General features: G+C 53.3%; 1 protein-coding gene across 1 annotated transcript; it reads left to right on the forward strand.

Moving 5' to 3' along the window:
• The first annotated feature begins 4,836 nt into the window (after positions 1 to 4,836).
• Positions 4,837 to 56,811, forward strand: WSCD2 (WSC domain containing 2). Its single transcript, XM_042962430.1, has 8 exons — positions 4,837 to 5,241; positions 16,333 to 16,447; positions 20,119 to 20,303; positions 34,390 to 34,511; positions 36,963 to 37,137; positions 43,192 to 43,356; positions 50,193 to 50,393; positions 56,432 to 56,811. The coding sequence occupies exons 1-8, from the start codon at positions 4,863 to 4,865 to the stop codon at positions 56,782 to 56,784; spliced, it is 1,695 nt and encodes a 564-aa protein (XP_042818364.1). The 5' UTR covers positions 4,837 to 4,862; the 3' UTR covers positions 56,785 to 56,811.
• The last annotated feature ends 13,609 nt before the right edge of the window (positions 56,812 to 70,420 follow it).

Raw genomic sequence — 70,420 nt, forward strand, 5'->3', positions numbered from 1 at the left:
TCACCGGGGTCAACTGAGGCCCTCAAGTCAAGTTCAGGGGGCTGAAGAGAGAGAGAGGGCGGGCCCCCTGCTCAGGCTCACGGACTTCTGGCCAGACCCACCTGCCCCCGCCATCTGGAAGGACAAGCGCCACGGCCCCTCCCAGGGAACCCGGGGGCCGCGGGGCCGGCTCATCTCCTATTTTCCCTTCCCACAGGGTAGCTCTGCCCCACCAGTTATTTTCTTGGCAGCTCAACACCAGAAGTTCATTCTGGTGCTAAAAATAGGCTGTGTTTAGACGCTGCGAGGCTCCGGCTGGAAACACGAACCGCAGTAACCAAATGCTGCCATTCCTGCAGAGGGGGGACGTCTTGCCCTCACGGCGGTGGGAACCCCCGCCAGCCCTGGGACGGAGGCAGGGGAGGGATCGGGTCATCCGCCACATTGAGTAGATGGGGAAACTGAGGCTCAGGGGGTTGTCATGCAAAATGGAGACAGATGGAGACTGATCGCTCATAGCACCAACTCCAGGCCTCTGGGGTGGGCATCTCACCGGACCCTCCCAGGGCCCCAGCAGGAAGACTGTGGTCGGCTCACAAGAGAAGAGTGGAGCTCACAGAGGCGCGGGCCCCTGCCCGGCTGAAGAGAGAGGGAGGGCGGGCCCCCTGCTCAGGCTCATGGATTTCTGTAAGGCTTCCTGTAAGTGACAGGACAGGGGACAGGATGCTGACGGGATTATGGCTTCCAACGTGTAACAGGCAAGTGGAGACGGGGAGGTGGAGGCCAACACGTGCCCCCCTCCCCGGGGGCATTGTCCATGTGCCATCTGTGGGCTGGGGAGAGCCATTGCTCTCACAGGTTGCTGGGAGGGAGGAGTTTGTGAGAACGTGTTTGTAAAGTCTTTGAATGCAGCGTCCGGCATATAGTAGGTGTTCAATAAATGGCCTTTTCATTTCATTTCCGCATTCGCTTTGGGGTTAGGATTTCTGTCTAGAGAGAGAAAGAGACAGAGAGAGGCTTGGGGATGGGGAGAGGATGACAGAGGGTGGTGAGAAGCAGAGAAGTCTTTGGGGTTCCCTTGGGGAGGGGGGGGCTGTGGCTCATCGGGGCCCCCTGAACTCCAGGACCACCCAGAGCTGTGAAACCAAAGGCACTCCCTTCACAGAGCCCTGAGTGTCATTCTCCAGTGTTCTGGTGACAGGGTTTAGGTTTAAGCCCCCAGGGGAGGTCAGTCCCCTGACTCTTCTCACTCATTTCCTGCACCTCTTGAGGACCTGCTGTGTGCCAGATGCTGGGGCTAACACGGAGAGAGAACAAACTGGACGCCCCCACGCCCATGTTGCCCAGGTTCCAGGGTGTTCTCCCTCCGGGTGCCCTCCCTCCCAGCACTGGCAGGTGGCGTGGGTGGCTCAAGTCAGCACCGCCCCCCTGTGCCCTGGAGGAGCCCCCCTCCCCACAGTCCCTTCCCGGATGGGTCCCCTTCACTCCCCACACCACCAATGTCTCTGTCTCTTTCTGTTCCCTGCCAGCTTCTAATGAGCTCATTATCCTCTTAAAACCCATTTGGCACCCACTTAGAGAAAAGATGTGTTGAAATAGAAAAGAACAAGAAGGGAACAACAAAAAAGGACTAGACCCAGAAATATCCTCAGAGAGACAAAAAGCCACAGGGAACACAACAGCCAGAATCTCTGCCGTCTCCACGGCAGCAAATGAGCTGCTGCGGCAAATGCCTTTGAAGGCTGCTCACATGTGCCCTTGAGAGGAGTGGGGTTAGGGGGTGCTTTTCTTGAGCACCTACTGTGTGCCAGGCACTCTCCCTACATTTTTAAGTGCAGACCTCCCAGCAAATATATTTGGGGGGAGGTGTCTTGATTCTTACACCCACGTTACAGGTGAGGATCTTCATGAGAACAGGTGTCTTGACCCAGTCCCACAAGCAGGCGGGTGGAAGAGGCGGGATCTGAACCCAGGTCAGTCCACCTCCAAAGCCCATGCCCTCGTCTGCTTCTGGAAGGGCTGGTGTCCTTCTGCCCATCCCCACGATGGCTGCTGGCTTTTTCTCATCCTGGCCCAGCTGCAGAAACATCTGGCGTGTGTGTGATCTCCACGGAATACCATGGGTCACCACCCACTGCCTGGTTTAAAGTATCAGTGTGACCTTGAAACTTCAGTGGTTCCGCACGCACGCAGATAGAACATAGTCCAGACTCCTGGACTTGGCATTCAAGTCCTCCCCCCCCCGCCCCCGCCGCCACCAACTATGTGGCCCTGGGTAAATTACTTAATCTCTCCGAGCCTCGTTTCTCTCCTCTGTAAAATGGTTACAGATCTCCCTCATAGAAATGTTGCAAGGATTCAGAGTATGTATGTGTTCAGGGCAATGTCGGCTCTGTGAAGAGCTCAGTAAACATTAGCTATTAATTGCTGTTCTGTATCTTCTGCGTACATCTCCTACAGGATTTAGCACGATCTAGTGCAGTGATTTCGTACAGTGGTGGTTTAAAGTTGCTGTCTCCCTCAGCAGACTCTGAATTCTCTGAAAGGGGGACTCTGGATTATTTATTTCGGTATCCCAAGCACACACAGTAGGCAAGCAATGCACATTTTTGGATGGATGGAAGAATGGGTAGGTGGATGGGTGGGTGAGAGCGGTATGGTTGCATGGGCTGCAGCGGTCTGGATGGACGGGTAGGTGAACGGGTGGATTAATGAACAGATTCATGGTGGATGGATGGATGGACGGGCAGGTGGATTGATGGATGGATGAAGGAATGGACAGTGGATGGATGGAGAGATTGTGACTTGATGGGTGGGCAGGTGGACTGATGGATGGGTTAAAGCGGTGGACAGATAGACGGAGCGATGGAGAAATGGGTAGTTTGGCCCCACAAAAATTTGGAGCTGTTTTTTTTTTTTTTTTCACTTATCTATTCCAAGTGCCTAGCACAATAACTGCATAGTAGGTACTTAGCACTTAGTACCTGAATGAATGGGATGGCGTATGGACTACTGATGGCATCTCCCCTGAACCACAGTTAAACTCCCATGCCACTGCATTCCAGAGGGGCTGTTACCATTCAGATCAGCCATTGGCTGCCAGTTAGTCCTGTACATTGGCCAAGACTGTCACGAGGCCCCCTGCTGGTGATAACATGAAATCGCACCAGGAGTATTCGGTTTTCTAATTTGTATTCTGTTTTCCTCCTGGCTGATGATCCTTAACGTTTACTCATAAAGCGGTGCCCTCGGCCCTCCGTGCCCATCACCATGACCGGAGGGCACCTTGTTACACCTGTAGACTTCCCCTTCTACCAGAAATCTGGGCTGGAGAGGTCCAGAATCTTTGTAGTTAACCAGGTTCTCAGGTGATCATGCATCAGATGCTCCGTGGACCACACCCTGAGGGGCCCTGTCAGACAGTGAGCAGTGTCCCTGGGAGGCTGTGGAGGTGGGTTGCTGCTTCCGGGCCTATCTCTGAATCCCCAAGTGACATCTAGTCCGTGTAGGACAAAAGCCGGGTCAAAAACGCAGTGGTTAAGAGCTGTGGTTTTGCATTTGGACTGTCCTGGGTTCAATTCCCAAGTCGACCGCTCACTGGCTGTGCGGCCTCAGGTTCCTCATCTGTGAAGTGGGGAAATTGTTCCTCCCCTAGGAACCCTGGGAAGACCATGTGAGCTAACGCATGTAGGGGGCTCGGCACAGAGCTGGGCGGACTGTAGATGCTAAATAAATGCCGAGTGATGGCTATGTCGCTAAATCAGATTTCTTTTCCTTTTCTTCCTTGGGTAGAGGAGAGGGGCTATGGCTTTGATCTCTCCCACTGGAATGTGAGCCCCGTGAAGGAAGGGACTTGGTCTCTCTGCTTCACGGCTTTATGTCCGGCGCTTAGGACAGTACCTGCTACATAGTGGGGCTCGCTAAGCATTTGCTGGAACAACAGCAACAAAAAAGAATGAATTTGATCTGGTTCCGAATCAGCCAGGTCCAGCAGGCAATTCGGCAGGGACCCTAGGAAGTACTTTTTAGGCTTAAAGTAATTCACATGTCAGTGTAAGTATGACAAATATATAGGAAACGTGGGCCCTAAGAACTTGCGCTTGTCCGAGGTAAAGTGTGTCCGAAAATGAGGGCCCAGGAGGAGACAGGCCCCCAAATTCCCACTTTGGCTTACAGAAAAAGGCAGGTGTTCTAGAAGACCCGGGACTGGGCCTCCATCCAAGCACTTGCGGGGTGCTTCAGGCCATGGGTTCCCTCCCTTCCTGGGGGCTCTGCATTCGCGGTGAGAAGGCTTAAGAACGCTTTGAGCTCTGGCCTCCGTGAGGAGGCTTCTTAAGCCCGTGTCCGTGCTGTTTTGCAGGTGGCAGTCCTGAGCCCTAATGCGTGAGCAGATGGAAACCCGGCAGCCTCTGTTTCCACGAGGTGGATACACCGAGCGTGGCCCCCAGCTGGCAAAGGGGCCAGAAAATGGCCCTCGGTGAAAGAATCCAGCCCTGACAGGCCGCAAGAGCCAAGAAAAGGCGCAGAGTGAGCTGCAGTGCTGGTGACCGACAGAATCCCCCTGCGACTGCCATTATCCAAGTTCTTTGGGAGCTTTCTGACGTGAGGAACAAGATGTAGGAAGATGGGACTGACTCCTGGGTGTGGGGTCCCTCCTGTGGCTCCGGGAAGCTCACCTTGACCTCAGGAGGGCTCCATTCTCTTGGCATCAGCCAAGCATCACCTTTGCGGAAGGAATAAGACTGCAGACCCCCAGGGGTTCCATCCCGAAGGGAAGCTTCGGGAACGCAGCCCCCGTCCATCCCCTTCCTGAACCCCCCCCCCCCCCCCCCCCCCCCGCCCGCCAGCCAAGCCCCAGCGAGCCAGTCCGGAATGATCCTGCTATGGCCAAGCTCTGGTTCAGATTCCAGCGGTACTTCCGCAGGAAGCCTGTGCGTTTCTTTACCTTCCTGGTGCTCTACCTGACGGCCGGGAGCCTGGTCTTCCTTCACTCTGGCTTCGTGGGCCAGCCCGCCATCTCCCAGAGCCAGGCCAGCCCCGCCGCGGGGGTCCAGGCCGAAGGCGCTGAGCTGCCCTTCTTGGGTGACCTGCATCTGGGCAGAGGCTTCCGGGACACGGGTGAAGCCTCGAACATTGCCCGCAGGTACGGACCCTGGTTCAAGGGCAAGGACGGGAGCGAGAGGGCCAAGCTGGGTGACTACGGTGGAGCCTGGAGCCGAGCCCTCAAGGGGAGGATCGTCCGGGAGAAGGAGGAGGAGCGAGGTAAGAGGGGCAGACAGGGAAGGTGGCCAAGGGGAAGGGAGGGGGTGAGAAGAATACAGTAACCGCCACCAGGTTTCGGTGTTGAATAGGAACCGGCTGCCATATAGTCACGGCTGTAGACGTGCCCGGGGGTTCGCTCTCATCCCCGTTTCAGAGGAGAAATTTGAAGCCCAGAGAAATTAAATAGCTTGCCCAAGGTCACACAGCTTATAAACAGCCAGGCGTGGACTTGAACCCTACATCTGCCAGAGTTCAAAGTCTGACATTTCCTCGCAGCCTTTTTTAGTCTTGTTAAATAAATACACGTGGACATTGAAACAGCGTCTGCTGAGCACTTACGATGTGCCAGGTACTTAAGCACTTTAATGTGTATTGAATTGTTACCACAACTCTGTAGAAGGTGCTGTTATTCCCATTTTAAGGATGAGGAAACCGAGGCACCAAGAGCCCACGGTGACATAGCTAGTCAGTGGCATTGCCCGTGAGAAGGCTCAGGAACTCTGTGAGCTGTGGCTTCCACGGCATGCCGTGGCTCTGCTGTACCGTGTTGCCTGTCGGCCCATCTTGACCGATCTCTTGGTGATGGCAGTTGGAGGGCATCGTTGCCCTGGAGGTATTTCCTCGCATTTTCTTAGCCTTTCAGTCGAAAAAGGCTTTCTTCTGTGAGCGCGTTACCTTACTCGGTTTCCACTATACCTCATGAACAAGGGGTGTGACCCTCCACCCAGGTAACAGATGTGGAAACTGAGGCTTGGTGAAGGGAGACACTTGCCCAGGGCCGTACAGCTGGGGAGAGGCACATCTGGCCTGAACGCTTGGCCCCTGGACCGTCTTCCAGAGTCTGCCGACGTCCGCCCGGCTGACCAGCATGCGGGGGAGGAGCCCGCAACCCTGCAGTTCTTGAGATGAACACACATGGCATGTTTTGGGAATCCAGGCCAGATGGTTTGGGAGGATCCAGCACCAATCAGGACAGAAGGAAAACCTCCCCAGCCTTTGTGTTCCCTGCCATATATCACACTTCTGCTGTGATTCAGCTCATGGAAAACCCCTTCTTCCGCCATGGAGGGAAGCGGGATTAGTGGCACGGACTCACACAGGGGAGCACGTTCCCCGGCTTCGGTCCCACCCTGTACTGGGCTCAGGAGCCATCCAGGGGACCCCACCTTCCCACGCTCAGGGATCTCCTAGAATTCTGCTTCTTTAAGAACCCGGCGTTCACAGGGAGGTGGAAGAGAGTGTGGGACGTGGCAGAACAGATTGGGGGACTTGGATTCATGTTCCACTTCTGTCCCAACCAGCCATGTGGCCCAGGCAAATAGTTTCACTTTCTCATGACTCAGTTTTGCTGTTTGTAAAATGGGGATAACGACCCCTCCCTTCTGGGCGTCTCCTGAGAGCTCACTGGGACACTGGTTAGGAAAATACCCAGCACAGTGCTTGGCACGTTGTGGGTCTTGGAGGTGATCGGGAAGTCCTCGTGGATCTGCTGGCGGGAGGGACCCCATCTTCTCGGTCCAGGTGAGGTACGAGGTGCTACACAGAATGGAGAAATTGTGAAGTGGCTTCTCTTCACCCACCCAGCTGTATCTCTCCCTAGCCACTCTGAACTCCTAGTAGTTTACAAATCCCAAAGTTCGTCACAAGCCTGCACCTTAGGATATGCTCTTACCCCACCTAGGATAAATTCCAGAGCCCCCTGTTATGGCCACCGCTCCGAACTTATCTTGTAGGGCTCTGCATGCCACCCCACCCCCCCTGCCACCCGCACCACCACACCCTGCCCCACTGTCCTTCTTGCCATTCGCTGAATGTGCCAAGCCTGTTCCTACCATAGGGTCTTTGTATAACCAGTTTCTTCTATCTGGGATGCTCTTCTTCCGTATCCTTGCGTGGCTCCCTTCCTGCCTTCCTTTGGGTCCCCAGTCAAACCTCACCTTCCGAGAGAAGAGGCCTTCCTAACTAAAACAGCCCCACTTTGTACCTGGTCACAACCATATTTCCTGGTTTTATTTTTGTCACAGACCTTACCATCATCTGAAAGCGTCTTGTTTATGTGTTTCTTCCTTGTTTGTAGTCCGCCTCCCCTACCAGACTGTCAGTGCCATGAGGGCAGAAACGTTGCCTCTCCTATTTCCCCCAGTCTCTTCATTCAGCACCAGGGACAGCACCCGGCACAGAGCCAGTGCTCAATAAATACTTGTCTCAATACTTGTGGAATGAAGGAATGATGGGATGGACACATGAATGAATGACCCTTCCTCTGTCTGGAGTGCCTCCAAGGGTCAACGCCACTCTTCCTTCTGCTCTCAGCTTAGCTCGCCTCCTGGAAATTGTCCCTGGCCCCCCACCTAGTATGGTCCCTATCAGGGCCATTAGGTGAATGGTGATCACCTGTGCTTTTGAGGTCCCGGATGGAGTGGGGATGGAGTGGTGCGTCGATAACCAACAACACTCACAACACCTCCCGTTTGTTGTGAGAATAAACTGTCACAGCCACTTCTACCAGAAATGACTGCCATTTCTTGAACACCTACTCTACGCCAGCCGCTGTCCTGTTTGCTCTTCATGTATTTGAATGGAAGGATCTATGGAAAATGCTTACCGCATCTCCTGGTTCATGATTCTAGGTCACTTAATAGTGACCTGGTAGTGAGTTACTATCAGTAGAAGTAATAATAGCTACTGTCTATTGAGTGATCATTATGGGCTGGACCATGTTGTAAGAGCTTCATTGCTTTAATTACCACCCAACTCAGAGAGTTAGACACTATTGTTATTTTCTTTCACAAATAGGAAAATCTTAAACTCAGAAACGCAGGCTACCCGGGTAGAAGTGAGGAACTGAGATCTGAAACAAGATTCATTTAATTCCAAAGCTTGCAGGCCGCCTCCTATGCCACGCTCACCCCTCTGCCCCTGGAAATCTTATGTATTTTTATAAAATGTAAAGAGAGAAGCAAGAGAAAATAAGAAAGATGCCCGGAGCCTAGAGCTCACAGCAGGCAGCCTTCGGAATCAGGCGGCGTTATTAAGAAAACACAAATCCAGCCTGTCCTTGATTAACTTATTCAGAGTTCAGCGAGGAAAGACAACGTATTAGATTAACGCTAATAAAAACGAACGCTTCTCTGACCTGACGCTGAACACATTTGGTTTTTCTCTGAAGCTGGCAAGGGCTCTGCTTGATGCAGTGATGCGGGACTTCAGCTGTAAACGATTCAGAGCCCATCGCAGGCCAGGAGGGGCGGGAGGAGCTGCCTCCAGGCTAGAGGTGGGGCTGGGGCTGGGGCTGGGGCTGGGGCTGGGGCTGGGTGGGAAGTCCACTCTGAGGTGGAGCGACACCTACTATGTGCCATGCACCTTGCTGGGTCCTTGACCTCCCCCGGCCTTGGGAGAGCCTGTGCTTTAAGCAGCCAAATCAGGGTGCACCTTCCAATTCTGCAGCTTGCTGACTGTGCAGCTTTGGGCAGGTCACTTCACCTCTCTGAGCCTCAGTTTCCTCTTGGGGATAAGTCCATGAGTAGATGGCTGTCGTGATGATTGTATAAGACAAATCGATCATGTGCTAAGTGCCAGGCACTCTCCCAAGTCCTTTGCATCTCTTATATCACATAATTTTCGTAGCAACCCAGTGAGGTCACTATTATTAACTCCATCTTGTAGGGAGGAAAGTGAGGCACAGAGAGGTTAAGTAACTTGCCCAAGGTTGTTCAAGCTGGAGGAGGGGGTAAACTACTAATTGAACCCTGGTGGTTTGAGTCTTACACCTGAACCTTAACCATCATATCACCTCACTTCTCGGGGCACAGGAAGCGCTCGGCTCAGAGGCTGGCACACAATAAGCACTTAATACATGCCAGCTGTTGTCATCAATATCGTAATTCTGCAGAAGACAATGCGGAAGCATACAGGTGATGTGGCCTGCCTGAGGTGACACAGCCAGTCACAGGCAGAGCCAGAAGCCAAATCCAGTTTGATTTTGAAGTCCGAACATGAAGGACTTGGGGGAGGGTCAGTCCGTATTCTTGGAAGGAACGTCCGGGCACTCGCTCCCCGTCTTCTCCAGCTGAAGATGCTGTTGCTGCAGGTGTCGAGGGTCTGGTCTACGTCAGGGACTGTGCATCCAGACCCTCAGCTTCACATCAAGCAGGAATTTGAGCCCCGTTCACAGATGGGGCTCAACAGAAACTCAGAGAGGTTAAGTGATTCAGTCAGTGTCACACAGCTGCTAAGAGGCAGAGGAGACTCCAGCCCAATTCTGTCTGAGTCTAAAGCTCTTACTCTTTTTTAAAAAAATTTTAAAATCTTTATTTGTTTTTGAGAGAGACAGAGTGCGAGTGGGGGAGGAGCAGAGAGAGAGAGGGAGACACAGAATGTGAAGCAGGCTCCAGGCTCCGAGCTGTCAGCACAGAGCCCGAGGCGGGGCTCGAACTCATGAACCACAAGTTCACGACCTGAGCCGAAGTCGGACGCTTAACCGACTGAGCCACCCAGGGGCCCCAGAAGCTCTTATTCTTAGCCACTGAGCTATATAATCTCTAACTCCGTCAATCCATCCATCCATCCTGTATTTATCACATGCCTACTATGTGCCCTGCCCAGTGCTAGGAGGTGGAGACACAGGAATGATCCAACACGGCTTTCCCCTCTAAGGAACATTCACAGCCCCTGGGGGAAGACAGGCAAGTAAAACCATAAGTTATATGTTCAAAAAATAATTTTTCCTAATTCTCAAAATCATCCATGTTCATTGTAGAAGAATGAAAATGTATAGAAAGAGATCAAAATAAAAATGGCCCAGAGCCTCATCTACCAGCAACACAATCAACACTGTTGGTGTCTTACCTTCCTGTCTCTCTTTTTTTTTTAAATGTTTATTTTTGAGAGAGAGAGAGAGAGAGTGAGTGGGGGAGGGGCAGAAAGAGAGAGACACACACAGAATCCGAAGCAGGTTCCAGGCTCCGAGCTGTCGGCACAGAGCCCGATGTGGGGCTCAAACCCACAAACTGCGAGATCATGACCTGAGCTGAAGTCGGACACCTAACCGACTGAGCCACCCAGGCGCCCCTCTGTCTCTTTCTTTCATGTGCGTATTTCCAAAGCACATACTTTGTTTCTACATATATATAGCGTCGTATCTTGCCTTCCCCCCATGACAGCACCTTTTCACTGTGTTAAAAATTCTACGATAAGTCTAAGTTTTTTCTAATTTGAAAAAGTAAATTTTCCAGTACCTGGAAAATGGTTCACAAAAGCGTTGTGGTAGGGTGGGACAGGGCATCTGGGATCCCAAGGGAGGGATCCCATTCAGTCATGGGGGTGTATCATGGCTGCCTTCCTGGAGGAGGAGATTTTGGAGCTGAGTCTGTAGTATCTGTATGCTTTGACCAAAGGGAAAGATGCATCCCTTCTGCCCCACAGAAGCCCAGGCACGAGCAGAAAATTTCATTATCTGCGCCAGGAAACCCAGAAAGCACTGGAGTGGGTCATCTTGAAGGATGGAGAATCCAGGATGGCGGAGAAGAGAACTCTTCCTTGAGTTTCTTGAGTTTCTTGCCGATCCTGGTGCTAAGGCTCCGTGAATAGATTAATCCTGTTTATAGTCTGTTTTAACAGTATCCCTTGTATTAGTGTTCCAGGGCTGTGGTAACAGAGTACCTCAGAGCAACAGAAATGTGTTCTCTCGCAGTTCTGGGGGCCAGAAGTTCAAAATCGAGATGGCAGCAGGGGCGTGCACTCTCGAAGACACCAAGGGAGAACCCGTTCCATGCCTTTCCCCTGGCTTCTGGCATCACCAGCAACTGTGGCCATTCCTTGGCTTGCTTCAGCAAAACTCCAGCAAAACTCCAGTTTTGCTTCAGCAAAACTTCAGCAAAACTCCATAGAGAGCAAAACTCTCTATTTTCACATGCGTCCTCCTTGTGGCTCTGTCTTCAGATGACCATCTTTTTATAAAGACACCAGTCACAGTGATTGCCCTGCCCCCACTCCGACATGCCCTCATACCTTAACAGATCGCATCCGCAGTGACCCTATTTCCAAATAAGGTCGCACACTGAGCTTCTGAGCTTAGGACTTCAACCTGTCTTTTTATCTACTGATTTTTGGTTGGTGGCGGCAGGTGGGGGGAGGGGGACACAGTTCAACCCATATCACCTCTTTCTTATTCCCACTTCCCAGGCAAGAGAACGGTACCTCCAAGAGCTTGAGTCACACCGCAAGGCCCCCGCAGTGTCAGGATTGGAACCCACATCTGGTTGACTCCAGGGCTGGCTGTCTTCTAGCACAGCGTAATGCCTCCTGTTTGTGAATCTACTCACAAACAGTAAATCAGAGAAATACAAAGCAGTGCATGTTTAGTTATCCTTCTAACAGATTACTTTTGTTGAAGAGAGCAAAATTTCCTGAAAGGGCAGATAAATTGAAGCAAAAGAAAGAAAACGAAAGGAAAGGGGAAGGGGAAGGGGAAGGGAAGGAAGGGAAAGGGAAGGGAAAGGGAAGGGAAGGAAAAGAAAAACCCCACAGTCGGGAGTGCTTTTTTCCAGATGCCTGTGCTCTCCCGGGCTCACCCCTCACTGGTTCCTGTGCTGGAGATAAATGGGACAGCTGGGGACGACTCTGCCATTTCAGCGATATTTGGATAGCTGTGGAGATGAGTTGATAGATTGTGTGAACTCAGTCATTTATCCCCCCTCGAGTGGCCTGTGATTTTCTCCCTGTTTTGCATACCTAACCTCCCCCCACATCTCGGGGGAGATTCTGCCGCCACAGCAGGATTTGAAGGCAAGGTGCTGGCTGAAGCAGGTTGGCGACAAGTGCACTGATGAGGTCAGCAGGGTGACAGATGCCAGGGGTGGGGATGGCCATTGTGTTGGCCACAGCCTGTGCAGAAGGGTCTGTGGGGGAAGGAGGAACCAGCCCTTGCCAAGGACGGGAAGGAAACTGATTCAGTGTCCATTTCCTGACCCGCGGAGCTCAGCCAGTTCATCGGGTCACAGCGTGTGACACGCCTGTGTTTCTCCAGGACGTTAAGGAGAGACTGTGTCTCTTTCCCCCCCCTTCCTGTTGACAGATGAGGAAACGGAGGATTGTCTGTTCCTCTAAAAAGGCTTTGAGCACCTGTTGTGCGAGACATCGAACACTGATGTCTGGCCTGGAGGGGGGGACAGAGAGCGGGTGGTACAGCATTTAAAATCCCACGCTTTGAGGCAGATGGCCCTCAGGTCAGATCCCAGCCGGCTTCCGAGGGACCCTCTCTCCCACCCTCCCCTGGGCGCTCTGTCTGGTGGGGACAGAAGCGTCCTCCTCCCAAGCCGAGACTTGCTGTGGCACATGGGAAGGGGCGGCTTTGGCACAGACAGGCATGGGCGTAGACTTGGTGTAGACCCTCATGGCTGGGTGGATTCGGGCACCTTAGCTGGAGTATTGATACGGGAGTGCTACACTGGTGGCGAGGGACAAAAACCCGTCCTGAACCAGCTGAAGCTAAAGAAGGACACGCATTGTGTCTTGTCAACCAGCTGCAGAAGGGACTGGAGTTTCAAAGGAGCGATTTGTGCCCTTTCTCTCTCTGACTTTTCATCTCCGCTTGCCTCTGCCTTCGCTGCACCTCCCCAAACAGACAGGCTTTGGTGCCAGGGACCGCGGCTTCGTAGCTCTGGGCTTACGGGCTGCCGACGTCATAACCCAGGGGAAACAGATTGCTCTCTCCTGTCTTTGATCTGTGAGAATCCAAAGTGGGGGCCGCGTGCCCTTTCCCGGAGCAATCGATCAGTCACTGGCTGGTGGGAGGGACAATGTAATTGGCGGGTAAGGTCTATTAATAGAAAAACAGGAAGAGGGGGCCCTTTGAAGATGCAGACAGTATCGTTACACTCCAGAGTGGACACGTGCCTGTACCTGCGCGTATACACGCTCACTGGTGTGACTGATTATAAAAATTTCATCTAGCACGATCCACCGCCCCACATACAGCCAAACGCCCCTGCCCTCGCCCTTAGGTGAGACCACCCTTAGCCACAGCACATCCAGCTTCAAGCCCAGCCTATCTGGGGCTCTAGCATTTCTCTGAGTCAGACCTCAGTGTGGCTTTTAGTGATCTTGGGCCAAAAGGAAGTGGACCCTCCCCCCGTGTGAAAGGGCTGGAGAAGAGACCTGGGCTTAAATTTCAGGCGAGACCCTTACAGGGTGTCAGCACCTGGGCAGATTCCATAGCTTCTAATTCTACTGAGCAAAGAGGAGGAACAGAAGTAAGGTCAATGGCGAGCAGTCAGAACATACCCCATGTGCCAAAACTCCAGACTCGCTTCTAAAGCAGGCAGGTGTGACGGTCATTGGAATTAGTTTCCTCATCTAGAAAATGAGTTCACAAGTGTGTGGCAATATTAATTTTAAAAGATAGTGCTAAGCGAAGTAAGGTAGTCAGAGAAAGACACCATATGATTTCACTCATATGTGGCATTTGAGAAACGAACGGTCAAAGGGAAAAAAAAGAGAGAAGCAAACCAAGAAACCGACTCTTAACTACAGAGAATAAATGGATCGTACCAGAGGGGAGGTGGGTAGAGGGATGGGCGAAATAGGGGATTGGGGACCAAGAGGACACTTGTCACGATGAGCAGTGAGTAATGTACAGATTTGTTGAATCAGGGGCACCTGGGTGGCTCAGTCCGTTAAGCGTCCAACTCTTAATCTCGGCATAGGTCTTGATCTTAGGGTTGTGGGTTCAAGTCCTGTGTTGGGCTCCCCACTGGGCATAAAGCCTACTTTTAAAAAAGGGGGTGGGGAACGCCACCCGGGTGGCTCAGTCGGTTAAGTGTCTGACTTAATTTCCGCTCAGGTCATGCCCTCACGGTTCTTGAGGCCAAGCCCCACGTTGGGCTCTTTGCGGACAGCGCAGAGCCTGCTTGGGATTCTCACTCTCCCCCTCTCTGCTCCTCCCCACTCGCGTGCTCTCTCTCAAAACAAATAAGTAAACTTAAAAAAAATTCTTTAAAAAAAATTGTTGAATCACTGTATTGTACACCCAAAACTCCTATAACATTGTAGGCTAACTGGACTGGAATTAAATTTTTAAAAACGTTTAAAAATTAAAAATGAGGAATGGCCCCTAGTAGAGAGAATATAGTAGGTGCTCAATACATGCTCCACCCACACACACACCATCTTTTGATCTGACAATAAAGACCTCATGCTCCCAAAAAACCTTCCTCCTCCTCCTCTCCCTCCCTTGCCCTCCCTCTCTCCTGTCCCTTCCTCCTTCCTTCCCTCTTTTATCTTTTCTCTCCCTCCCCCAATCTCTTCCCTGCCCCCACCCCTTCTACATACATGGGACACTCTGCCCTTTAGTGAATTATTGACCTAAAGTTAGTGTGACACGCTCACGAGAGGGGCTGCCTCCCAGCTCAGGTGTGAACAGCACCCACGCCCCAGTCCAGGGGCTGGGATTCCCATCTGTGACGGCAGGGACATACATTCTTGAACAAGCGCAGGGACAAGACGTGGGCTTCCCCAGAGCTGTCACCATCTGACGTCCCCGCTCCAGGGAGGCGAGCTTTCTCTTAAAGAGGGACTGTTCTTCAATCAACCGTATCACCTCTGTCTTAGAGAAGAAATTCAGAGTGATCAGGACGAGGCCCATCTCCAGCGGGGCTGACAAATCTGCACTTAGCAGGGCCACGCTGGGGGGCACGACCGCCCAGGAGCGAGCCCGCCCCCCCCCCCAGACTTTTCTGGGCCTCTGTTCAGTTGTCCAAGAGCATGAACGTGGCAGTGCTCCCCACTGTTCATGTGAGTCCTCGCCAGGATCTTTGGATTTCAGAAGATGGGAGCAGTGGTTCAGAACATCGGTTCTGCAGCCCGATCGCCCAGGTCCACCCTGGCTCCGCGTGGGCACCACCAGCTGTGCTTCCGTGGGCAAGTGACTTCACCTCCCTGGGCCTCAGTTTCCTCTTCTGTACAGAGTGGGAATAGCAGCACTTACCTTGGAGGAGGAGCACTAAGGATTCAGTGAGACGGTAAGTAGAAACCACTTAGCAAAGCACATGTCTAGGTCATGATAATTATAAGAACATTTGGGGAAAGACTTGTATAAACTGTGAAGTGTGGTCTTCATGTGAGAATTACTGTTTACCATGAAGTGCAGGAACCCAGTTACTACTTTAAGAAAACGTTGTGTGTAGTTTCTATTTGTTTAATTTTTTTTTTTTTTTAATGTTTATTCACTTTTGAGAGACAGAGAGCGAGCAGGGGAGGGGCGGAGAGAGAAGGAGACACAGAATCCAAAACAGGCTCCGGGCTCCGAGCTGTCAGCACAGAGCCCGATGCGGGGCTCAGACCCACGCATTGTGAGGCCATGACCTGAGCCGAAGTCGGACGCTTTACCGACCGAGCCGCCCAGGCGCCCCTGTTGTGTATGGTTTCTTACTGGTGGTTTTACATCATGTAAAGTCTTTCTTTGGATGAAAGCACTCACGTTGGCCCGCGTGTTGGCAAACTACGAAGCACGGCACGACACAGCGAATGGCCGGTTTCTTGTTCCACTCATCGTACCTTTGTGCCTATCGTGTGTCAGACGCTGTGGTAGAAACATTTACACAGATCCTTCCATTTTGACCTTACTGGGTTAGTATTCTCTAACCCGGTGCCTTTGAGATATCCCAGTCCACGTGTCCAGGGAAAAACAGACATTTTAAGGCAGCTTGTAGAAATGACAACATGCTCTCAGCCATGTCAAGCTCTTCAGAGCTGTCTTACTATGGGTCTCATCTGCGTGGCGCTTAGGGAATGACCTTGGCTTGGCTTCCCGCCTGCTTTGTTGTCACCAGTAGAGCCCAGGGGATTGGTCTTAACCCTGGCTACCCAGAAGAGTCCCTTCCTCCTCTGCTGGCCTGCGCTGCCCTTACGAATCAGGGTCAGCCAGCACACATGACTTTTAGTCTCTCGTTTCTGCTTTTCTGCTCAGAGGGAGCGGCTGGTACCAAAAGGTCAAGAAAGCCACATAACCGGAGGGACGCTGGTTGCCCCTGGTTTGCGAAACCCTTTCTGCTTTGTCCCCAGCCAGACCTGACTTTTCTTCTCTCCCCAAAGCCAAGTACATCGGCTGTTACCTGGATGACACCCAGAGCCGGGCCCTGCGAGGCGTGTCCTTTTTCGACTACAAAAAGATGACCATCTTCCGTTGCCAGGACAACTGTGCAGAACGGTAGGGCTCCGACGTCCCAGGCTCCATTCATTTCAGACCCCTTCCTTCCGTGGTGTTCTTTCCTTTCCCGTGGAAGGGCACAGTGGAAGATGAGCCCATGGCCCCGTGGAAAGAGTGATACGAGGGTGTGTGTATGTGCATGTTCACGCGTGAGTGTATATGCGCATGCACGCGTGCAGATGAGCAGGACTGTTCGGGAGGTGGTTTGTGGGAGTTTGTGATTGTGGAGCCGTGGGACGCTGTGGCCTAGGTGGGAGTTTGTATGTACAGCGTGCAGAGTCAGCGGGTCATGTTTGTAAGCTTAGTGCACACACGGAATGGTCTTTAAACACTACCGGCTGTGTGTGCAGGAGACTTTGTGAATGTGTGTGCGAGGGTCCAGGTGCCCCGGACCTGGAATAGCTTTGAAGAGGCTGCTGCCATGCTCACTTTCAGACTCTAGCCGGCTGGCCCTGAGGTCACCAACTCTGGAGGACCTCAGCTACATGGCTGTCGTGGAAATGAGCAAGTGGGTGGCCGAGGGACTCCTCCCTGTGTCCTTCATGAGGAAACACTATCCCCTTTATAATCATCTGCCTGAGCCCAGGGCTGTCTCCAGCTTGGGAAGGTCTCTGAGCCCTTGATGGTATCGATTCATTAATTTATTTGTCAGACCGTGGGGAGACCCAGGTGAATTCCACAGCATCCATGGCCCCATGGAGTCACAGCCTTGATGGGGAGACAGACATGTGAACAGAGAAGGGCAGTAGGGCAGGGTGAGGGTTCAGATGGAATGAATCGCAGACGAGAAATGCAGAAGAGGGCCCCCAGCCCGCCTGGGGTGTCAGGAAGGAGTCCCAGGAGGTGACAGCCAAGCATCAAAGGACGAGTCAGATGAACTCATTTAATCCCCTTCAGTTCAGCAAATGTTTATCGCTGCCCACGTGTGTGTGAGGTGCTGGAGGTGCAGAGATGAGTCCGCCATAGCCCTGCCCTCGGCGGGGGGGGGGCTCCCCAGCTAGTTGGGAAGACAGAGGCATGAGCAGGCTTGGGCAGTAGAAAACCAACAGCTTACACGTGGTGGGCATTTCCCTGTGCCAGGCACTGTTCTCGGCACTTTGCAGATATTATCAACTCTCATCCACCATGAGACCCCAAGAGGCAGGAATGTTGTGATCCACATTGCACGGATCGAGGAAACCAGGGTATGGAGACCTCAAGCGTGATGGGTGCTGGGCTGAGGGTGCCGTTTAAAGTACAGGGGGCCCGTGAAGGTTGAGGGAATGGAGGGCTCAAGAAGAGTTACAGAGGTGAGATCTTAAGCCAGGTTTTGAAGGATGAATAGGAGTTTTCTAGGTAGTCCTAGGAGGACAGAAATCACAGCACACTCAAAGATCAGAAATCCTGAAACATCCTAAATAGCTAGCATCCTTGCACAGGCAGTGGGGAGGGGGTGCACAGAAGGTCCAAGGGGAGTTGTCTAGAGGGGAAGCGGCAAGGCTGGCTGAAGCCTGCTGACACGGAGCCTTGAATGCCACCCGAAGCATCTGGCTTGGCCACAGGCAAGGGGGGAACCGCTGGGAGGCGTTCATCAGGAGAGTGGTGTCCATTCATTCGGCAAATACTTATTTAACATTTACCCGATGCCAGGCATTGAGAATGAGGCAGTAGGTAGCAGGGTGGGGGAGGGGAGGGGCAGGGAGGGTGGATCTAGGGCAGGGTCCTCAGCCCGGAGTGAACACGAACATCACCCAGAGTCTTGCAAAAACAGATTGCTGGGCCCCGTTCTCACTTTCTGATTCAGCGGGCTTGGGGTACAGCCCAAAAATTTGCATTTTTCATGAGTTCCAAGACTGTCCAGGCTCTGCGGGTCCTGGGACCATGGTTAGAGCATCGCTGCGCCGATTTTCACACTCAGCTGCACGTTAGGGTCACAGTGCCAATTAAATTAGACTGTCTCGAAATGGGAGCCAGATGTGGCATTTAAAAAATGCTCCCTGGGTGATCCTAATGGCCGTCCATGTTAAAGAAGCCCAGATAGGAGGGTCGGTAGGCTGAGCCAAGCCATCTGGAAGCTTATTTGCCTGCGGTGGAGGCCCCGGGGGGCGGGGGCTGGTTTAGAGAGTGGAGAGGTATGATCTGTTTTAATTCTGGAAAGATCCTCCCGGCAAGGGCAACAGGAGGTTTATCGGGATCAGTAGTCTGGGGCGCTCCCAGGGACACCCCAGTGGCCTGAAGGATGGCAAGGCTCACTCCGTTTCCCTTCCCAAATTAGTTATCTGTTGCTGGGCAACCAATGATCCCCAAATGTAGTGTCTTAAACCAACAAACGTTTATCATCTCACACCATTTTTGGGTGTCAGGAAATAATGGCCCGGGAGTGGGATTAGCCAGATGATTCTGCCTCAGTGTCCCCATGGGCTTGCTCTCAAGGGACTGCGGAGACCTGCGGCCTCTGAGGGCTTGGACAGGGCTGGAGAATCCCTTCCCGAGACAGGCACGCACCTGGCTGGTGGCCTGAGGCCTCGGGTCCTCACCACACGGACGTGCCCTTGGGGCCCACTTGTGTGTCCTGACGTGGCAGGTGTCTCCTGTCCAAGGGAGGGGTGAGGAGGAAGCTCCCACCAGCTCTGGAGTTATAACACCCACTGGAAGTGGTTTTTTTTTCTTTTCCCTTGGAAATTGTTCCTTCTGTTAGTGGGTCCAGTTACATGAGAGGGGTCCGGGGTACCCCAGAGCAAAGGCTTCAGAGAGATGGGAAGACTAAGACGGGTGGAAGCAGGATTTCAGTGGGGTTCAGGCACCAAGACACCCATTTGGTTTAAGCTGCTCTCCCTGCACCCGGCCAGGCGGGTGTGTGGAGCAGGCAAGGGCAGGTGCCACTCGGAGTCGCTGAGGCGTGTGGGGGCACGAGTCCGGGCGGGTCTGTCTCTCCAGCTGCCCGCAGGTGTCCAGAGTCACGACCTGAGCTGACCGTTCCCCTCCAGGCAGCCTTATGTAGCCAGCATTCTGCAGGCTGCTGCCAGAGGAGCCTTCCTGGTTCCGCCTCCGAGGCGAGAGGGGCTGATGAGGGGTTGTCCTAATCCTCTCCCTTCGCCCCTACCCGCTACAGCCAAGACAGGCCGTGGCGTCTCATCTGTTTACAGAACGAGTGTCCACAGAGTCCTTTTTAGGAAACGATCCCAAGGCCAAGGGGAAAATAAGTCAAAAACCCTGCAGTGCCTGGAGTTTTGTTTAGTTTTAGGAAAAGGAATTTTTTTCCTTGGCTGGATATGTGACCTTGGTTTTGCCATCTTCCAAGGGGATACGAGAGCCCCTGCCTCCTCCCTTCCTTCCAGCTTTTCTCAAGGGACATGGAGGCATCATTTTGGGGGATGTTTCCTGCAATAAAGGGGCTGGACTCTGGAGCACGGCTCTAGGCAGGGAGGAGCAAGGGAGTGGGTTGGGACAGAAGGACCCTGGGCTTGGAGGGGGTGTGTGTGTGTGCGCGTGTGTGTGAAGTGTGCCACGTGTGGAAGTGTATAAGGTGGGTGTCAGTAGGACACGGTGTGGCTATGGGGGGGCGGTCCCTGGGGGGTCCTTGTCCCCAGAGCCCTCCAGTTGCCCCAGGTCTCCACTTTGCTGGGTGAGCCTCCGTGTCCCCGGGGTCTGCATGGTGGTAGCTGCCCTGGACTGACAGCAGCCTTCCCCAGGGGTTACCTGTATGCCGGGCTGGAGTTCGGCGCGGAGTGCTACTGCGGCCACAAGATCCAGGCGACAAACGTGAGCGAGGCCGAGTGCGACATGGAGTGCAAAGGCGAGCGCGGCAGCGTGTGCGGCGGCGCCAACCGCCTGTCCGTCTTCCGGCTGCAGCTGGCCCAGGAGTCTGCGCGCAGGTGTACGTGAGTTGGCCCCAACCCCTCTCCGCAAGGCCACCTGCTCCCTGCCCTGCGCCTGCTGGGGCTCCCCAGCACTCCCCGCAGCCCTGCGCCCGCCCCACCTTCCACCGCGGCCCTTGCCGAACGCTTTGATCCATGGAATTCGGATGTTTCCGTGAGCTGTGTCCCCTCCCTCCCACCCAGAGCGGCCTCCTGTCTTCCCGCCTCCTCCCCTGTCTTCCTCCTTGACAGAGTGAGCTGGAGCCTGAGCTCGGCCTGCCTTCCTGGTTTTCTGAAAGCGTATTGTCTCTAATGATGCAGACAGAGATAATGACAAAAGCAGACACTTGGTCCTTTTCTCAGTGCCTTATGTGGAGTAGCACATCCTCACGGGGACCCTGGAAACGGGCTCTATTATTCTCTAACTCCCAGTTTACAGTAAAGGAAACTAAGGGTCAGTGTCACATAAGCAGCAGAGGACTTAAACCAGTTACAGGGCTCACGTCTTTCATGCTCTGCTTCGGTCTTATTGGACGTGCTCTCCAGTTTCCACACGGAGGGAGGGAGGGGAGTGAGCATGGACCCTCTTCTGCAGACATTGTCCTGCGGTCCCCCTTCTGGAACAGGTAATGTCTGTCTAGCAGTAATCTGCTCTGTGCCAGGCACTGTCCCAAGCCCACGACAGGCCCAATTTCATCTCTCTTCCTTACAGCCTCCATAAGTGGTTACCAGTGTTAATCATTCCCATTTTGCACTGAGGAAACTGAGGCTTATCGAGTTTAAGTAAACCTGCCCAAGGCCACACAGTCTATTTAAAGGTGATCCGCAAACCTATGAAGATTGCTGATGACCTTGACAGGAGATGGAGGGCTGGGTTTCTCCCGATTACCCTTCTGATGCAGTCCCTGAGGCAGGGACAGGAACCCGCAGCCACACCTCTGACCCCTGGGCCAGCGTTTCACATTTGAATGTGCCCGTGAACCCTATGGAGATGTTGTTACGGAGCACGTTCGGTTCGGCCGGTCAGGGTGAGAGTTTGCATTTCTGAGGAGCTCCCAGGTGATGCTAGGCTGCTGGGCTAGGGGCCACACTTTGAATAATAAGGCCTCAGACCTCAGCAGAGGTGACGCTGCCTGCCCAGGACACAGGTGGGTTTGGCGGAACGTAGAGACAGGCTTTTCCCATGGGAATGCCATTGTTGATAAAAATTCGTGGCGGGTCTGCTTGGCCATGTGTTCTGTTTCCCAAATCCCGTGTGTTCGAAGCCCCACTCAGGCTTTTGCCGCACAGTAGGGTGGCGCGTGTTTCCAGTTTGCAGAGGTGCGGGTTGCTGCCGGCGGAAGCACCGTCTGCCTCCCCACGGGGGCCTCAGTTCACCCCCGGGGCTGGAGTCCTGGCTGGCCGAGGTGGCGTGTGAAACCCAGGCGGGAGAATGGCCACACAGCGAGTTCCTCGTTTGGCCGCTAGCGTGACGAGGTTTTTTTTGTTTTGTTTTTTGTTTTTAATTTTTTTTTAACTTTTTGTATTTATTTTTGAGACAGAGAGAGACAAAGCATGAACAGGGGAGGGGCAGAGAGAGAGGGAGACACAGAATCTGAAACAGGCTCCAGGCTCTGAGCTGTCAGCACAGAGCCGGACGTGGGGCTTGAACTCACGGACCGTGAGATCATGACCTGAGCTGAAGTCGGACGCTTAACTGCACACTGTCACAGGCCATCGAAAATGTTCAGTCCGTTGAAATATACAAGCCTCGGCACACAAAGACAGTAGATTCTGTACAAGGGGGTATGTTTTGCCCTTGTAGCAGTGGGGGGCCTGTGTGGGTGCTGCAGAGTAGCCCCTGAGGCTGGCGGGGATGTTCCTGCACCCCTCCGCTTGCCCACCTCGGCAGCAGAAAAGTTAGCCAGGATGGTGTTTTGTTCCCTCTGAGAAAGGAGTCTTTTATATTTATGTCCAAGAGGGGAACGTAGTCATGTCTGCTGAGGGTGGAGTCTAGGCTTCTCCAAGTCCATCACAGTTGTCCCGAATCATCACTGTACAGGATTTGAAGCTTGGGCACCTTCAGCTGGAGATTCCAGAAGAAAATTGAAGCCTTATTAACCTCAAGGCTGCTATGGCTGAGATAAGAACGGAAGTGGCTTGGATAAGGAGATGGATGGTTGACGATGTGCCAAATTGAGACTCTTGGTGGGCGCCCAGTTGATACCATGGTGTCTGGAGAGAACATGGAGACCATTCATTGAACCAAAACACTTGATGAGCATCCATGGGGATTAGGCATGGAGAGGATGAGTGGAGACTAAAGCACAGTCTCCACGGTTGGGGAGGTCATGGTCTAGTGGAGAAACAGATCTGGCACCAATGGGGTCTGTTCAAGCATGGGGGTGTATATATGGGGGAATGGCAGGGGCTCTGTCTTCAGGAGCCGAGGGAGCGACATTTGGGTAGGATCCCATTTTAAGGAGACTTCTGGATGAGAGGGAGAGCCATATATTCCAGCCATGAACAAAAAGTCCAGGGTCAGCAAAGGTCATGTGTTGAGTGCCCTATTGGAAGCACCTTCCTATATGCTGATGTCCCGTTTTACAGCTTTAGAAACTGAAACTCTGCACAGAAGAAGGCTGTTTGATTAGGGCCTTGAAAGATGCATGGGATTTTTTCCTGGTGTGGAAGAGGAGGATATCCAGACTGAAGTTGCCAAGGGGTGGGAGGGAAGTCTAGGCAAAGGGAATGGGGTGTGCAAAAGCCTAAAGGTAGCTTTAGGAAATGATGGGAAGGCACGATTTTTCCAAGGCCGCAGTGCTTCTTAGGGACTGAGCTTGGGCTGGAACCCAGCTCCCTGACTGCTAGTTTGGGTGCTCACTTCCTACAGTGCTGTAGACACCTTGACCTCTTGTAAGGGATTCTGGACCTCATATCCTCTCTTTTGGGAGAACTCCTTGGATCTAGCTTACCTCCTTCTTTCCCTGACCTCTGATCTCTCCTTCTGCCCCATTTGCGGACTCGAAGCAAAACAGAATTGCCAGTGTCCTTGTGACTGGGTCAGAACCCAGTGGCACCTTTGGTTTCCCATTCCTGGGCACGATTTATACACAAGTAAATCAGAAAGGGAGGCCTTCCGAGGTACTGGCACACGATAGTAGCGAGTATTATACCAGGCAGGGAAATGAGTAAACACACCAGGAAACAGGTATGGGGGAAACCGGATTCCGTTTGTAGAGTCATTAGTTGATACCAACAATGTATCTTAACTGTGTTTCCCTGAGCAGTGGCACAGAATTCTTAATGATTAGAAAGATCCAAAGGAGGCTTCTTGTCTCCCAAGCACCACTGGTGGGGCATACACCTTGCATAGGGAGGCAGCCTACATGTTTCCGAGGTGATGGAATGCTCTTACAGTAAGTAGTGAGAGCATTAAAAGGTTAGCAGAGCAAATGTCTGCAGGCACCCTGCTATTCTTCCTTGACACAGACTCTCAGGCACGTGGACTCTTTGCCCTTGTTACAAAAGAACCGAGAAATGGACTTCCTTCTTGGTTGGATTACATTTTTCACAGCAGTTTGCTAAATGTGTCAGCAAGTGTAGCTCTCCTCCCAGGGGCAGAGACCTGCCAGCGATTTGAGAACGTTACGGCTTTACAGGATGTTGCAAGAAATTTCATTTGCTTGAAAGATTCTTGCAAGATCTGTGTTAGAAGATTCCTTAGAACTACATTGAATGTGTTAGATACACGTTGGGCCCATTGGGTGGCTGTCCATGGTGCTGACCATCCTTTCGTGCAGCCTAAAGCCCCCAAAACTGCAGGCAGGCCAGATTCTCCCAGGATTCAGCACCTTTTCGTCTTGCTTGCTTGCTTGTTTGTTTGTTTTCTGTCTTGGTGGAAGTATTATGAAGCTTACAGTACCATGGAAAAATAGATCCTTGACTTATGGCTCACACTTTACACAGTGTATTTTGTGTACTGTTAGTCTTGGCAGTTTTTTGTCTTTGAAAGTTAGAAGGGGAATTTCGTGCAGTACTCGTGTTGTGCTCACTGATCCTCCATTCTGGTGGCTTCTGCCAAAGGGAGCCTCAGATGTTCGTGGAAAGTCACACTGGATGGATGGACCATGCCTAGCTCCTCCTTTGCCAGTTCTGGGGGTCTCTCCTTCACTTTAATAGGTGCCCGGGACTCCTGAATTTTATAATTTATATGAATCTTCATGAGTTCTGCTGTGTAGGGTCGAGGAGATGACAGCTAGAAAAATTTCCTCCTTCTGCATCCTGAGGGGGGAGAATTGGTTTGCTCTTCGCCCCTAAGCAGAGTCCACAAAGGCTAGGGGGGCAGCGTAGGTTTTGAAATCAGGCAGACATCGCTTCTATCCCAGCTTTCTCACTTACTTGCCGTGTTGACTCTGGCCACGTTGTTTCCTCTCTGAGCCTCAAGCGCCTCATCTGTAAAATGGGGACAGTTCCAACCTTTAAAGATTGCTGTGACCACCAAGTGAGATAAAATCGAGAGAGCACATAGCCGTTGTGATGCCCCTTTCTTCCTAGAATGAAAACTCCTTAGTGTGCTTCACGTAGCACCCAATTCAAGCCGTTTGAATTTGCAACAGCTCTCGGGAGCCTTTGGTGCTGCCTAAAAATAGCTGGTTTGAATTCTTCTCGGACAGTTAGGCTCTTTGTGTAATTCAATCTCTCTCTGATTATAGGTGGCCGTTTGCAGCTCCCAGCTCACTGCCTTTCCTCCTCGCTGGCATCTTTAATGCAGTAGAGCCTGGCCTAATTACCCAGGGGGTGGTGGCCTCTTTCAAACCAAGGGGAACTCTTCCACGCCTGCCTTTAAGCTGATGCCTGGTGACATTTACCTCATTTTTGTGAAGCCCCGGAACAAAGAGATGATAGGACTTCAGAGATACTTGCAGCTGGTTCCAGGCTGTTCTTCATCTGCCCCCAGCAAAGAGAGTTGATGAACAGTTGCTCTGTTCACCTCTTGCTAGTAAAAGCCTCAAGCTGCCGAGGTCATGCACCATCCCAGCTGGCCTGGCAATGAAGAGCTGACATCACCAGAATGTGGGGCATGGGCTTTTGTGACGCTGGGGCCCCTGCTGCGGGGCCGGAGAGGGTTTCTGGGAAATTCAGGTGGCTGGTATGGGGTCTCTGGAAACCCCGACCGTGTTAGGATTGGGCAGGCTTCCCACAGAACGGCAGAGGGGTGGGAAGCCAAAATGGGGTGTCGGATAGGATTGGGGTCACATCCCAACTCTGCTCCCCGCTGGCTGTGTGACCTGGAAAAAAGCAGTTGAATCTCGTTACATCTCCGAGGCCTCTACCTGCAAAACAGGATAATAGTATGGTCCACCTCACAGGCTGCTGCAAGGATTGAGATACAGTGTGTACAAGATGTAGCACAGCTGATGTGATTACCATCCTGAGTGTGTAGTAACATTGGCCACGAGGAAGACATGACCCAGGGCTGCTGCTGTTGTCCAGGGGGACCATTCTCACAGAGTCTGGGCTGTGAAGAGCAGTGGCCCTGAACTCCACGTGGGGTTTCCCTGGGGGATTACTAGTGCTCCGAGATCCAAAGATATTTTAAGTTGGGTTCCCCCAGAGGCAAGGATGGGAACCTTGGTTTGCTTGGGAAGTGACCCCAGGATGCATCTCTGGGAGGGATGGAGAAGTGAGACAAGGAAGGGAAAGAGCCGAAACAAGGTCCGCTACAGGGCAGGGCACGCTGAGGACAGCCGAAGTTAATCCCACTGGGGAGCTCGGGGAGACGGCGGTGAACGTGCTTCAGAGGTGTCCCCCTGGAGGGGCAGGAAGCTGCAGCGTTTACCCTCCCGCACACCCCCATCACTGGCTGAGGGTGGCCCCTGGGGACATGGCCCAGCCTGTTTTCACCAGCCCTAAGGCAGAGTCCTGGGTATATATTGTGGGTCGCTGTCCATCTGTATCGGGACAGGGAGCGCCAGGGGCCCTGACACCGGGACATTGAGAGCGTCTGCTCTGTAAAGTCTAGCCACCCTTCACGCATCATGGACAAGCGGAGGAGAAAGGAGCAGGGAGGGCTACTGAGTCCTGGTTAGGTCTTAGGCACGTTAAATGCCATCACATGGGACCTCCACTCTCACCGTGCAGCGCAGATGTGATCCCTATTTACAGATGAGGAAACCGAGGCTTAGGAGGTGAAGACACCTGCCCAAAAGGACACTCAGCTTAGTAAGTACCTGACCCAGGTCTGTCTGAATTTATTTACGTAGTTAGTTATTTAGTTAGTTTTGAGAGAGAGAGAGAGAGAGTGCATGCGATTGGGGGAGGGGTGGGGAGAGAGGGAGAGAGAGAGAGAATCCCAAGTGGGCTCCTCACTGCCTGCCTGGAGCCCCGATGGCAGGGGCTCAGACTTCCGAACCACGAGATCATGACCTGAGCCAAAATCGAGAGTCGGACGCTTAACTGATGGAGCCACCCAGGTGCCCCCGTTTGAATTTAAAACCAGTTCTCTTTCTGCTGGGCACCAGAGCTTTCTGCAAACGGGAAGGCATCTGTTCATGCTGTGGGAGTGCAAAATTCTATCACAGAAGAGTGTTAGGAAGGTCATGGGATCCTGACTGGCCACCTCTCCTTCCTTTGCAGACCCAAGTAATGAGAAGGCCTCACCGCTGATGGGGAGGACCACTTGTCCATTTTACAGATGGAGGAAAGGAGGGGCGTGGGAGAATTAAATGTCTTCTCCATGTTCTGACCACCAAGCCATAATAGAGAGCAACCTGCAGAGAGAAATGGACTGCAGAGTGCTCCCCCGATCCCTGAGAACCCCACCTTCCTGCCGGACATCAGGAAGCCCTCTGCGACCCTGCGGTTCCCCCCCCCCAAAAAAAGCGGAATGGGCAAGACTGTAGGAAAACCCCACATCCAACAGGCCAACTGCTCCTGGAACCACCTTCCCGCACCTGGTCCCCTCCTTACCACACCCTTGGACACACATGGCCCAAAGAGAGTCTCGAAGCAATGCCTCCTGATCCCACTCTGGCTCCTTGAAACCTCACCTTATTTGGTATTCAGGGCATTCAACTCAGCCCTCTTCTCTAAGCTGGTAGGGTCAGGGACTCATTAGCAGATGCTTAAATGTCAAAGGGAGACAACCTCCGTGGAACTGGGCTTACGGTCTTCCTTCCGCCTTCCCACTCTCTCAGTCTGGCGGCCTGCAGATGGCCTTCGTCCAGGCGTCCAGGCCAAAAGGAGGAAATCACCTGGAGAGATGGCAGGGAAGAGGTTCCTGCCCCCTTCCCACTGCTTTTCGGGTTAAGTCTTAGGGCAGGAGGCAAGGAGACCGGTCCACCGACCTTCACCTGCCCCTTCCACTCTACTTCCGGCTCGCCAGACTCAGGCGTATCCGTCTCAGAGTGAACCACCCAGTATTCGCATCTCCATTTTAAAGACGAGGACATCGAGGCTCCAAAAGGAGAGGAAACTTGCCCAAGGGCGAACACCGAGGAAGGGGGTAGCCGCCAACGGGCACTATGGGAAGAGCTGTCTGCGTGACAGGCACAGACTCCGAGGTCCAGGGAAGAGAAGTAGAGGTGGCACCAGAGCTCGTGTCTCCTGGCCGCTAGGCTTCCGCTCCTTAGCTAGGCGGCTCGTCCCGAGCCTGTCAGTTCCAGGAAAGTGCTATGGCCTTTTGGTGTGGTGCCAGACTGGTGCCTCTTCTGGAGCCCCTGGGTCAGGGCCGACCCCCTCAAGGCCACCTGCAGACGCAGGGCTGATGTAGCCCCATCAGCCAGAGCCCAAGAGCCAGGCCCCCCCAGCTGGGGGTGTTGAAGGCAGGGTGTTTGGCTGGGGGGGGGGGGGTCCAGATGCACCCGTGTGGGCTCACGGGACCTTGAGTGATGCCCCGGTGACCTCAGCTACGCAAGGTCATATCTGCAAGAGGATGTAGGGGTGACTCCTAGCAGTGGTGACCCAAAGACCACCTTGGGCGGGGCGCCAGCTGTCACGTGCCCACGGGCAGTTACACTCCTATGCAGAGACTCACGTCAGGTTCAGGGTTACACAGGACCGAAACAGATCCCAGCAGTGCCCCGGCTGCGCACTCCAGGCGTGGGGGTCCCCGTGCTCTCAGCACCCCGGGGAGATCCTTGTGATCTTGTCTCTTGTATGGTACAAGCATGAAGTGGCCTCGCACTGGGGAAACAGACATGCTTGCAGGATCTGAGGTCCTGGCTGTTCAGGGAATTTTTGAGAAATGCCCGACCCCTGGTGGCATCGAGCCTGTCTGGGGGGAAGTTGGCTGCGGCTTAGCCCGGCCCTCCGCTAGGAGAGAGAGAGAGCCCTTCTCCACCCAAGGTACATGGTTGCCAGGCAACCCAGAGAGATCACCGAGGATTGCATCTCTGCCCCGTGGTAGAGGTCCCACGCACAACCACACGGTCACGTACAGATGCCCACCGTCAGGAGACAGCCTACACCCTCAGGGTCCTACATTCCCACCGAGACAGAGCCACGTGGCTGCATTGGTGGGCTCGGTGCTCAGCATTCACATGCCCAAACAGATCGGTTCTCACGTTACCGCATGTGTCCACAAGATGCACACACTGCCTCCTTGTCACACACATTATGCACACACGTCCCACCTCCCAGACACACCCTCACTACAACCAGGCCCACGGCTAATCTCACGGTCAGCCCCTCCCGCCCCGCTGATGGGCAGACGGATGCACTCACCCCACGGGTGTCCATACACCGCCCCCCCACCCCCCGCTTCTGACACAACTCTTTTCCCCAGCACAGTCTCAGAAGGGTGGGGGTGGGGATCCATGAAGGAAGCACCCTAGAGGGCAAGAGATCGTGGGCTTCGGATCCCTACAGTGTACCCAGGACTGCCCCAGTCCCAAAGGGTCCACCCTTAGCCTCCACCCCAAAACTGATTCCCGTAGCAACCTTCGCGGCCTCAGCCATGACCCGGGGGAGATGGTCTGTTGATTCGCGTCCTGGTGGGAAAGAGGAAGGTTAATTTGAATATGGGTTTAGAGACTCAGAGTCCAGACCTGGGCATTTTTTGGCGCTCCAAGAAATCCGACTCCAGTGTCCAGATGTCCCAGGGCGACAGCTTTGACTTTGTGAATGATTAAGTGGAGCGAGCGTGAAGGGCAGGATCCTGGGACAAAATAAATGGCCCAGTGTTTTGAAAATGCCGATTCAAGGCCCGGGGGTGGCTTCTTAAAGAGAGACAGCCCAGAGAGTGTGAGAACTCTGAGCTCAGACATTCCTGGGTTGGAATCCAGAAGCTGCTACTTGTCACCTGTGTGGCCTTGGGCAAGTCACTGTCCCCCTCTGAGCCTCACTTTCCCCTTCTGTATAATGGGGAGAAAGAGACCTTCCTTGTAGGGAATAGGGGACCAAGTATATCAAGTGTTAGGGTGCGTGGGGTAAGAGCCCAACTCTTAATATCAGCTCAGGCCATGACCTCCCAGTTTGTGAGATCGAGCCCCACGTTGGGCTCTGTACTGACAGCGTGGAGCCTGCTTGGGCTTCTCTCTCTCCCCCTCTCTCTGCTCCTCCCCTGCTTGCGTGCACACGCTCTCCCTCTCTCTCAAAATAAGTAAACACTAAAACTTCTTTTAAGTATATCAAGTGTTTAGACATTGCCTGGCGCACAGCCTCCGATAATACCCTCCAGAGTGGAGGAGACGTGTCACTTAGATTCCAGTATCCCCTCTGCCTCTTCGAGTGGCACAGCTGACTTGGGTCGAGTGGTTTCAGCCCTCTGAGCCTCGTTTCTTCATCTGTCAAAATGGGGATCCTGAGATCACAGGCCGATGTGCGTGTTCAACAAGGCCACGCCTGGGAGCGCTCAGCCTGGTTCCCGGAGGATAGCACGCGACTGATAATTCAGGAGCCACAATCGTAACGGGGATACTCTGATATTACTATAAGCGTCTCATTATCATAACAGCATCGTTATTATTGGAAGGAGCATGGACTTGGGAGACAGAGAAACCTGGCTTCCATTTCACTCGGTCATTTGATCGCTCTGTGCCACTGGAAGGCAGCTTCCTTGAGCCTCAGGCGCCTCGTCTGTGAAACGGGAGAGGCCCCAGCATCTACCCCATCTGGGTGCTGTGAGGGTTAAGTGGATCCCAGGCACCCAGCAGGGAGCCTGGCATCAGTGGGGACTCAGTGAATGGTAGCAGAGTTGAAGAGAGAAGGCGAACTCCCTTGTTTCTAAAAGCAAGGCGGGGTGTCTCTGCCCTGTGACCCGAGTGGGCTGACAGCTAACTGAGTTTTCTGGGTAAGTGAGGGTCCGTGCACCTGCTTTGGGCTTCCCACCTCACTGCTGCGAGTCTTTGGCTCAAATGCCTGGCTCCCTCCCTGACCTCCCCTTGGGTAGCACATTCTCTGAGCATCATCGAATCTTCCTCGGGATGACTCATGAGTTTATGGGGCTTCCCTCTGAGCATCCTGGGCCACGGGATGGGAGACTGTCACGTGTTCCCCACACAGGACACTGGTGGCCTTTGGGGGGTAGCAGTTCCTCATTTGGGGGCTGGAGGGCTGTCCTGTCCAGAAGAGCAATCTGCATAGTCTGTCCCCCACCCTGCCATGCATAAGGGGGGAAACCGAGGCCTGGAGGACCACAGGGCGAGTCAGCAGCATCCTGGCCACCCCCAGCCTCCACAGCCCCCGCCACCTCCCTCCCCAGCCTGGAGCAGGAGCGAGGGCTCCAGGAAAGCAGGGAAGAGAGAACTGGATGGTGCGAGCCTGCGGTGCGCTCTGGAAATTAGCCATTTAACCAAATTCCAGATGTCTTCTCCGTTTGCTAGATTTGCCTCCGCGAGGAATGACTTCGGGCTACTGGGTGCCAGGTGGTAGAAGGAATCACTAGGGTGACAGCTGACATTTAAGCCGATCATTCCCGAACTCCCTCCCTCCCCCTCCTCCACCGTCTTTCTGCCTGGGGAGCGATTCCGTAGCCCTTTCCCTGCACGTGAACGTGAATAGATGTGTATATGCCAACGGGGCGGGCTGACACCCCGGAGAGACCCAGAGACAGACTATAGAGTGGGGGCATATACGTGTTTGCAACTTTAACTTGCTTCCCTTTTTCCGAAGGGCTGACATTTTGTTGCTGACAGCGATCCATAGTAAGTTTTTGCCAACGGTGGGGGCCTTAGGTTGGTCCCATGACCTCTTGGTCTAAGTCCTGCCACTGTCAGCTGCAAAATGAGAGTTTGCTCCCCGCCTTCCAGAGTTTTCCCCAAGGTGCAGTGAGGTGATGTTTGTGAAGTTCCCAGCACAGCAGCTCACACGTGGTAGGCACTCGGTAACTGACGTCTATTTTTGAGCCCCTGGTTTTGATCTGCACTGTGGGAACGGTGTCCTTGGTTTTACGTGAAAGCCGTGTTCTGGAAAGGTTCACATAACTCAAACGTGAGCACGGCTGACCTCAATTTTAAATGGGCATCATGGGGGCGCCCGGGTGGCTCAGTCGGTTAAGCGTCCGACTTCGGCCCAGGTCATGATCTCACGGTCCGTGGGTTCGAGCCCCGGGTCGGGCTGTGTGCTGACAGCTCAGAGCCCGGAGCCTGCTTCGGATTCTGTGTCTCCCTCTCTCTCTCTCCCCCTCCTCAACTCATGCTCGCTCTCTCTCACTCTCAAAAATAAACAAACAACAGCAAAAAATTAAATGGGCATCATGAACCTTTTGGGAAATTTGACAGGGGCATTTAAAAACTTTTAGATTTGTCTTAATGACATTGAAAAAATACATATTCACTGTAGAAAAAGAAAAGGGTTTTAAAAAGATGGAAATAAAAATTGCCTATGCTGCTACTCCATTCGTCAGCGTTCTCCAGGGAAACAGAACCTGTAGGAGTTTTATTTATATATACGTTAGGAGGCTTATTTAAGGCATTGGCTCATGCAGTTGTGGAAGCTGGCAAGCCCGACATTTTTAGGGCAGATCAGCAGGCTGGAGACTCAGCAGTTAATGCCACAGCTTTGAGGCAGAATTCCTTCTCTGGGAAACCTCAGGTTTTGCTTTTAAGGCCTTCAACTGATTGGATGAGGCCCACCCTTGTGCTCAAGGGAACTCTCCTGTAAGTCTTCCCAAAGTGAACTCATTATAAATGTTAGCCACATCTACAAAGGACCTTCCCAGCAGCACCTGGACGTATGTTTGATCAAACACTGGGGCGTCATAGCCTCGCCAAGTTGACATAAACGACCATCATGCTTGCCGTTCAGAGATGACTGTGGCTGTCAACATGTTTGCGTAGGTCCCTCTAGAGATTAATGTTGAGGGTTCATTTTTTTATTAAAAAAAAGCACCTTTTTTTATGGGGGCGCCTGGGTGGCTCAGTCGGTTAAGCCTCCTACTTCAGCTCAGGTCATGATCTCATGGTTTGTGGGTTCGAGCCCCGCGTCGGGCTCTGTGCTGACAGCTCAGAGCCTGGAGCCTGCTTCGGACTCTGTGTCTCCCTCCCTGTCTCTTTCCCCCTCCTGCACTGTCTCTCTCTCTCTCAAACATAAATAAACGTTAAAAATAAATAAATAAATGAGCCTTTTTTAAATGTTTGTTTATTTTGAGAGAGCGAGAGAATCCCAAGCAGGCTCTGTGCTGTCAGGGTAGAGCCCGACGTGGGGCTCAGTCTCAGAATCTTGAGATCGTGAGCTGAGCCGAAGTCAAGACCCAGACGCTTAACCGCCTGAGCCACCCAGGCGCCCCTGAGAGATCACTTTTGTACAAAATTGATATTTGGTCATATGGGCAGCTTGATAGTCTCTGCTTATATTTAGCATCTTGAACGCATCTTTAGCTCTCTAAAGGAGCCTTGAATGCCGTTGTCATTATTGGCGGGGGCATGGAGTCCCACTGTGGTGGTGGTCTGTATTTTATTGCCCGGTGCTTCGTCGTTGGACACCCGGCTTCCATGCGTTAATGCGAGTGAGTGCGGTGGGGAACGTCCTTATTTATACATCTGTGTGCCCCCCACAGTGGGTGCCACAGGGGCCCGCCCACGTCCCCTTTCCCTGCAGTGACTGCCAGCAGCCAGTGGTTCACGTCTGGTGCCCACTTGTGCGAAAATAAACCTTGGCCCCAGAGGAGCGGGCTCTCCCAGGACGTTGTGTCCCGCGGCCAATATCTGACGCGCGGCGGGGAAGGGGGGACACACGGCCAAGGCCGGGCCCCTTTCCTTGCAGTGGGACCGGCTGTGGCACGGCTTGTCATCCGTGCTTGGGTGGGACCCAGCCGAGGCGACATCCTTGCTCGGTTCCTGCCCTGCTTCTCCCCCGCCCCCCTCTCCTGAGAGGACACCTCAAGAAAACACTGTCTCGGGTCCTGCTCGTGGCAAACCGGGCCTCAGGCATCATCGCTGCCTGTTGCTTTGGGGTGACTGTGCGGCCTCCGAATTCCCTGTTGTGTGCCTGATCGGGTTATCTTAAAGGCGGTCCCTCCGGCAGATCAGTCCCTCTTAACCTGTAGGTGCTCAGCACTGGGTGGGCAGAGGATGATGGGAGGGAGAAGACAGCCCTGGGTACTTTGCTTCCCTCGATCCTCGAGCAGCCGTCTCCTGAGGGGATCACGAAAATCCTCCATGGCGTGTATCATCCCCCTGAATGGGGGGTGACCGTTGTGGAGGATGAATAAGGCACAGGAACGCTGACAAAAGGGGACAATAGGGCCCCACAGGAACATCCGGGACCGTTGACAAAGATGCCAGGGTTGAGAAGACTTTGAATTATGTAGCCGATCCGTCTCCACTCTGGTACACTGTGTGACCTTGGGCAAGACTCTTGCCTTCTCTGGGCTTCGATTTAAAAGCACTTTTCGGGGCACTTGGCTGGCTCAGTCAGTTAAGCGTCTGACCCGTGATCTGGGCTCTGTCGTGATCTCACAGTTCATGAGCTCGAGCCCCAAGTTGGAACTGTGAGCTGACAGCACAGAGCCTGCTTGGGATTCTCTCTCTCCCTGTCTCTGTGCCCCTCCCTCGCTCATAGGCACATGCTCTCTCACCCTCTCTCAAAATAAGCAAACATTAAAAAATACATAAAAGCACTTTTCTTTAGAAAGTGGTTTGCCAAGCCGAGATCTGATCACTGCTTTCCCCTCTGGCCCTCCAGATGGAAGCGCTGTCTTCCGAGGCTGCTTCCGCAGGCCCGACAACCTCTCCCTGGCCTTGCCCGTGACAGCCGCCATGCCGAACATGTCCGTGGACAAGTGCGTGGATCTCTGCACTGAGAAGGTGAGCCCGGGGTCCTGTTCACAAAGCTCCGGGGGGGGGGGGTGCGGGGGGGGGGGGCAGTGTGGAACAGCTGGAGGAAAGGGGGTGCTTGGCTGGAGAAGCCGCAGCTCGGGCAGGATGAGGGGGTCATCCCTCTGATGTGTGACACGGGAGAGAAATGCAACAGTTTCCTGTGGATCTAAGGGGTGGAAGTTACAGGAGGCCGATTTCTTTCCCCCTGAGGAAGCGGGTTTGTTCTAATCGTGGGGAATGCTCAGGCCTGAGGCTGACCTCCTAACTGGGCCTACAGGCATGAGTAGACGATTGTCAGGGAAAGGCAAGGGCAGCCCCACTCTGGGACAGAGTGAGCTCCCCGTCACCGGAGGCAAGCACGTCGAGTCAGGGCAGGTGTGGCATCCAGAACGTTGGGCGTTGGATTGAAGTTGGACTAGATGATCTGTGGGTCCTTTCTCAGCCCGAGATCCTCCCTCCCTGACCAGAGAGTGAACTTCACAAGGGTAGGGGGTGTGCCTTGAACACTGATGCCCCCCCCCCCATACCCAGAGCAGAGCTGGGCACAACACTGGCACTCAGTGATGTCTGAGGAACTCTGTCCTTCTTTCAAGGTGAGCTCATTGCACGAGCAGAAGCGCCCCTCCCCCACCACAGAAAGGTGGTTGCCCATGCTGAGAACCTACTTTGTGCCAGGCCCCATGCTCGGTGCTGGGGATGCACGGTCACCAAGATGGCGTGTCTGTCCTCAAAGATGCTGGCGGTTGTGGGGGGGGGGCCTGCCTCGTGGCTCCTGCTGGGTGCTCCAGCCTGGACCCCAACTCCCGAATGCCCCACCTGCACTGAATTGTCCTGCTCGGCCCAGCCCTCACAGGGGCCCCTGATCCATGAGGCACACCTCGCAGGAACGCAGAGGGCTGCCACTCACCGAGCACGGATCTCACGCTTCACCTCTCACGTCAAGGCTTAGACTCGAGAATTTTCACCCCCATTTCACGGATGACAAAAACCAAGGCCCGCACAGGGGAAGGCCCCTGCCACACCTACGCTCTGAATTTCTGAGCTACCCTAGAGACCTCCCCTCCCCCTCCCCAGAGAGGCTTCCAGAGCCTCCAGGCAGGCAACTTCAAGTCACCAAGCATTTCCTGAGTGCTTGCTCTGCTCCTAAGAGACTTCCTGGCAAGTCAGGGGCCAAGTTCATAGGCTTAGGAGGTTTGACCAGCTTTTGATCCAGCTTTCTCTCTCTCGGGTGGGCATGGATGCCCCTCTTCCATGGCATCCCCTCCAGGTGGACAGTCCTTGGTCCCCGAGGGCCCTGGAGCCTGCGGGTGGGACGCCAACAGTGAGACAATGAGGTCCCAGGGCAAAGCAGCGTGTAACAAAGGGTCAGACTGCACGTGGGATTGGGAATTGAGGGTATGTGGGTGGATAGGAAGCCCCCCCCTGCAAACCTCCCTCTTCCAGTTTCTTCTGATCTCCTTAGGGGGTCACAGGAAAAAAAATCCCGGGGATTAAGTGACTGAGGGTACAGCACTGCCGGCGCCACGGGTGGAGGAGATCTGGGATATCGGGGGAGGCTCGCTGCGTATCACCTGTTAGAAAATGCCATCAGTCACGGCCCACGCAGACCCACCTGCGTACCAGCGTCTTTGTCTCTCCCTCCCTGTCTTTCTGTCTGTCTCTGCTAAGAGGTGAAGTCCCTATTCAATGTCTGTTAGAAAGAAACCGATCCTATGGTGCCACGCTTGCTGAATTGGTTTGTTACTAGATTATTCCTGGGACCCGCTATCGGGGAGGATTCAGGGCTGCGGATCTGGAGCAGAGGCCAGTCTGGCGAGGGGCAGCCCAGTCCCCTCCGAATCCAAGTGTTCCCCCCCCCTCCCCCGCTTTGCGGCTCCTCGGGACAAATGAAGCAATTGGGAGCAGCTGTCGCCACGAAATCGTGGCTGCACGTGGCTGTCAGTATCCTGTTTGTCGTGAAAGAACGGGCTCACACAGCCTCTCCCAAGGCGTGGGCTTCGTGTCCCCCCTCGGCCCGGGGGACTTAACGGTGGCAGGGCGGGCGACGGTGAGAAGAACATTTCCTGGTAAGTTTTCCTTCCGGTCCTCCCGGAGAAAGCTTCCTCGTGGAGCTCAGGTGTCTCCAGTACTTTCCGCCTTCCGCTAGTCTCCGCCTTTGCAGGAAAAGCGGAGCCCACCCGGCTCAGGGCCTCGATGCAATGGAATCACACGGCTTTCCTTCTCTAGTGTTGGCAGCTACGGCGTGGACGCGGACGCGGACGCCGGTGCTGGTTTTATTTGTCAGTTACCGCTTAATAAAGCCGCGTAGGAGGCGCGCGGGGCGGGGCAGAGTGAAGTTGGCCGCGAAGGGGACGCTGGGAACGCCAGCCCTCCTCTGCATTGCGAGCCCGGTCAGTCCCGCGGTTTGGTGACCTCCTTCCTCCCCGTGTCCCGCTCCAGGAGTACCCGCTGGCGGCCCTTGCGGGCACCGCCTGCCACTGCGGGTTCCCCACCACGCGCTTCCCGCTTCACGAGCGGGAGGACGAGCAGCTCTGCGCCCAGAAGTGCAGCGCCGAGGAGTTCGAGAGCTGCGGGACCCCCCGTTACTTCATCGTGTACCAGACGCAGGTCCAAGGTAAGCCTGGGCTCCGCCAGCTGACCCCCGGATGCTGTCCAGGGGCTTCCCTCCCCGGAGGTGCCCCGGTCAGCCCCTTTCATGCCGCTGGTGCTGCTCAGACCGGGGCGTAGGGGGCTGGGGAACTTGGCTTTAGCGACCCTGACGGGCAACGGAAGGAGGGCCTCAGGTGAGGGGGGGGGGGGGCGGTCTGCAGACCCTCATCTCTGTCCCGCATACTGAAGCCCCCCGCTTTGGTGGCTCTTCTGCAGTGGAGGCAGTGAGCTTGAGTGTGACGTCCCCAGGGCTGGGCGTGGGGGACCTGGGGGACCAACACAGAGCCGCCGCAGGATCCTGAGCAAGCCACTTCCCCTTTCCGGGCCTCAGTTTCCCCATCGGTAAAATGAAGTTATAGAATGTGGACTTCCAAGAGCCCTTTGAATTCTAGGAGTCTGTTGAGGTATAAATTCTTTCTCCGTCTCACACGTTCCACTTCTGCCCCCCTCCCTCCCTTTGCTGGTGGGACCCCCACTTCCTGTTCAGCTCCCCTTCTGCCCCTTGTGGCTGCCAGCCTGTGGCCGCGGTGCTGAGGACGCGTCTCCGGGACATTCTTTGCGCCAGAGTCCGTGTTGAGTCCTTAGTTCACGCTTTCTCTCTGAATCCCCTCAGCTCTCCTGGGAGGCGGGAATAATCATCACCGCCCCTTGACGGTAGGGAAACTGAGACTCAGAACAGTTCAGGGCCTTGCCTGAGGTCACGCCACTGAGAAAACTTCTAGATGAAAACCATCCCCCCTGACCGAGGCATCACGACGGGTGGGTGGCTCTTGGAGAGGTGCCTTGACAGGACACTCGGCCCAAGGGAGCCCCGTGAGGGGTTACCCCGATGTCTGAATATGCCGACCACCTACTATGCGCTGGTCCTGTGCGAAGCCTCAGCTCATTTCATGATGTAAAGCCTGCAGTGAGTCTATGACCAGGGCAATATCATCCCCATTTTCCAGGTAGGAGAAGCAAGACCCGGGAGGTGAGAACTGGCCACAATTGTACATGTACAAGAGTGGTTTGTTTTCATGTTTCTGACTCCAGAGCCCCTGCTAGAAAGCCCTGGCCCCAGTGTAAAGAACACTCCCCATACCCCCTGAAGCCTGGAGACCCAATAGAACACCATTGGGCTAGACTCCTCTTCATCTCCCAGGAACCGGGCCACCCCGTATGGTTGGGCAGGTTGGGCACTGCACAGGCACAACCTACAGGGAAGGTGGTGCCTGAAAGCCAGCCCGTGCTCTGCCCTCTGGATGGAGGTGCCTCTCTCTGCCCAGAGGAAGGAGAGAGCGCCTTTTCCTGATGTGCACAGAGGTGCCAAAAGCTAGTGGCAGCCCCAGCAAAATCTTGTCCCCTTTTCGGTCCCATGGGGTTACCAGGGGTGGCCATCGGTGGCTGCTTCCGTGGCACCTGAGGTCCTGCTAAGAGCCCAGGGAGCGGGAATCAGTTTAGCAAGTGTGGCTCTTGGCTTTGTTTACACTCCCGTGAGGGGGACGAGCCTTTGTTCGCCTGCAGGAAGTGTCTGTCAGTCTGTGCAGAACTGTGTCCCCTAGCCTAGCGGAGAGTTCTACATAGATTAATCATTCCATGACCGCGAATGGCTTTGATGGGGACAGGGAACAGACATTGGAGCCTTTTCTTTTTTTAAAAAAAAAATTTTTTTTAATGTTTATTTATTTTTGAGACAGAGAGAGACAGAGCATGAATGGGGGAGGGGCAGAGAGAGAGGGAGACACAGAATCGGAAGCAGGCTCCAGGCTCTGAGCCGTCAGCCCAGAGCCCAACGCGGGGCTCGAACTCACGAACCGTGAGATCGTGACCTGAGCTGAAGTCGGACGCTCAACCGACTGAGCCACCCAGGCGCCCCTGGAGCCTTTTCAATAGCAGATAAAGAGCCCCTCATTGATGACTTTGCTCCTTCCCTGTGCCGCGTCCCCAGGCCATTACTGGTCTCCAGTTTTTCCACATCAGGCTTGCAGCTTCTCAACGCTGGCAAGGTTTGAGAGGCCTGTGGCTTATTAGGGCTGCCAAAAGCCTGGTCCGTCTCGGCTGCCATTTATTGAGCATTTACTATGTGCTAAACACTCATGTTCCTGCCAGGAACTAGATGGTCATTGAACACCTGAGTGCCAGATACAGTCTAAGCCACTTACACCGAATTAACTCCTCTAATCCTCCACGATAGTCCAATGACCGAGGCATTGCTATCATTACTCTTTTACAATTGATGCAACCTGGCACAGAGAGGTTGGGTAGCTTGGCCAGAGTCACACAGCTAGGACAGGGCAGAGCTGGGAGTCAAACCCAGGCGGTCTGGGTCCTGAGGCTCCCCTCTTTTTTTTTTTTTTAATGTTTTCTTTTAAATTTATTTTTTATTTTTGACATTTGTTTATTTTGAGAGACAGAGACAGAGCACTAGTGGGGGAGGGGCGGAGAGAGAAGGAGACACAGAATCCGAAGCAGGCTCCAGGCTGTGAGCTGTTAGCACACAGCCCGACGCAGGGCTCGAACTCACAAACTGTGAGATCATGACCTGAGCCGAAGTCAGACGCTTAACCGACAGCCACCCGGGCGCCCCCTGAGGCTCCACTCTTAACCACAGCTTCTCAGCATATATTGGAAATACTTCACACATCTTATCCATTTAATCCTGTAAGGTGACTAGCCGCATTTTACAGGTAAGGAAACAGGCTCAGAGAGGGGAAGAGACTCGTTCAGTATCACACAGCTCCCCCTTACCAGCCCTAGACTAAAGCCCAGGTCCGTCTGATTCCAGAGTTCTCTACAGTATTGCCTCCAGCATTTGTTTGATTGACGGAGCTTAAGCACCAAACAAACTTTCTTTTTAGGGCTGAAAACAACAGCCTTTATGCCTCAGGGAGGGTCTTGGCCTCCCACTCAAGTATTTGAATGGAGCATTCCGTTTTCTGGAGAAATTGAGGGGCCAGATTTTTTTTTTCCTCCCTCCCCGCATTTTATGATGGAAAAATGTCCAGCCTCCAGGAAATTAAAAAAAAAAAAAAAAAAAAAATGGAATCCTACCGTAAACACCCATAATGTGTCCCATAGATTTCACGTTTGTCAACATTCTGTTACATTTATCCTCCACCTCCCATTTCGCCATCCTTGGTCCTTGCCTTCGTCATGCATTTCAAGGTCCGGTTGACCCTTGAACAAGTCAGGGGTTGGGGTGGTGCTGACACCCTGCACAGCCGAAAATCCACATGTCACTTCTGACTCCCCCCAAAACTTAACTACCAACGGCTTGCCCTTGATTGCAAGCCTCAATGCTCCATGTATCGTATGCTGTGTCACAGTAAATACGCTAGAGGAAAAAAAGCGTTAAGAAAATCTTCAGGAAGACACATTTATGGTAGCCTATTGTGTTTATTAAAAAATCTGCAGGTAAGTGGACCTTCACAGGTCAAACCCATGCTGTTTGAGGGTCAGCTGTTCAGTTGCAAACACTGTGACACTTCAGGGTCCGTATCCTTAATTTTAATTCAGTATTTGCTTACGGTTTTTGAAGTGACCTTTGCATAGCATAGAATGCACACATTTTAAATGGGCTATTCAGTGACAAGTGGATAATTCACGCCCCTTTCAAAACGCAAGACCTGGGCCGCCTGGGTGGCTCAGTCACTTGAGCCTGTGACCTCAGCTTGGGTCACGATTTCACAGTTTGTGGGTTCGAGCCCCGCGTCTGGCTCACTGCTGTTGGTGCAGAGGCCACTTCGGATCCTCGGTGCCCCTCTCCAGCTCACGCTGTCTCTCAAAAATGAATAAATGTTTATTAAAACAAAATAGAAGACCTTCCCATGCTCCGGAAAGTTATACACCTAGGCTGTTTTGCAGTATGTTTCCACGAAAACCATTCCCAGATACCTCCTTGGCTTCAACAAAGACCGGATTCTTCTTTTCCAAAGTCGGCTGTGCTCTGCACAGATTCAACCTGGGCAGTGGGGGAGGGGAACCGGCCCTCTGACTAGTAGTAGGAGCCACAGTTGATTGGCACCCCTATGTGGGAGAGCCCCGTGCTAACGGCACACGCCCTCATTTGACCCGCCCGAGGACACCATGGTTGTCAATAGTCCCATTTTATTGGTGAGGAAACTGAGGCTCAGATCCATCATTTTCCCCAGGCCACCCAGCAAGTCGCTGGAGGAATTGGAATTTCAGTTCAGGACTTCAAACTTTTCCCTCGAGGGGCCGTTACGAGACATCAGTGTGGCTCATAGATTTCAGTAATGGCAGGTCTGGCGGAACAGGAAAGACCATGTGGAACCTCGGGAGGAATTCTGGGAAGGACGGGATGGAGGGCGGTATCAGATGCTGAGCAGGGGGGTGGTCACCGGTGCCTCGGGCGGGACAGGCTCCCTGCAGCAGCGGGTTGGAGCCCGGAACGGCGCTGCTGGGAACAGTAGGAGGAAGTGGATTGGAGAGTGTGGACAAGTCTGCCAGCAGTGGGGTGGAAACGGGGTGAGGACAGGGAGTGGCTCCTCGAAACAGAAGTGTTTAATCCTGGAGTGATCTGGGGGCACCTGGGTGGCTCAGTCGGTTGGGTGTCTGATTCTTGATTTCGGCTCCGGTCGTGACTTCGTGGTCGTGGGATGGAGGCCCACATTGGGCTTAGTCCTGGGTGAGGAGCCTCCTTGGGTCTCTCTCTCTCTCTCTCTCTCTCTGCCCCTCCCCAGGAGTGGGAGGGAAGGATGAGAGGGTAGGAGTAGGATGTGGAGCAGCGTGGCGAGCTCGGGCAGGGGAGAGGGGGTTGTCCACAACCCGAACTGAGGATTGAGGTCGTTGGCCCAGAGTGCAGAGCAGGGCTGGAGCCCCAACTCTAGGATTCTCTCCTCTCCCCTTCCACTGCAGAGTCCCTTGTGCTGGCCTTCCCTCAGCTTCCCTTACATCCGTAGGGGCCAAAAGAAACCACCGCGGTGCCTTCTCAGCTCCGGGGCGGGCTGCAGTGGGAGGTGTTGAGGCTCTGACAACAGGGGCATTGGGAGGACTCTGGAAAGCCAGAGGATCAGAATGGTACCCACCTGCCCCAACCCATGTACAGATGAGGAAGCTGAAGGCTAAAAAAAACCAACTACCCCCTCCGAGCACTTTGGCGCGTTAACATATTACATGTATCATGTCAGCCCGTACAAGATGCCTGCAAAGTAAATATTGTTACCCATCCATCCGCCGTGATATCCGTCCTTCTACCTGCCCATCTATGTGTCTGTCCATCCATCCGTTTAAGACACTGGTATCGTCCCTACTCTATGCCAAATGATACGGAAAGTGCTGGGGAGGCAGCAGAAAGCAATGTAGGCAGGGTCTCCAACTAAACAAATAGTCGTTCGAGTAACAGTTGAGATGAGCCATATGGGGGAGACGGACAGTGTTCGAGAATGATAGCCCAGGGAGTAGGGAAGGCAGGCGGTGCTGATTCAGCGGAGTGGAAGGAAAGCAGCAGTCTGCCTGGCAAAGGCAGGTGGGAGGGCAGCGAAGGCTCCTACCCAAGGTGCCGAGTCAGGAAGGAGCAGGGCACAGATAGGAAGTGCGGAGACCCCAAGGGCCGGCAGGCGGGGGTGGGGGGTGGGATGAGCCCCGGAGGACGAAGGAGCCAGGCCACCCGGGACTTGGAGGCCGAGATCAGAACCTTGGATTGGATCCCATGCAGGTGGATGCCGTATGAGGGTTTGCATCTAGAGGGAAGGACGGTGGAGTTGGGGGCGGTGTGAGAGAGCGACTCGCTGTTCCGGGGGGAAACTGAGGCAGGAGAGAACACGCTTCCTTGTAGCTGATGTTCATTGAATCCCTGCTATGTGATCAACCCTTTTCATCCATGAGCTGATGTAACCCTCACGTCAGTCCTGTGATGAGGAACCATTTTCTCCTTTTAAAGATGGGGAGGCAGGCCCGGAAGGAGTTCTGTCTTGTGCACTGGGTCGTATGGCTGGGAAGCGGGCCGGGATGGGGCTCAAGGCCCTGGTCCCTTCCGGACGGGCGCTGTCCGCCCCTGACCATGCCGTGCCTTTTGCAGACAACCGCTGCATGGACAGAAGGTTCCTCCCAGCCAAGTCCAAGCAGCTCATCGCTCTGGCCAGCTTCCCAGGCGCTGGCAACACGTGGGCTCGCCACCTCATCGAGCTGGCCACTGGCTTCTATACGGGCAGCTACTATTTTGACGGCTCTCTCTACAACAAAGGTGAGGAGGCAGAGGGGAGCAGAGAGGACCCACCGGGAGGGCATGGGAATACCCTTCCTGAGCACCTACTGTGCGCCACTCCACTCACCCGGGCACGTTCGCCAAGACCTACTGTGCGCTTGGCCCCCCCCCTCCCTTCGCTTAGAGCCCACCGAGATCGCCTGAGCAGCTTCTGTGCCATCAGGCACCTACTGCGCGCATGTGGTACCTTCCCTCCGTTGAGGTCGCCACAAACGCTCCTTGAGCACCTACTAGGTGCAGGTTCCTCACCACAGACCTTTATTGACCAGCAGTCCTGTGCTGTATACAGAGGTAACAGAACTAGGTTCGTTCTGGGGGTGCCTATGGAGCACCTGCTGTTGGTCAGGCATCTTGTCTGCATTTCAGAGCCCACATCCTTACCTCTCCGTCATAGGCAAGAAAGCCCTGGGGGTTCGCACTGGGGAACTGAATGTCTTGGATGAAATACCCATGGGTCATGAAGCCCCCTCCCAGACATGGCCGGGGGAATATCAGGGGACGTATGTGGGGCAGCCCTTGGCTGTGGGTCTTTATGTCTGTAAACCAGATGAAGACCACTTCCTGGCTGTGTGACTTTGAGCCAGCTTCTGTGCCTCTCTGGTCCTGTGTCATCGTGCGCAAATCAGAGCTAACAGTATGTACTTGGTGAGGTCATTGTGAAGGTTAGTGAGTTGGTATGTGTAACAGGTTTAGCGCAGAGTAAGTGTTCAGTAAATGGAGGCTGTGAATACTATGGTCCGGGCACTGGCCGGACGCAGCTTGGTGTTGACAGAGAGCCATCCTTCCATCCCAGCTCCGGGAGAGCCAGAGGGCATCTGTCTGAGGGTAAGAAGCAGGAGGAAAGAAAGACAAGAAGGATGACAAGGGACGGGTTGAAGGATGGGCTTAGCAGCAGGTAGGGGGTCGGCCTTAGAATCCCAACTTTCTGTATATCGATCAGGCTTTAGTTTTGGCGTAAGTGATCATTTATTGAACACTTAATACGTATGAGGCTCCAAACTGGGTGTCTCGCTTGCTTATACCAGGATTTGAACCCAGGCCTGGCTTTCAACGGTATCTCTGCTCCTAACCACTAAGTTGAGCTGCCTTTATGGGAGCTGCTGGGAGGAACCCAGGGACAGACGGGGCTCTCTCCGGTTTGCCCTGGGGAGCGGCAGGGGGGAAGCCGACTCCGAAAGCATCCCGTGGCTGACTCACATTCTAACCTTCCTGTGGCTGCAGCAGCAAGCCTATTTCTGGAATTCTAGAACGTTACGGATAGGAGGGTCCTTCAGGAGCATTTAGTCCAGGGATGCAAAGTGGTATCACCTCATGCATCCATTCCAGTGAATCCGTGTGTTAAGAAGGATTCTGAGGTTCTGTTCTCTTTCAGAAACCAAAGTGCCTTAATCTAGTAGTGATGTCTGTTGACGGTGTAGGAGGGGGAACAGTGTGGCCACCTGCCAGGTATTTACCACCTCTGGTCTAATTCAACCTAACTTTGGACCACAGGAAACAATCTTAAAATGGAGTCAGGGGATTGAATTTTCAGACCGAACTCTTACCAGGTACAAGACCTTGGGCAACATTTCTTTGCCTCTCTGAGCCTCAGTCTCCTCATTTATACTGTAGGGATGTCCACACTGAACTCCTAGCGGTTTTGAAAGAAATATAACGAGACCGTGTGTGTGAGGCTATGTTGTAAAGTATACATTATTTTTTAAGCGACCTGTAACTGGGATAGTCAACTATTAGGCAAAGGAAAGGGCTTGGCCTCTGACGACACATGAGAATCACCCGGGGAGCATTTCAAGTCTTGATGCCCAGGCTGCACCTGAGACCATTTCCATCAGGATCCTACGAGGGGAACAGGGTGTCAGTTTTTTAAAACCTCTCCAGGTGATTCGGGCACCGAGTGAGGCCCCTGGCTCCTAGACCGGGAGCCCAGTATTCTCACCTCTGGACCCACAGCATTCAAAAAATACTGTGTATTTTAGGGGCACTTGGGTGGCTCAGTCGGTTAAGCATCCAACTTCGGCTCAGGTCGGTTCATGAGTTCAAGCCCCACCTCGGTCTGTCTGCTGTCAGCATAGACCCCACTTCACATCCTCTGTCCCCCTCCCCCGCCCCTCCCGTTTGTTCTCTCATTCTCTCTCTCTCAAGTAAATAAACTTAAAAAAAAATACCGTGTATTTTACACTCGAGTCTTGGGGGAATATCAAGAGTTGGTAATTAGGGGGGCGAGGTGTGTCTTAAAATTTTAAAAAGGAAAAGAGAGAGAGGGAGAACATACACCCTCCCTGGCCGTTCCTCAGGCTCACACCATGTGCACGTTTCCTTAGGTCCCTCCAAGAGGGGCAGCTGAAGCTTTTTGAGCAGCTCTCCTTTCGTGAGGGGCTTCAAAATGCTTCCTGTGTCCTGAGCCCTTGCAGGGAACAGTGAGTTGGCCGTGGGAGTTGGGGGCTGGCAGTGGGGGGCAGGTGCATAGAGGACCCCCCCCCCCCATAGCATCAGTCGGTTCTACTAACCCCACGTTCCTGCCACCACCACAGCATAAGGAAGTCCTCAGAGCTGGAGGGTCCTGGAGTGGGGGGGGGGGAGTGGATTTGCCCCCACTGGGGGGCCAGTCTGCTGCCCCTTTCACACATCCAACCCCAGGTATGATGAGTTCGCAGGTGGAAAACACACCAGCCATTTGCACGCGGGTTTCCTCTCCCTGGGACCTCGGGCCCCACCCCCTTCCTAGCTCTTCTGCCTGGAAACCTGCTCCCCAAGCTGCGGGTCACATCCCCCTTTGCAGCGTCTCTGGCCGACTTCCCGTCTTCCTGCTTTTCTCCCTTGTATCCAGCGCTCTCCTTCCTTGTAGCGGGGGCCCTTATTGTTGTAAATGTCATGTCACTGTTAATAATGCTGATCATTATGGGCCCGGCTCTGGGATGCGTGCTTGCAGAGTTTGTGATTCAGTCTTGGGTGGGGGTTGTATGTGCAGAAGGTGGACAGGACTCACCTGAAAGGAGAGGAGGGAGGCCCCGGGCAGAAGCCACGGGGGTGGGCGGACATGTGAGGAACAGCCGGAAGAGGAGACCGTGTGATTGGTGAATCGAATAGTCTGGTGGTGCTGGAAGGGGGGAGGGCCGGGGGGTGGGGCACAGGAAGGGCAGCCGGGACCGGACAGGCAAAGCCCGTGCAAGCCCTCTGAGGACAGTGCACATTATCCTGGGGCCGCAGGCTCATGCAGGGAGTGGGGTGAAGAGGGGTTCTAGGGCAGGAGGGTCTGTGCTAAGATGTGCATGTGTGAAATACCTCTCTGGCCACAGAGTTTGGATGGGACGTTTCGGCCGCAGAGACAGTGGTGGGGAGAAGGGCACAGTGGAAGGGACATTTAAGAGGCCGTTGATTAGAAGGGATGGGCCCAGAGCGGGTGGTTTCTGTATGACAAATGGAGCCTCCACGGATTCTTGCTGGTTGGCAACTTTTGGAGTTTCCTCCTTCCTCCCTGCCTCTGACTAGCTGGATAACTGGGGGTCTGTCCCCTGCCCCTTGAACCTTCGATTTCCTCCTCTGGAACAAACTCGTGTGGGGTGGGGGACCCCCAGGGCCCTCCCACTTCTGATGGGCTGCCTGGAATTTTCTCTGTCCTTCACTTTCTCGGCAACCTCGTCTTCCTTCATCCTGGTAACAGTCTGCCCCCACGAGGGACTGTTGAGTAGAAGAGGGATGGAGGGAGAGAATGACTGACTGGTAGATGGATTCTCCCCACCCAGAATCCACATGTCTATACCCCTTGAGTTCTGCCTTCTCTTCCTCTTACCCAGGGAGGTTGGCCATTTGCAAACTATGATTTTCTCTGTGTCCGTCTCTTGCTTGGTCTTTGTCTCCCTCTGATCTTTGTCTCCTTATTTTGATGTCTGTTTCTCTCTCCTTCTTCTCCGCCCCCCGCTTCCGTCCCCCTTCCTATCTCAGGGACCCCACAGCCCCAAGTGCAGGCTCCCGCTCTGTGGCCTGTCAGAACCCAGAGGTGGGAGGGGCTGGGTGACTGCCCAGATTGGGCAGGGCATTAGGGAGGCAGCCTCTTGGCCCTGCTGACACAGGACCAGTTTTCTGAGAAGTGCCTCAAAATAAACCCCATCATCCCTGGAGGACTGCCAGCCTCCAGGGTGTCCGTGTCCAGAGCCAGGAGTAGGTCTTTCCTGCCCCAGTAAACTCCGGGGCCTGCAGGAATGTGGGTGGAGTCTCTGCCCTTCTCTGTGCCTCAGTTTCCTTCACTGCAAAATGTACCCACAACTCTAATAGTATTTCACACTGATGCAGTGGAGTTGCTGGGTCCTGTGTCCCACAGGGCGCCAGAGGGCGCCCCCTGGTGGTAGAGTTCCGCAATTCCGCTCTGGCCCCGGGCTTGCACCCGTGATTGCTCTGTCATTACCTACAGGTCCCTCCCTGGCGGACAGCTGAGCTAGGTCCTCAGGCATGCGGATCCCATGTGGCTTCTCAAAGGCGCCTTCCTAGACGCAGAACTCCTCTCTCTGGGAGGCACTGTGCTAAGTGGAATTTTCTCCACCTCCCTACTTTTCCAGGGTACCCTGCAGCCTAACTTCTCAGGCAACCCGAGACCAAAGCAGGTCTTCTCTGGTGTTTAGTTTTTTTGTATCTTGACAAATATTGTGCGAGGTTGACTCCATCCCGTAGCAAAGTGAAATGTGACTGAGGGTCCCAGCAACCCCCGGGGGCTGATTTAAACTAGTCTCAGCCCTCTGCCACGTTGTAGTTTTTCTTCTCTGAGAACCCGTATGCGCTCTTGTGCAACCCCTGCGTCTGTGTTTCTGTTGCTGTGCCGGTGGTGACATAGATTTTGGCAGAGAGAGAATGAAATCATAGTCGGGTAGCCCCTCGTCCGCGTCATGAGGGGCTTTACCGATGTCATGTGTGACTGCACGCCGTGAAATCCTGTGTCCCGGGCTCACGCTCCCAGACCCCATTCCTCAGTGGCCCATGACCCTGTGCTGCCCGTGGGCCTCAAAGGCTGTGGGTTCATGTTTCCTTGTGGGCACGGGCCAGCGCCAATGTGCAAGGCTGGACTAATTCCTACAGCTTCACTGGGCAAGTCCCAGGACAGAATCTGGCTCAGGACATGACATTCCATTCCTGGTGTTGTTACCTTGTGACCCCGGGGTGGGGGTGGGGGGGTGCCAGACCTTTCTGAAGCCTGATCTCCAGGAACAGAAGTAGGTCCCATGCCGGCCTCATCTTAATCCACCTTAAAAGCCAAAGGCAGAGCCTCAGAAACCTTCGTGCGTGGGCCAGGAGAGAAAAAAATGAACTCTGAGGTTTGAGGAGGCAGGGTGGCTCCTCAGTCCGTGGCCTCGCCCCTAGACTTGTTCTCTTTGAGCTGCTGTTTATCGAAACACGTACAACTGTGTGCCTCAGTGGTTTCTCACAGCAGCCCTGTGAAAGAGAAGCTGCATGGTGCCATTTTATGGATGAGGACACGGAGGCCAAAGAAATAACATTGAGTTGGAAACACAGCCGGTATCCTGAAGGTGCCGGTACGGTACCATTTCTACGCGGCTTGCAAGATGCCATCTAAGCGACTTGGAGAACTCGGTCTCAGGAGCCTGGATGAGTTGGGTTTGAATGTTGACCCTGCCTCTCGCTGCCTGTATAGCCAAAGCACGTTCTTTGATCTCTCTCTCTGCCTGTTTCCTCATCTATAAAATCTCTTCCATTTCCCCAGCTTTCCCCCCCCCCAAGTTTAAGAGAAAGCAGGGGAGGGGTAGCAAGAGGGAGAGAGACTCTCGAGCAGGCTCCGTACCTTCAGGCGCCCATCTCTGTCGAACTCGCAGACTTCGAGATCGTGACCTGAGCTGAAATCAAAAGTCAGAGGCTTCATCAGCTGAGCCACCCAGGCGCCCCATCCCCATTTTTTGAAATGAAAATCTGATCATGTCCCTTTCTCTTTTGCCTAAATCCTTTTAAGGGCTGCCTAATGTTTGGGGTCTCGTGCTGAACTCTTGGTCACAGCCCCTACCGTCCTGTCTGGCTTTACACTCCCCTCTTTCTGCTCTCAGCAGTCACTCATGTGGCACCTTCCTTCCGACCCACCCCCGGGCCTTTGCATCCGCTGTTCCCACCACCTTTCCCTTCCTCTGTCGGGCTAGTAGATTCCTCCTTGGCTTTCACATGTCAGCCTAAGCACCTCTTCCTCCAGGAAACTTTGCCGGATGCCGCCTGACTAGGTCCGCGATCTTGGCTAGGCGGGCTGGGCTGCGCAGCTCCAGACCGTGGGTTATATCCGTGTCTGTTCCCTGAGTCTCTCACCATCTGGGACCAACAGCCTGCTAGTGCACGTCCCTCTCGCAGTGATGGAGGAGCGTACAAGAGTAAACAAGCATGTGGGGCACCTGGGGGCTTTGACAGAGACCCGCTTCCGTCCTCATCCCAGCGGCCAAAGCGACTCACCGGCCATGCCTGGGGATGGGGAGTCCACCCAAAGAGGGCTCCCCCGGTGTGTCACCGTCAGGTGCCTCTTGTCGTGCCTCAGCGAGCATCCCATGCCTCTTCGGCAGCGCTGTGGTTCGTTACGTTTATTTCGGTCACGGTTTACACAATCTGGCTCCCAACGACAGCGAGACGCACGGGTCTTTTTGCAGAGTCTATCCCCACCTCCCAGCACAATGCCTGGCACGTAGTAGGTGCTCAGTAAATACAGGAGGAAAGGAATGGGAGCGTGAATGAATGTGGGAGGATAACAGAGGCGGCCTGGGTGGGCAGGGTGTGGCGGGACTCCTCACCTCCCCCGCTCACGGCCCTGTACCCCCCCTTCCCCTGCCCGTGGGAAGGGTTCAAAGGTGAGCGGGACCACTGGCGCAGCGGCAGGACCATCTGCATCAAGACGCACGAGAGCGGCCAGAAGGAGATCGAAGCCTTCGATGCCGCCATCCTGCTCATCCGTAACCCCTACAAGGCGCTCATGGCAGAGTTCAATCGCAAGTACGGCGGCCACATCGGCTTTGCTGCACATGCCCACTGGAAGGGCAAAGGTACGGGGGGAGGGGGGTGCGAGGCAGGGGTGCGGCAGGTTGGGGTGAGCGGCCGGTGCTGTCTGCCGCGAGGGATCCGGGCAGGCCCCCTGCGTTCCCCCCGCCCCCAGCGTCCCCTGCTGAGAGCCAGTGTGATGCCCTAGGGCAGCGGGCAAGGGCCTCGGGTTGGGCCCAGGAGCAACTCCCTGGGTTCAATGCCCATCTCCGCCACTTCCCTCCCCTGGACTTAAGTTTGTCCCATCTATAAAACGGGGGTAAGCATCGTGAGGCTCTAAGAATTTAACCCTTTAAAACCACTCTGTAAATGTGACTCGTTATGGAGATAGAAACCCTCACATGATTGATATGGGATGGATTGAAACCGTTTCAGGAGCCCTTTCCCCTGGGAGTCAGGAGACCTGAATTCAGCCCCGGGTCGGTGGCTGGTGGCCATGAGGTCACTCATGAGCTCCTAAGGACTCGCAGAGCAGCACTGCGGTGAACCACCCCTAACAACTCTGGGTTGTGAGGCTCCAAGAGGTTAAGTGACCTGCGCCCGGTCACACAGCTGGGAGGTGACCGCGTTGACCCCCCCGAGCAGTGAATCTTAATATGATCTGCCTTTGACATTCACCTCTGGTACTTAGATGACAGCTGTGTGGATGAATGTCTCACAGGGAGGTGGCCCACGATAATGGAGAGAGCTTTACCGTCAGACCCAAGCTCTGTCCTCTTGAGTATCTTTAATCCCTCTGGCTCTCAGCATCCCCTATCGGCTTCCACCCGCATCGCCATCGCGGTAACGAGAGTCTTGAAACCCCATTCGTTTAACCCTGCTTTTATAGCTGGGACAAGCTAAGCTCAGGGAGGTGAAGAGGCTTCTCCAGGATGCGGGAGAGCTGGGGTTTGACCCCAGAAAGTCTTGCTCCTGAGCCCCGGCCCTTCACCACCACAGTGGTAATGGATGGGGCAAAACGTCGATGGAACGGTGGGGTTCGCAGGCCAGTAGGTGCTCTGTAAATGTGAGCTCTCTCCACCTTACCCAGCCTGCTCCAGCCTCAACACTGAGGGGTGCTTTCCACATCCCCCCCCGCGACTCCCCAAAACTGCTCTCCAGCCCTGGCCCCTCCCCAGAGAGGACCGGAACTTGACGGGATGGTGTGCACTGAGCAATCCGGCAGTTACACCCGCAGCAGTGACCTCGTTCATTAAGACTCTTGTGCCTGTCTGGCCAACCGTGCCCTGGCTTCCCAGTTCAGTCAAGGGGTTCCTCTGCGCCTTCCCTTGCCTCACCACCCCCCCCCCCCAGAGGGTGGAAGCGTAGGCGGGGACATTTGTGCCCTTGTTCCCCGAGAGGTCCTCTGATTTACTTACAGAACAATCGAAAATGAACACCACTCGGGGCCAGGCTGAGAAGTCTGCAGGCGCCCAGGACAGAGGGCCTGTCCTGAGCACCGACTTTGCTGGTCCAGCTGGAAAGGACCTGGGGCTGACCAAGCCCAGGGGTCCCCAGCCCCCACTGCACGCCAACATCCCTGGAGGAGTGTGGGGAAGTCCCAGTGCCCAGACAGCACCCGGACCATTGCTGTGGTGGATCCCAGGCATCGGTATTTTTTAAAGCATCCAGGATACAGGCAGGACTGAGAACCACTGATTGTCTATTTATTAATGGGGAAACTGAGGCCCAGAGAGAGGCAGGGACCTGCCAAGGTCGTCAGGGCAGGAGTAGAATCCAGCTCTCTGGCTCCCAGGTATCCCGATGTCCCCAGGGACAAGGGAGGGGACTCACTTGGGAGGCTCGCATGGGGCCAGGCACTTTGCATGCTTCATGGCATTTAACCCTTCTAATTCCCGGAAGAGGGAAGAAAGGCTTTTGTGGTCAAGGTGGCATTCCATTGCACAGGCGAGGACACCATCCCAGGAAGGCTTATTCACCTCACTGGCCAAGGCCCCAGGGTTTGGCAGAGCTGGGGTTCAACCCCAGGCGTTAGCTACCGGGCTCTCTTACCTTGAGGGGTCTCTGACCTCCTGATGAGTTCACTGCTGCTTTCCTGGTTTAGCGCCTGGTCTCAGATTCAGACAGTTCCAGTTCCCAGGAGCCCCTTGCCTCTTTCCTGATCAAGGCAGCTGGGAGCTTGAAAACCAAAGATAAGGGAGGTGTCAGGACAGGCCCAACCACGAGGCTGCAGGGGATGGGAGAGAAGAGATTCCAGCAAATCTATCTCCTGTTGGGGGCCTGGGGTCCCAAGCTGAGTCCAGGATGGGAGGGGGGGGCTTCTCCACCACATCACCTCCCAGGCAGGCCTGACCCCAGTCTTAAGTGCTCTGAGAGCCTTCCCCCAAAGAACCATTTCTCTCTCTGCTTTAACGCCTGGCCCTTGGAGGGACTTGAGACCCTTGCTTTTAGGGTCCCTGCATCAGCAACATCAGTATCACTTGGGAACTGGTTAGAAAAACATTCTGCGGCCCCCACCACAGACCTGCAGAGTCACATTCCGGGCGGGCGCCTGGCAAATCTGGGTCTTACCCATCCCTGCAGATGTTTGATACACATTGATGCCCCAACGTGAGAACCACTGCCTTCATAAAAACCTTGCAGCTCAGAGTGTGGCCTGTGGATCAGTGGTGTCCATCACCTGGAAGCTTCTAAAAAGCTTTTCTCAAAAAGCACATCTCAGCCCTCCCCCACCCCCTGCCAGGGTCCCTGAATGGGAATCTGCATTTTAACAAGATTCTCTGGGAAGCTTCCTAGGCACTTGCAAGTTTGAGAACGCCTGGCTTAGAATGCCCTCCCCTAGCAGGTGACGGTCACCTCCCTAAGAGCAGAGCTTCCCTAGCTGCTGAGCACATCCGTCCCATCCTGCCTCTGCCCCCTTCCCCTTTAGAGCTGGGTCAAGGCCCTTGCAACCCTCCCCCCCCCCCCCCCCATTTTGGGTTCCATAACATTAATTTTACAATCTCCCTGGAGTGGGTCCAAAGCAAAGTTTTATGTGATATGATTACACAAGGTGAATTGTCCTGATCTGTCTAATGAAACAGACTGTGTTTGATGATTCCGTGGGGAATTAAGTGCAGTTAAGCTATTAATCAGGCCCCGGTTCTTCTCGACAAGAGGGAGCAAAGAGGGGCCCGAGGGGCCCTGCCAGGTGCACGTGTGGGACCGTTCCGGCGGAACCAGCACTGGTGACCAACGGTCCGTGGCTGGCTTGCCTTTATTACCCGCTTTGAAGGCAGCGATCAGTTACTGGGAATCCTGTGCTAATCGGGGCTTCTGTCTTCACCTTTTATCCTTCTTTCTGATGAAGTGGGTTAGGAACAGCCAGGATGGCCATCTTTGGGGTAGGCACACAGCTGTTGCCGAGGCAGCTCGGGTGTTGCCCGGAAGCTCTGATGCGACAGGTGGGGCACCTGGGGCACCAGCATCAAGGATGATCGTGACCGTAGCCAGCACTTACGGAGCACCTGCTGGATCCCAGGCCGGGTGCCAGGGTCTTTGCTGCGCTTACTCCCTTCCCTCCGCCCAGCATGCCCAGGACGGAGGTCTTTGCGCAGTTGTTCTGCCGATGGGTAAACTGAGCCACCGGGAGACCGACCGAGCCCCTCAGCTACTCTAGGGAGGAAAGGGGTTGCGAACGCTGTCCGTCTGACTCCCAAGTTGTCCGTGAACAGACCCCGAGTCGTAGAACAACAGCCGAAGGTGAAGTGAGCCGTGGTAAACTAGGAGCTGATCCCGAAGGGTTTCCTAGGAGGGCAGGCGCCGGGCTCAGTGAGGGTTCAAATCCTGTCTTGGGTGATTAGTGTGTGGCCTTGAGCCACTGGCTTCGTGTCTCTGAGCCTCCTTTTTCCTGTGTGTAAAATGGGCCCAAGTCTCTCTCTCCAGGCTTCTTGGGAAAAGGGGAGGTGGCCGACACATAGTAGGTGCTCAGGCAACATACGGTCCCATCCCCCGGTGATCTCCAAGGATGCCATGCTGTCTCCGCCCGCCTGCATTGAAGGCCAGGAGCCCCATTTGCAGGACTCTGACCACCGTGCTGGCAGGTCCTTCCTTCTCCTCGACGGCCACCGTGCAGCACCCCCTCCAGCAAATATTTGAGATGGTCAGAAGCGGCCAAGCCTGGAAATCCGATCTGCGTGTTACTAGGTGACTGAGTACCATCTCCGTCCACCTGGGCCTCTGCCATCAGAGCAGCAGGTGTCCTGAACCATCCGGGACGCCGTGAGGTGACTCAGGAGTGGAGAGATTCTTAAAAAGAAAAAAAAAACCCAAAAAACTATACACATGCTATATGTTCTTTTAATCACTCATACATCTGGTCTTAACCCATTACAACAGTGTGGGCCCAATTAGCCAGATACATTGTAAATAATTTATCGTCAGGATAAAATATATCCTTGTCGCCAGGATATGGATTTCCCAAGTAGCGGTGGTGTTCCGGGGGGGCCACTGGGAGAGCCGGAGCCTCTCGAAAGAGGAGCCCTTTATCACGTCACAGTTTGGCGGTTGGGAATTTCAGTTTAGTTCAACAAGCATTTATTGAACCCCTGCTGGGTGTAAGGCAGTGGGGGTGAGGCTCCTGGTGCCTGGGAAGGATTAGGACCTGGGATCAGACAGGCCTGGTCTGGAGGGTGCTGCCTGGGGCTGTGTGACCTCGGGCCAGTCACTTACCCTCTCTGAGCCTCAGTTTCCTCACTGGTGATACAAATGAACAGTAGCCCTTTCCTTGCAGGGTAGTTTTTAGGATTAAATGAGATCATGGGCACCCATCACCCAGCAAAGGTTGAGGATTTAGTTATTAAGAACCAGTTGGGCTCCCCCAACCCAGCTTGGAAAACTCACCAGACTGTCGTTCAATAAACAAATCCCTCTGGAGGGGGCAGGGCGGTGGTGCTTCTGTGAGCAGCAGAGGGTCTGGCTTCAGCGTTTTGGGGCGCCTGCCCCCTCTGATTGTCCTAGTGGGGGTTTGGAATCCCCTTCTGCCTTCCCAGCATCCTCTGTGATCTCCTTCCACAGTTACCCAGATTCTCGTTCTGTCAGTTTCAACAGCTCCAGGACTGGCTGGTGTCTCTTTGAGGTCCTCTCTAGGGTTTCCCCAAGCCGTCACTCACATTCTCCTGTAGCCTGCCTTTCGAGTCAGACCATCCCCAAACACCTTCCCGTTGCTGGTGACAATCTGCCCTGCCATTTTCCCATGGCCAGGTAACACACCACAAAACAAAACATAGTGTATGATGATAAAAAGTAGAGAAACAACACGAAGGCAAAGATGACGATATAGAGCATCTGACTTCAACTCTACCCCCAGCCCAGTCCATCAGAGACCACATACGCGGGGGGTTCAAAGGGGGTTGTAGAGCCTAGAGCCAGGAGAGCCGGGGAAGACAAGATCTCATCTCAGGATAATGACAGGAAGAGTATTGAGTCAACATCTATTGAGCACTTCCTGGGCCTGAGGCCCCATGCTCAAAACCTCCTATGCTTTAATCCGCTTGCGTATACAAAGGTCCTACTATCGTAGGACCTGGGAGTAGATAACCGTTACCAAAGAGGAGAATTGCTACTACACAGGGTAACTTGATGGTGAAAAGCCTAGACTTTGAAGCCAGACTGGTGTCCCATCCTGGCTCTACCGATGATTAGCTGTGTGTCCAAGAGCACCTGACTTAACCTCTCTGTGCCTCTTTTTTTTTTTCCTGTTTAATGAAAACGAGTGTACCTGTCGCACAGAATCATGAGGAATAAGTGAATGAGTAGCTCTATTCATACGCTTATTGTACGTGAATACAAATGCATATAGAAGGTACAGTAAATACACGTATTTATGGATAAGTCTGTGCCGGGCCTACAGTGAGCACCCAACGAGTGGTGGTGTTATCCCCAAAGACAAGGTGAAGAACCTTCCAGGCAGAAGCGGCAGCACGGAGGGGGCAGGAATCAGGCCAGTTTGGGGATCCGAAGGACTGGGTAAGGGTGTCGCTGTCAGTCACTGCGTCCGCTGCCACCTGACCCTTGTCCCCAGAGCCCCTCCTCCCCCTGACCCGGCCCTGCCTCCTCTCTCCAGAGTGGCCGGAGTTTGTGCGGAACTACGCCCCGTGGTGGGCCACTCACACGCTGGACTGGCTCAAGTTCGGCAAGAAGGTGCTGGTGGTGCACTTCGAGGACCTGAAGCGGGACCTGTTCGTCCAGCTGGGCCGCATGGTCAGCCTGCTGGGCGTGGCCGTCAGGGAGGACCGGCTGCTGTGCGTGGAGAGCCAGAAGGACGGCAACTTCAAGCGCTCAGGGCTCCGGAAGCTCGAGTACGACCCCTACACGGCCGACATGCAGAAGGTCATCTCTGCCTACATCAAGATGGTGGACGCGGCCCTGAAGGGGAGGAACCTCACCGGCGTTCCCGACGACTACTACCCCAGATGATGCATCAGGCGGGGAAGGGGCCGGGAGTCCCGCGACTCCTGGGGATGCCCCCCCCACCCCAACCCATCTGTCCTCTCTCTCTGGCTTGGGGACAATCCCCTTGGCCGCTGTCGGCCTTCAGTGACGTTCCTGCATGACCAAGAAGGCTCGAGTGAAGAGACTGGGCGCTCCCCACCCTTGGAGGCGCAGGGGGCCCCTGGTTTGGAGACGTTCTAGCCACGTGGACCCTTTTCTGTCTCCTCTGCCCCTGCCCCCCCCCCCCCCCCCGCCACTCTGGGCCCCACCTGTGGGAGGGAGGGCTCACGGTGGCCCCAGGACATGGGTGTCCCACTGCAGATGTCAAGGACCTCGATGCCAGAGTGGAAGGGACTGTAGCAGGAGAAAGTGGCCCCAAACTCTCTTCCCTTCTGGGCTGAACATTCACGGCCTCCCCCCACCTTCTCCCTCCACCCCCGGAATCACAGGCACCAACGCTTATCCAGGCCGCTTCTGTTTGAAGAAGGGTCTCAGCCCGGGTGGGGTGCGGAGGCCATGATGCTCACAGGACGTTAACGGGCACCACCGCGTGGGGCCGCTGTTGTCATGAGCCCACCTGTCGCCACAGTGCTCCTGAGAAGCCATTGGGTTGGTTGGCCACCTCTAGGGCCGGAATTCTGCCCTTTTCTTCCCCTGCTGTAGCCAGAAGGTGACCTTGGGATCTTTGATCTCCCTTCTGGGGGTTCTCAGGCGCCAACAGTCACCCCACCAGGATGGCCACATGCAGAATCTTGAGTAACACAGCTCTCTGTTGTGGCGCCCAACACATTGATCCTACACTGCCCTCTGACCCCTACCAGTGGGTCCTTTGCTATCCAGATGAGAGAGCAAAGTGCTCCAAATCAGGTGGGACCATGACCCTACTACCTTCTCAGCCCATTGACCTCCCCTTGGTCATAGTCCAATGGGGCTGGCCTCCCTCAGAATGGGAATGGTTCTTCATTTCCATACAAGCACTGCCTCCTTGGTGGTTAAGACCTCAAACCAAAGGATTCTCAAGGACCTGGGTTGCTAATTATCTGTCTTTGAAAGCATCGATTCAGGACCCATCTTTCCCCCGCCTCGGATACCAGTGGCTTCACATCCAGCCCATACCCGTGCACCTGTCTCATTCCCTACCATGTAGATGCAAAAGCCATAGGTCACAGATCTTTGCTATTCTGTCTGGAGCAGCCCCCCCAGTCAGCCCCTTCGAAGGCTCGCGGGACAGGTAAAAATGCTCGTTCCCATATACCCAAGAGGCTAGGGAGAAGGAGCGTGTAAAGAGATATATTTTTTTAAGAGGAATAGAACTAATACGTTCTGCCCTTGGCACTTGGCCACTCGAAGAGAAGGGCTTAGGGATTGAGCCTGTGTTTCTCGTCCCTGATTCCCTCAGCTGTGGGATTCGGGCCACCGCAGGGCCCAGCCAGGGGGCCCTGAATGTATTTTATACCATGTTTCTTCCCCCACCCCCCACCCAGGCTAATTTCTAGTCTTTTGAGAAGCAGTCGAGGGCGTGGCCTCCCCTCCCACTTAGAGATCAGCACTCTCTGGGGTGACTCTTGGTCCAAGACCTGGGCCAGCTCTGCTGGTGGCCACTCAGGCCACAAGCCTCAGTCCGAAGATTCCTCAGGTCAACACCATCATTAAAAAGCGAGTTTTGTTGAGTATTCTACCTTGTCATGGAGTGTTGTGTAAGGCAATTTCACAAATGGGCGTGTGTGTGTGTGTGTGTGTGTGTGAGAGAGAGAGAGAGGGAGGGAGGGTGGGTGTGGTATAAGTGTCCACGGAGTCTTGACCCAAGTCACCAACAGCACTCCACCTGGGTCATAGGCTAAACCCTGGCCCGGCTCCAAAATGGATGCTGATGTTACATCCAGACCGAGCCTGAATCTGCCCACTGCTTTGATTGTGGCCACAGACTGAGCCCCAGGCCTAGTCCTGGGTGGGTCTTTTGCTTGGTCACTCTGGGCCCTGACCTTGAACGCTGGCTGGGCCCTCATCTGACCTCGAACGCTGGCTGGGCCCTCATCTGACCTCAGACAGAGCCTTGACTCTGGTCCCAAGCTGAGCCCTGAAGCCATATGCCAATCTCCTTTCCCCTTTCTATGATCTGTTCCTCCCTGACCAGAAGGGAGGGAAGCCATGGAACCTGCAGCCCCACGCTTTCCTGGACTCTCCTCCTCAGATCTCACAGACTCTCTGCCATATTCTCCCACCACAGATCACTGCAGGGCAGGGGGCAAGGGGGTTTCCCACCCCTTTAGGCCGGGGCAAGATGGCCAGTTAGGCAACCTCCTCTCTGGCCAATTTCTGCCCATTTGTATCACACTTCAGCAGTCCTCTTGAATCAAATCTGTAGGTCAGACCCAGAAGGAACCAAGGCAACATTCATTCATTCCCTCGTTTCTTCAACAAATATTTTACTGGGCATCTACGGTGGGCCAGGCACTCCTCTAGCTTCTAGAGGCTTAAAAAGGGACAAAAAAGACAAAAATCCTGGTCCCCGCAGTTTACATTTTACCAAGTACCCAGCAGATACTTGTAAGTAATCGGAAAGCTTTTAAGGAGGGGGATGGGGCAAAGAAGGAAAGTCCCTAGGTGGCTTGTGACTGACCCCAGGAGGGTATTCTCAACCCCAGTGGACTGGGGCGTTGCGTGCTGATGCCCAGTCACTAGCCAGAACTGGCCCACGTCCCACAGAGGTGATGGCAGAAACTGGCCAGTCAGGGCCTTCCCCGAAAAGTCCCTCTGCACATCCAGAGTGACGGCACCAGCGCATCGGAGGAAGGAAAGCTGGGGGTTCCAGTGGATGCCCAGCGCAGTGGGCATGCCCAGCCCGGAAGCCAGGACCCCTGGCTCATCCTGCTGTCACCTCTAGAGACCAGGCAGCACCCGGCGTCTGCTGACGGCTGGGATTTCCCGAATTTTCCAGTAACCCAGGAGGTGGCTGCAAACGTGCTTCTGGGGCACAATGTGGGAGGGGGAGAAGGAGGGGGAGAAGGATGGGGAGGCCGAGGGGATGCTGGGGGGCAGGGCCCACGGGGAGCCCCAGGGGAGCCCCAGACCCCATCGCTCTCGCATCGATTTCTTTCTGGCTATTTGTCTTTACATGCCCTCCGGCGCTCCATTTTCCTCTTTGTGCTTTTATTTCCTCCAGCTGCTCATTAAACTTCTTTTGTCTTGCCCTCACCGCCTTTCCCCTCCCCCTCGCCTCCGTTTCGTCCGGAGCGCCTTCTTGATTTCTGCTCTGTGCAAGCATCTCTCCATCTCTCGATCTCTGTCTCTCTGCCTGTCTCTTGCTCACCACCCCCCACCCCTGCTGTCCTCTCCTGCCGCCTCCTCATCTTCCCGGGGAGAGAGGGGGCCACGCTGCTGGAGGCAGACACAGTGAGGCAACGCGCTACCCAGGCCGGTAACCAAGGAAGTGGTTTCCTTAGCAACAGAACTGCAGGCCTGGGTTCCACGGGGTGTCCCTTAGCTGTTACAGTAAGTACGGGGTGGGGGTGGGGCGCGGCAAGCCAGGAGAGGGGGGCGGGGCAGAGACCCCGCTGGAGTGATCCTCTTGAGACGGGACTGTGGTCCAGACCCCCTCAATGCCTGTCACTTTGGGGATACTCAAAACTAGAGGTGGAGGGCTGGGGAGGGGTGCAGAGAGAGGCACACGGAGGAATCCGCAGGACTTGGTGACAGACTAGAAGTGGGGAGAGGCAGCAGCCAAGAAGGCAAAGGGGCCACCAAGGTTCTGCCGGGGCAGGTCCCGGGTGCAGGTCCGGTGACAGACGGAGAACATGGGGCGGAGGAGCAGGTGGAGAGGGAGGGAGAAAAGAAGGCAAGCTGACGTAGCCCCTCGTCCCCAAGCGAGTTGGGTGAGACCGGGGAGGGAAGGTGGAGACAGGCATAGAAATAATTCCCGAATTTCTCCCTGTAAATTGGTGACACCAATGGAACACCAGAGAAAAGGCGTGGTGGCCCCGAGGGTGAGAGGCTCAGAGAAGGTCAGTCATTTGCTCGGGTGACACAAAAATCGGGGGCAACGCTGGGATTCGAACCTGGGAATGATCCAGAGACCGTCCAGAAGGTGGAAGACGGAGAGGGAGAGACTAGGGAGAGGCAGAGAAAGAGGCAGAAAGAGAGAAACAGAGGAACGGAGATTTAAATCATTGATTTGCCACTTTTTCCCACCAGGAGAACAAAAATATGTTCAATTTTTGAGAACTGAGGAAGGGGCGGGTGTAGACAATAGTGCCCAGCGGTGCAGTCGTGGTTGCAGCTATAAATATCTGTCCCCAAAGAAAACACCTGTCAAGATGCATTCACTTCCTGGGAGAGAAATTGTGTCCCCGGTCCAGGTTGATATTTCAGTGACTCAGGGGGGGTGGGGGGTGACGAGGGCGAAGGGCAGATAGTTGATCAATGGAACACGGAAACCTCGCTCGGCTTTTCCCCAAATGCAATAAAACGGGCAGGCGAGGAGAGCCATAAATCTGGATGATAATATCCGTCCCCGCAAAAGCAACATGTTTATTTATCATGTTCGCACGTTTACTATTTCCCTTCAAATTTATAGTCGGCAATCTGCTGCCGTGCAGGGGGAGAAACATGGAAATGAGAACCGGCAGAACATCGGGGAGGAAGAAATGATAAAATATTTATCCCCCCACTCCACCCCCCACGCCCCGGCTGCCTTAAATCCAATTTCAAACAAAGGTGGTGATGTATCCGAGCAGGGCCGAGCGTCTCTGCCTCAGGCCTCTGACGGCTAATTGAAACGAACAGTCCTTATAGAATGGAATGTGGTGTAACAAAATGATTTCGGGGGTCTTCTGGAGTCATGTGCTAAATAATTATGGGGAACGAACAGTCGGCCGGAAGCGAGAGAGAAGGTCCATCTTGGTGGGGACCACACTTGGGGGTGTTCTAAACAGGGAGGGGGTGGGGCGGCAATTCCGGGACCAAATTCTCTTCTGTGACCCAAGTTAGCGCCCAACCTCTAACCAGTTACCTGGGCTTCCAAAACTCGGAATGCCCAGGCCTGAGGTCAGACTTTCAGAGTCAGATTTCCCCCAATGACAGAGCCCAGGAGTGGGTGGGAGGGACCCTCTGTGCTTGCCGAGAGGCAAAGGGGTGTCTACACCTGCCAGCCTGGGCAGTCAGTGCAGCACAAAGTGCATCGTGGTCGGTATCATCCGTGCATCCTGGCTCTTTGGCATTATGATCTCTGTACCCCCCCGGAGCTAGCTCAGCGCCTGGCACATAGTAAGTGTGACGGAAGTGTGGGTGGACTGTTCTCAGGGAGTTAAGGAATACTCAAGGCTGATGCTTTGGGACTCAGAGAAGAGCCACAAATCATCGGCCAAAGCAGACCTGAGTTATTACTGCCTTAGCTGCGCTGGATTCTATCTGCAGCAATACTGAATTAATTACTGACCCCCTGCTTGAGTCCCCAAAGCCAGTGGCGTGGCATAGCCCACTCCTACGGACCCTTGAGAACCAACTGTGCACATCTCTTCTCATATTCACACTCCGTGATGTCGCACTGGGAGCTTGAAACTGGCAGTGGTGACAATATTTACACCGTGGATATTGGCAAATGCTCCAAATCAAGCAGGGTTGTCTTTTTTTTTTTTTTTTTTTGGCGGCGCGGGGGGTGGGGGGTGGGGGGTGGCCCCAAACACACAGGTGCACACTGTCCTCATGCTTCTTTTCTGTGCCTTTACTCCTACCGTCCCCTCTTCCTGGAAAGGCTTTATCTGGCTAACATCTTTGCCTCCTTAAGATCTGGCTCAGGCTCTTCCTCTTCCAGGCAGCCTCCCCTGACTACAAAGACCAAATTCAGCTCCTCCTCTAACCCCCTGGATCACAGCATTGGATGTGACCATTGTTATAACTTCAGTAATTTGGGATCTCCCCCCACCCCCCGCCACCCCACCGCCCCCTTCTCTCTCTCACCAGGGTATGAACTCTATTCGGACAGAAACCATGCCTTCACCTCCGAACAAAGACTAGATAATGAACAAACATTTAGCCAATGGAAGAATGAATTGTTCAATCACATTTAACACTATCTACCAACCTCAGCTCTCACAAACTTTGCAGTGAATGGATAGAAGGATCCAGCTGCCTGGACAATGGCTGATAAGAAATGGAAATGAGAAACTACTCACAGCGATGAGAAGAGCTAATATTTATGGAGAACTAGTTACATTCTGGAGTACTAGTTATAGATATACTGTGCTAGAAGCTTCACACGTGTAACGTCCCTGAGTCATGACCAGGACCCTGGGAGGCTGAGACTCAGTCTCCCCCTTTTGCAATCAGGGAACTGAGGGTCAGGGAAGGTAAGTAGTTTGCCCAAGGTCGCACAGCTGGGAAATGACAGAACTGGACTTTGACATCAGGCGGTCGAGCTTCAGCGTCTGTATATTTAATCACTACCCTGCCTCCCAGGGGGAGAAATGAGCCCCAAGCCAAGAAGGAAGGGGCAGGTCTGGCAAGACAATAGGGAGAAGACAGGCCGAAGCACAGGAGATAAGAAAGGAAAAGAGACCCTGTGAAGGGTTGGCCTTTCCAGGGCTGAGGACCCGGGGGCGGGGGGGGGGGGGGGGGGGCGCAAGGAAACGAGGCTGCCCCTGGGGAAGCAGGCAGGGAGCTGGTGTGCCAGACGGCTCTGGGTTCTAAGCAGCAAGGCTGATTTATAGATCCCCATGGCAACAGCTAGGCAATAATCTCTTACTCCACAGCTCAGTGATTCTCTAGAAATTCTTTCCTCCTCCCTTCACTGCCACTCTCCCCAGCCCCCAGAGGCAAGGTGACAGCTTCTTCCCCAGGAGGAATGGAGAAAGGATGAACCAAGATGCCTTTTTTTTTTTTTTTTTTTTTTTGGACAATGGAGCAGGGACACTGGGGTAGGGGGCAGAAGAAAAGAGAAAGAGGGGCTGAAAACCCCAAAGGCCCAGTCATCAGACTGGAAAGGGACTGCAGAAGGCAGTTCTCAGGCCACCTTAAAAATACCATGAAAATATGAATTACCTCCCTGGCAAGACGTGAGCATGCACGTGTACCCACGCACACAGAGTTCCGTGTGTAGTTTCGGGGAAGCGTGTAAATCCCTTGGGACCTGAAGTAGGAAATTAAAAAATCATCTAATCTAGTGGTTTCCAAATGAGGGCAACGGAATCCTAGCTTTAATCAAAACCGAACGCGATACCTCCAATAGTGGGGTTCTCAGCAGGGGCGATCTTGCACCCCAGGGGTTATTTAACAATGAGCGGGGATAATTTTGGCTGTCGCAGTGGGGGGAGGGAGAGGTGCTACTGCCATCCACTGGGTAGAGTTCAGGAATGCTGTTCAACACCCCACAAAGCACAGAACGGCTCCTGCCATGAAACAGAAGGACCTGACCGAAAACGTTATAGTGCCAAGGTTGACAGTCTCTGGGATAATGTCAAAAAAGGGTAGGGGTGCCTGGGTGGCTCAGTCGGTTAAGTGTCTGACTTCGGCTCAGGTCATGATCTCGTGGTCCGTGGGTTTAAGCCCTGTCAGCTCAGAGCCTGGAGCCTGCTTCGGATCCTGTGTCTTCCTCTCTTTCTGCCCCTCCCCCACTCATGCGCTCACTCTCTCTCTCTATCAAAAATAAACATTAAAAAAATACTTTAAAGGGGAGCTATTCATTCATTCAGTGAACTGGGTGAGGTGTGGGATACAGAGCTCCTCTGACATCGAACCTGACTCACGTTGGGACTCAGCTGTGTGACCGGAGGCCAGCTGCTACACATCCTGGGTTTTCATGTTTTCATCTCTAAAATGGAGATTATGAAATAGAACTACAGGGCTTGCTGTCCTGGGCACAGGACCATATCTACAGGGGAAGGAAAGAACAAGGGTATTATTCTCTTTATTAGCATGACTGTTATTAATGGTGTTGGGGAAGATCTCACAAATGAGGGAGTCGATTTGTTGTGTTTTGTTTTGTTTTTTTTAATTTATTTGAGAGACAGAGAGAATATGCAGGGGAGAGGCAGCAAGAGAGGGAGAGAGAGAATCCCAAGCAGGCTCCACACCGTCAGCGCAGAGCCCGATGAAAGGCTCCATCTCATGAACGGTGAGGTCATGATCTACACCGAGATCAAGAGCTGGGTGCTCAACCGACTGAGTCACCCAGGCGCCCCGAGGGATTCAGTTTCTAGTAAGTAGGAGAAGCATCTCTCACTGGCTAACCTGGGGGACCAGAGACTGCTAGGGACAGAATGTGTCCTCCCAAAAGGTATACTCGGAATCTCCAGTGTGATGGTATTAGGATGGGCAGCCTTTAGAGGTAATTAGGATTAGATTAGGTCATGATGGGATTAAATGCCCTTATAAATGGAGAAAAAGACACTAAGTGACTCAACCTCCCTCCCTCTCTCTCTCCACGAAGGGAGGACCCAGCAAGAAGGCAGGAAGCAGGTCCTTTCTGGTCTCCGGAACCATGAGAAACCCATGTCTGTTGTTTAAGCCTCTCAGTCTGTGACGTTCTGTTATAGCAGCCTCAATGGACACGATTGGGGTCTTGTCGCACGGAGGGGTCTTGTCGCATGGAGGGGTCTTGTCGCACCGAAAACTTAGCACAACAGTGTGCTCATGGGACGGTTTCCCCCTGGGTAGCTTGTAAGCTAGCCCCAAAGTGTAGGAACTTCTCCCATCAGTGTGAAGCAAGACACTGGTCATTAAGGATCGTCTTGAAGAAGACAGACAAACCCCCTTGTGGGCATGTCTGGTCTGGCAGTCTGTGTAAAACTCCACCTTGTAATTGCATACCTAAGCCTCCTACATTCACCAGTCAGAATCCCAACATCCATCTCCAGAATGCTTCCTGATCTAAGAAATCTATGGTGCCTGCCTTTGCGTGGGGTCTCCTGAAAGCAGAAGCTGGGGTGAGGCTTTGCGTGCAGGTCCTTTCATCAAGGGGCGACCCCGGGGAGCAGAGAAAACAAGAAGAAGAAAAGGCCAATGTTACATGTTATGTGTATTATGTGTCTTGGCTGAGGGCCATGGGGGGAAGGGAAGGGGCCATTTCACCAGGACCTCCTGAGAAGTCTACAGAACGCCTCCCAGGACCATCTGCCCATCAGCTCTCCACCTTCACTGGTCAAGGGTTTTCAGCGGGGCTTCAGACTCCCTTGTGGGGGTCCACACAAGATGCAGCAGGAGTTCATGGCACTCGAGAGGCCTAGGACCAAAAGCAAGGTGTGTAGCACGCACTTGAGGCAAGGCAGGAAAGAGGATGTGAATAGGGGCCTTCACAGAACTGTCCACACCAGACGCAACTGATTGGAAGTGAGCACAGACAGAAGTGAGCAAACAAGTGTGCGGCACCATGGACATACAATTCCCTAGCTGGGTTCACATCTCACCTCCGCCAGTGATGAAACCGTCCTGGTTTTCCCTTCTATAAGGTAGAAGTCATGGTGCCTATCTCACCGAGCCGCTGGGGGGGATGGGATGAGCTTGTTTGTTAAAGCATACAGTAGGTGCTCAGCAAAGTGGAGCGGTCACCCTTCTGCCTGAGCGGCAGCCCTGACCTGAAAGTGGCTTTTCCTGCCTCTGCGACCTGCCTCACTTTCGTGAGCCTGGCTGACGTGATTTCTGCCATAGAATGAATTCCTAGGAAGTGAAATTGGGTCACCCGGAGGGACTCTGAGACAAAGGATGGAGGACAGGTTGGCAAGGGAGGGAGGGAGTTACCAAGAGGCTCTTTGGCGATTAATGTCACAATAATGATCTTCACGGAGGAGCTCATTTGACCCACCCCCAGCCCCTACCTGTGGGCTCGCTTCCTAGCAGGTTCCAGGGGACACTGGCTCAGCTAGACTGGGCAAAAATCTTCCTTTCTCCACTCTTCCAAGGAGAAAAACCACACGAGTAACCACAAGTGAGTTATACGCATGCAGTCAATCCACACATGGAGCACAAAATAATATTCCTCTTTTCCATATAGAAATATACTCTCCCCCTTTAATTTTCTTAAAACACGGGGTTCTCATATCCCTTAATTTTCACACTTTTATTAGAGACACGTAGAGAGAGGTAGTTCTCTGAGAAAAATATACCAGGACAGCATTACATGGTTGCTAACTTGGCACGGGGGGTGGGGGGCAATAGGAAGGATGGGGAACCGTGACTAACCAGGAATTCTGTATCCCACTGGCATTACCAAAAATCATGGAGCAAGCTGCTCGGAGAATCAGAGCCTCCACTCAAACAACCAAACTTTCAAACCCTGATGAAGTCAACTCTGGACAAAAATCAAAGTTTTGACACCTAACCCAAGACTTCCAACAACCAGGACAATGCTTTGTGAAGAAAATGACTTAAGGACTGAATGTTTGCATTTTAAGGAAATGACAGGGCTCAGGTCTTGGCACTTGGATAGCCAAGTGGATGCTTCAGTGACCACACTTGACAAGGAATACAATCTCTGTGGGATAGGGGGTGGGGGAGTTTGGAAAAGTCACTAAACAGACAGGTGCAACCCCTGACCATCAACAGGTGCAAACCTCAGGGAAGGGGGGAATATCTGATCTCCAGAGTTACCACATTATAATACTCGAAATGCCCGGCTGTCCACAAAAAATTCACAAAGCATGCAAAGAAACAGGAAAGTACGGCCCATCATTCACTCATTCGCTTGGTCACTCGCTCCTTGGAAACTCATTGGCTTACAACCTACTTATCATCACACCCTTACTCACTCACTGGTGAGTTCTATTTATCCAACATATTCCCCTAATGTGTCCAGCCCTCCCTCAGATTCAGGCTGTCCCAAGAGTACTGAACCACAGAGTGGCTTTTTCAGCCACTCCTCCTTCATTCCAAACCTATTCATTCCACCCTTCCTAAATCATGGAACTAAACTTTGCTTCGGAAAGACTGCCTAAACAAGGCTCCACCCTCTCCAAGATTTCAGTCACTCCCTCTGCAAAACCAGTGTGCTGAACTGGGTGATCCCCTAAGGATTCAGTCATCCCTGGAATGGGAATTCAAGGGGCATATGCAGGGCTTGGAATCACACATACTGACCCACTGGGGGAACATGCTCAGAGAGGGGAAGGGCCTTGCCAAAAGGCATACCGCATTTCACACCTACTTTCCCTGACATCAAAGCTGTGAATCAGAGATCTTTCATTCACCATGTGCCCTTTCTCTGCATGTTGTTGGCTGAATGAACTGAGGCCACTGTTTTCTTATGGACTGGTAGGAGACTGGCCTGGAAGATAACGTGCCCACTTCCTCACCTCGGTTGGCTTTCTTGGAAAGCCAGCCGTTCCATCCTTCTCTTGCCTCCCAGGGCTGTGGAAAGTGTTTAATAAACATGCCTTTAAAGCAAGCTAATATTAAAGAGCAATGTTTAAGTGCTAATTACTGTTATCATAGGCCACTTTCCACCTCATTAAATGCATGGATTTGGTAATTGTTAGCTAATTCCCAAGGAGAAACCAGACGCTCCTCAGGTGTTAGGGTTGCATCTTTCCCCAGCAATTGACTCCATTTCCAAGCCACAGGATGGTAGGTTGTTGGTCTCAGAGCCCAGTTGAGGGGTCCTGTAGAAAATGTGTAGGCTGTGCCTTCACCTTTCCAGGTTCAAGTCCCAGCTCTGCCACTTACTTCCCTGATGTGTGACGTTAGGAACGTTGTTTCATACCTTTGAGCATGTGTTTCCTAGATCTAGAAAAGAAGACAAATGTATGCAGAGCATCTGACTCGTTAAAGGGATTTAATTATTGTTGTCAATATTAATATTTTCTTTACCACGAGCTCGGTGGGTTTTTTTGGTCACTTTTATTGAAATATATTTTACATACAACAAAACTTGCCAATTTCACGTATAGGAGTTGGTGAATTTTAATACTCATGAAATAATCATAGGACTACCATTCTTTTTCCTCAAAAAGTTCTGACATGCCCTTTGCAGTTGATTTCCTCCTTCCACTGTGCCCTCCCCCACTGGTTTGCTTTCTATCATTATAATTTTCCAGAATTTCATATAAATGGAATCATACAAGTCTCTCTTCTTTCAGCTAACTTCACACTTTTGAGATATTTCCATATTGTTGCATGATCAGTATCGAGAGTTCGCTCCTTTCCATTGCTTAGTAGTACTCCATTGTATGGACATACCCCATCTTTTTTTTTTTTTTTAACTCATTCACCAATTGATAGCAATTTGACTTCTTTCCAGTTTGGAGTTATTATTAGTAAAGCTGCTATAAATGTTGACATACAGATCTTTGTGCTGATATAAGTTTTCATCCTCTTGAGTAAATACCTAAGAGTGGAGTTGCTGCTGGATCACAAATGGATGTTTAATTTTATTTTAAAAAACCTGCCAAACTGTTTTCCAAAAAGGCTGTCCCATTATCTATTTCTACCAGCAGTAGAGAAGTCACATCCTCACCAACCCTTGGTGTTGTCTGTCTTTTTACTTTTAGATATCCTATTGGATGTGAGTGGTACTCACTGTGGTTTGAATGTGCATCTCTCTAATGGTGAATGATGTGCATCTTTTCACACACTCACTAGCTCTAAATTTTCTTTGCTGAAGTGTCTATTCAAATACTCTGTCCTTTTTACTGCAGGACCTCTTTTTCCTCAAGCCCCTACTTTCAAGAGCAGGAGACATAGCTGACTTTCCCAATATATAGAAACAGACACAGAAAGTTGGACAACATGAGGAGACAGAAGCCTAAGTCCCAAATGAAAGAAGGGGACAAAATCACAGCAAGAGAGCAAAATGAAAAAGATAGGCAATATGCCTGACAGAAAATATAAAATAATTGTCCTAAAGATACTCACTACACTTAGGATCTCAGGGAGACTGCCAACAAAAAGATAGAAAATATAAAAAATAATCAGATTAACTCAGTAAGTGAAATTAAAAAATATACTAGAGGGAATAAATAGTAGAGTAGAGGAAGCAGAAAAATGGATCAGTGAGCTAGAAGACAGTAATGGAAATCAAGCAAGCAGAGCAGGAAAAAGAAAAAAGAATATTAAAAATGAAAATAGATTAAGGGAACTCAATGACATCATCAGTGTAATAACATTTGCATTATAGAGGTCCCAGAAGGAGAAGAGAGAGAATAAGGGGAACAAAATTTACTTGAATAAAAATAGCTGAAAACGTCCAAAATCTGGGGAAGGAAAACAGACATCCAGATCAAGGAGGCACAAAGAGCCCTCAAAAAAAAAAAACAAAAAACAAAAACAAACAAACAAAAAAACAAACAAACAAACAAACAAAAAAAACACAAACAAACATCAACCTAAGGAGGTCCACTCAAGGCATAGTAAGTGGCAAAATGTAGTGATAGTGAATTTTAAAAGCAGCAAGAGAAAAGAAAACAGTTACATCTAAGGGAAACCCCATAAGGCTATCAGCTGATTTTTCAGCAGAAACTTTGCAGGCCAGAAGGGAGTGGCAGGATATATTCAAAGTCCTAAAAGGAAAAAAAAAACCCTGCAACGAAGAATACTCTATCCAGCTATGCTATCATTCAGAATAGAAGGAGAGAATGTTTCCCCAAACAAAAATTAAAGGAATTCATTACCACTAAATCAGCTTTACAAGAAATGCTAA

Source organism: Panthera tigris, chromosome D3 (genome assembly GCF_018350195.1).
Source record: "Panthera tigris isolate Pti1 chromosome D3, P.tigris_Pti1_mat1.1, whole genome shotgun sequence".
Classification (NCBI taxonomy): domain Eukaryota; kingdom Metazoa; phylum Chordata; class Mammalia; order Carnivora; family Felidae; genus Panthera; species Panthera tigris.

Bases quoted from the DNA above. Each gene is read 5' to 3' on its own strand.
- WSCD2 (XM_042962430.1), top strand. From the start codon at position 4,863: ATGGCCAAGCTCTGGTTCAGATTCCAGCGGTACTTCCGCAGGAAGCCT. The intron at 16,448-20,118 runs GTAGGGCTCCGA...AGCCTTCCCCAG, and splicing joins CAGGACAACTGTGCAGAACG to GGGTTACCTGTATGCCGGGC. The intron at 43,357-50,192 runs GTGAGGAGGCAG...GCCCGTGGGAAG, and splicing joins CGGCTCTCTCTACAACAAAG to GGTTCAAAGGTGAGCGGGAC.